At 46.2% G+C, this 61520-nt stretch overlaps 2 protein-coding genes and 1 long non-coding RNA gene across 15 annotated transcripts in view; all 3 read right to left on the bottom strand.

Moving 5' to 3' along the window:
* Window positions 1–9104: 9104 nt before the first annotated feature.
* Window positions 9105–14535, bottom strand: LOC139060023 (uncharacterized). Its single transcript, XR_011514572.1, has 3 exons — window positions 14451–14535; window positions 11113–11182; window positions 9105–9238 (listed from the first exon to the last, which is right to left on the bottom strand). It is a non-coding gene; the product is annotated as an uncharacterized lncRNA (long non-coding RNA).
* Window positions 14536–14567: 32 nt separating this feature from the next.
* Window positions 14568–34723, bottom strand: LOC139060335 (arginine-glutamic acid dipeptide repeats protein-like). Its single transcript, XM_070539442.1, has 8 exons — window positions 34447–34723; window positions 33677–33891; window positions 33509–33538; window positions 29772–30140; window positions 28102–28170; window positions 27906–28010; window positions 20351–20762; window positions 14568–14691 (listed from the first exon to the last, which is right to left on the bottom strand). Exons 2-8 carry the CDS (start codon window positions 33786–33788, stop codon window positions 14568–14570), a joined length of 1221 nt encoding a protein of 406 aa, XP_070395543.1. The 5' UTR covers window positions 33789–33891; window positions 34447–34723.
* Window positions 34724–60618: 25895 nt separating this feature from the next.
* Window positions 60619–61520, bottom strand: part of LOC135897135 (uncharacterized) — a 771735-nt gene continuing 770833 nt past the window's right edge. For all 13 annotated transcript variants that reach the window (XR_011514566.1, XR_011514567.1, XR_011514565.1 and 10 more), the window contains one exon: window positions 60619–61520. This exon is cut by the window's right edge and continues 808 nt beyond it. The gene's annotated coding sequence lies outside the window, so the exon portion shown is untranslated.

The raw sequence follows: 61520 nt of genomic DNA, 5'->3' as shown, positions 1-61520 counted from the left end.
AGTGACCGATCAAAGCCTTGTGACATCTCTGTCACTGTGTTAGCAAAAATCGTCAACTAGAGAAGCAGTTCGTCGCAACACAACAGCTGCCGTACTACTTACAACGCCGCACAACCGCCCACCGCGTAGCAGACGAACAGGTTATAAAAGCGCCACCTACGGCAGTCGGTTGAACGAAAGTGGGCGCAAGCTGCTCACATAGAAGCCGGATATCTGTGCAGGTCTGGAGTTCCAGTAGGTCGTGGTTTTGACGAAACAACATGAAGTCCTCCGTTGACGCTATTTACAAGGCGCAGTCTTCTCTTTAACTGTCTTCCCATTTCCCATACCACTGCGCATGTTAGGCCGTGCACCTGGTACACCCTGCATGGAAGTTTCCCATCACATCTTGCTCTTTCTCTCACAACCTTCGTGACATTCAAGTTGGTGGTACGCTGCAGCACTCATTTGTAACGAGGCGAAGCCAAGGAATACGCCCCCAACCACCTATAGATAGATAGCCTGCTATGCTATCACTGCGGAAAAGCGAGGCACGTCGACCGCCTGCGCGAGATGAAACTACGAGGGTTCGCCGTCAACGTGCCGCGTCCACAACAAGGCGAACGACCATGTGACAGCGCCGATTACATAGCAGCAATTCAGTGGAGACCTCGACGACCGCCGCCTTCGCCATCGCCAGGCCGCTACCTCTCGCCGCAGAGCCGACCGTACACATGCCCTACGGGCGGGCGGTCTGTTAGCCCATATCCGGAAAACTTAAAGCAGCAACCGATGGAAGTGTGGTTGTTTGATGAATTGTGAAGAGGACGACGCCGTTCTCGCCGACAGTGAAAAGGCGTCAGCCCTCGTTCTTTCACTATTTTGCGAGGGTAGTTCGCAGTAACGATGAATAAAGCCGTGCAGACACCCGCTTTTATGCGCTGTTTTCCCTTTCTTTTCGGCATCACTTCGCGGTATCATTTTCTTTTATAAAATACAGGAGCCTACTATTCTGTTGTCAGTGGATCCTTCACCAACTTGAGACATCATTGGACGGCCCGCAAACCCGGACAGCAGGAGGTCACGTAATAACGCCGATGATAATCTGCACGGCAAGAGTAGCACTTCATGACCGCACTTACTTTGCAGTCTTTGTTAACCTGCGACAATGGTTACAGGACGTAATCCTTGGCAACAATTTCTTGAGTCAACACAGTGCAGTAATTGACTTAAAGCCCAAGTCATTAATGATGTCGAGAGATCAAGCAATACCACTGAATAAAATTCTCAGTCACCACGCCCTGAATATACTTGATGATCAAGTCAATATCATGCATTGTGCCAGCATCGCGATTTCTGTCAGCGCAGAAGCAACCAGAGATATGGAAGTTACCATCAAGATTGAGCGACTGACGCTGGTCAAACATGCAATCGGCATTGCAAGGGGATTGTTCAGTTGCACATTGGAAAACCGCAGGAATGGTGGCAAACTTCAACCAAGAATATAAACAAAGGTACGAAGATTGCAAACATAATTACGGCAGTCAGCAATGCATCTGTGCTTTCAGGTTCTAGCCCGCCTATATCAACAGCTCAAGTACCTGATCCAGCTTTCCATATTAGTTCGAGTCTTCTCAGGAATAAACAGGAACAGCTCAAAAGCATCCTACGATACAAGGACTGCTTTTTGTTGTCATCAAAAACTCGCCAAACACTAGTTGCTAAGCATCGCATAATAAGTGAACAATGTGCTCGACCACTCGGTAAGAGTCCGTACCAAGTTTTGGCACAAGAAAGAGAAGCCATAACGTAACAAGTTGATGCAATGCTGCGGGACAACAAAATTGTCCAACTATCGAAGAGCACATGGGCATCTCCTGCGGTGTTGGCAAAGATGAAGAATGGAACTCTGCATTTATGCATAGAGAGAGAGAGAGAGAAAACTTTATTAAAAGTTATCCACCCTTGTTGACGCCCTTGAGTAAATTGTAGATGCTCATAAATCAACTCGCTCAATACCTGTGTTCAGTAACAACCCTGAAATTATTAAACTCACTTCACAAATAAACAACCTTGTACAGAAATGCGATGACTTGGAAAACCACCTACACCAGGACAACCTACTTTTTTCGATGTTGAGGATGTGTGTGATGAAACTTTGGAGCAATCAGAATCTCGTGTTATTTCACTGTGTGCAGATAAACTTCAAATTGCCATCACCAAAAATGACATAGAACGCGCACACAGGCTTGGCCGTTTCCAGGCCGGTAAACACCGAGCAATTATAGTGAAACTCGTGCAGTTCAAATATAAGTGTAGCATTCTGTCTGCCGGGCCAAAGCTTAATAGTTCGACAATTTCTATCCGGGAAGATTTTTCATCGCGCATCCGGCTTGCAAGGAAGAAGTTGTACGCCTATGCGAAACAAAACAACGCCTCCACTTTCAAGATTCGCTTCGATAAGCTTCAGATGGATGAAAGGCAGTTTTTTTATGACCCACAATCAGACTCAGTTTTAGAAGTTAAATCCTAGCCATCGCTGCAGGCTTGCCCAGCACACGCCTTTCCCCCCCAGCCGCTACTAAACCCTGTTGACGCTTCACGCAATCACATACTATCCGTTATACTGGCTAATGTTTGCAGTTACATCTCAAAAAAAGATACCGTTGAAGCCCTTCTCAATGACAATAATACAGACATGGCCATTTTCACTGAGCCTTGGTTAACCGCTGACATAGATAGCACTGAGCTACTGCATGCAGATTCCCCCTACACTGTTTTCAGACGCGATAGGAAGGAATGAAGGGGTGGTGCTGTTCTTGTCCTCACGAAAAACAGCATTCCTTGTTAGCAGCTCCCGAACGATTGTGCTCACGAAATGCTTTGTGTGCACATATCCATGCCGACATGCACATACATACTCATATCTTGTTATCGCCCACCCGATTGTGACCGTTCCTTGATGGACAAACTTAACACTGTCATTTTAGATGCAACCTCGCAATTCCCACGTGCTAACTATATTATTTGTGGTGATTTAACTTTCCGGATATCAACTGGGACAATGTAACAGCATCATCCCGCCAGTCAAAAGATTTCCTTGGGTTTAGCCCTAAACTTCAACCTTACACAAACAGTAAACTTTCCTACATGTGGCTCAAACACCCTTGACCTGGTCCTCACTTCTCAACCCGAATACATTCAGTCATTAGCATGTGTCAATGGGCTGAGCGATCACGGTATTGTCCTTTTCAATTTGAATATCCCTGTTCCAATCAAACAGCGTTCAATAAAATTATTACGGGACTACAACAAAGCTGACTTTTCCAAATTAGCACTGAACTAGATATTTTTTTTGAATACCTAAAATAAACTGCTTTCACAAGGTCTGTTGACGGAACCTGGCTGTTGTATAAGCAAAAGCTACTCAGCTTAATATTACATACCCCTTGTTTGCATTTGTGGTGTCATGGGAAAGCCTTGGTACACAAACCAACTAAAGAAACTAGCACAAAAGAAAAAGCGCCTTTTCAGAGTGGCAAAAAAAATGTGGTTCTGCTCCAAAATGGAATAAATATTTCAACTGCCTGCGCGAGTACAACAGCCTTCTGAAGCATTCTAAGAAAAAATGTTATCACCAGGATCATCTCAATATCATCTGTGTAAACCCCCAAAAATTTTGGAAAATACTCGCACCAAATAGAAATCAGTCGCATAACATTACCATAACTAATCCTGATGGGTCCCATGTTCCAGTAGAAAAGCATTCTGACGTCTTAAATTCAAACTTCTCTTCCGTCTTTACTTGTGAATCTTCCACCGACATCCCTGTTTTACCGAGATTTTGCGGCACTGAAATGCCTCCCATTGATGTAATTGCTAAAGGTATCGTTAGCCTAATCAATAAACTTAAAATATCTAGCCCCCCGGACCTGACAACATACTGGTGAAGATACTGAAAGCCAATAATGTCATTTCTTGCCACATATTACAAATAATTACTACGCAGTCTATAAGTGAGGGTACTATGCCCAAAGACTGGAAACTAAGCAAAGTAACCCCCATGTTTAAATCTGGTTAAGTGCTCTGACCCATCCAATTATCCCCTGATCTCACTTACATGTATTGCCTGTAAACTTTTCAAATGTTCCCATATAGCGTCCCGCCTTGACAGAAATTCTTTTTTCTTTAGCAAACAACATGGCTTCCGGCCGGGCTTATCACGCGAAACACAACTTTTGGAATTCACCACAGATCTCCACCTCAACTTAGATTCTTCATTTCAGACTGACGTAATTTACACATATTTTTCAAAGGCTTTCGATTGCGTCTCTCATCATCGACTAGGGTCCAAACTTTCATGCCTTCACCTCGACCCACTAGTCCTATCATGGATCATCTGCTTCCCGACAGATTGCCTCCAGTTCACCTGTGTTGGTGTTCGCTGTTCAGATACTACCAAAGTAATATCAGGTGTGCCACGGGGATCCGTCCTCGGCCCACTCCTTTTTCTAATATACATTAATGACCTCCCGACAGACATATTATCTACAATACGTCTATTCGCCGATGACTGTGTTATTTGCCGTCGTGTCACTACTAACACTGACCAAACCATTCTGCAAAATGACCTAAATTATATTGACAAGTGGTGCTCACGCTGGATGATGGAACTAAATGTCTCCAAATGCAAGTTAATGCATGTATCACGTAATCGGTCTATATCTAAATTTCCATACTCTTTAGGTTCTGTGAACTTATCTGAGGTCGACAGTTACCGCTACCTTGGCATTATCATCACTAACAAACTAAATTTGTCTAACCTCGTTCTACAAACAGCCGATGCCTCAAGATCCCTTAACTGTATTAAAAGGTCCCTATTCTTGTCTCCTTCGTTGATTCGTAAATTAGCATATGAAATTTTCATCCGTACCAAATTAGAATATGCGTCTACAATTTGCAATCCACATCAAAAGTATTTGATTGGCACTTTAGAAGCTACTCAAAATCGTGCCTCATGTTTTATCTTATCGAATTATGACAACACTATCAGCGTTACTAACATGAAATTATCTATTGGTCTGCCCCTTTTAGCATCAAGATGTATAATTTCACAACTCTGCCTATTTCATAAATCATACTATAATTTTCCTGACCTTCGTTCGTCGCTTTTATTGTCACCTGTGTGCTCATCACATCGTCTATTCAAGTCTTTATCCAACACCTTCAGGTTCTACAAACACTTTCAACAAATCCTTCCTTCCCATTGCAGTAGAACAATGGAACTCGCTTCCAGAATCCGTTGTTGTAATGTGAAACCCTTCGAAATTTCGAGTTACTAACCACCCATATTTTCAACTAATTATGCAAAAACCTGTGTTCCTTTTGCAGTGTCTTCTCAGTTGTTGCTTTTTGTTGCTTTGTACATGACCACTCCTTCGATGTTTGTATTATTGATTTGCCCCCTCCCCCTTATGTATTACCCCACATGGGGCCCTTAAGGGAATAATAAGTGATGATGATGAAAAGTGCTTGCTGGGGTCAAGGGAGGCGGGAGGCCAGGAGACTAGCCCCACTGAAGCCTCCCTTTCTCAGGCGGTGGCGGCCAGCCGGACAACCCAGATTTGATCCTCCGGGCATTCACTGAGCAGCAGGTCCTCTGACTGCTCTGGCATGGTGAATGTGTATGTAGGATTGGTGCTATGTTTGATGATGTGTGGTGCTGCGGGGCATGCTCAGATATTGTGGTAGCGATCTGCGTGTGGCGTGTTTCTTCTGCAGTTGGAAGAGTCACTCTGGGACGTGGCACAACTTCTTCTAGCTGAATCTTCGTTACGACGCTTCTAGAGTCGTGCGGCGTGTTCTTCTGGCGTCTCTTGAGCGCATTGTCTCTTCCTCACTTCGTTCTGTCGTTGTTGCGTCTCTTGAGCGTTCTCCATAACGACTAAATACACTGAGGCGAAGCGCACATATATATATATATATCCCCGTGAGGCGACACCTCCTCTCCCTCCACTCCAGCGGAGCACATCTGTTGGGGCACGGCTGCGGCGTTGCTAGGCAACGGCGGCTCAAAGTCGTTCGTCGGCCACAGCATATGGCGTACGGCATACGGCACGACGAGCCGAAATGGCTCGATGGCTGGCGTAGTAAAGCTTTCGCTTTAATATGTTGTCAATGTGTCTAAAAACAGCTAAGATGCTAGTGTTAATGAATGCATCCGAAGCAGATGTCAAGTTTTGCTAAAAACTAATCGCTGATAATGGGAGCAATGCACGATCCAATGTAAATGCCTCCTTTTTGAAGGTGAGGTTTTCCATCCCAAAGGATGTATGCCTACTGTAGATAAATGCTAAATAATTCTAAAAAGCCACTGACAGTGATGCCAGACTGAGTCTGGAAATTTGAAGGACCGAATTCATCAATACATTCATCAATGCATTGTAGTAAATCAAGTGGTAAAGAATAATTAAGGTTCTTGATGTCAATTGAAAAGGCAAACAGGGTTTTGTTACATTGTGAGCTAACAAATTGTTCTAATGTACCAGAGTTTTTAAAAAAAACGGATCATTCACTTTCAAATAACTAAAGTTCTTCTGCAAGAAAACAGCGACACATTCTTGCCAGGTTCCATTTTCTGAAATGGTAAGCCTAAAAGGCATGTAAAATTTGTGGGTTTTCACACTGAAGGCAACTGCAAGAAAATCATTCTTTGAGCTGGACACACATTTTAGAACAGATTCCAGGTATAACCTACAATAAATGCCCTTGGCCTGGCTTTCTATCTTCTTCAAAGAAACAGTGTTGCGAGTGAAAAAAAGAAAAATACTGTCAGTTGTGCTTTATTCTGATACAACTGACCTGACATTACTGCAAAACTGCCCTCTTTGTTCTCTGGGAGCACATGCAAGGAATGTTCTTTTAGAAATGAAGCAACACACTTTACCGGGAGTTTTGAAGCAGTCGGCTGACCGCGCTCAGGACGTCGACACTGTCTCATATGAACTACTCTTGCTCGGAAGCAGGCTGGGAGACCTGCCCGACGGTAGCCAGTAAGTCTGGTGTAGAAAGCTTCAGCTCAGCCGTGAACTTAGGTCTTAGAGAAAGCAAGAAAGCATTTTAGTGATATGCTGGGGCGAATTCAAGTTTTCTGGTTTGTGAATCGGTCACTTGGGTAGTTGCAAGCTGTGCTGTTAGCAACAGTACTCCGTTCTGTCTTCTGTCCCCTCTGGCATTCTTGAGCTGTTAACCACGACTTTACTGACAGAGTTAGTTTGGAACATCAACCTGTCTCGCACAAAAAATCCCAGGTTTAGTGTTGAAAGAATTGCCAAATATTTTGACTAGCAAGAATTCTGGAATTCGAGAGGACATTGAACGTTCTGGCATACAAATTTGTGCCCCTAACTTTGATGGATGTTTAGAATTCTTTTTCTGCATACAAATCAACACTTGGAGAAGAAACACATAGCGTGAACCACAAAAATCTTGAGATGGTGCTCGTGCGTCACTGCTTCCACAACTTTTCTTGAGGTGTATAGCCACAGTAAGTTTCAAATAGGACTTGTAACGTATGCAACTTGCCTTATTCTGTTCTATTGAGCAAATAAAGAGAACCTCGCAATACGTGGCTTTAGTGGGTCCTGTCCCTTAGAAAATAAGTTATTCTCTAATACAGTTAGTTAATTTTCGTTGAGTCTATACTTGGCCTAAAGGACAGTACTATTTGGCACAAATGTGTGCTTGTAAAGGGGCCCTGAACCACTTTTATCGAAGGCATCTGAAGTGAAAATATGCTAATTCAGAAATACTTTGCCGCATCAAGTACTTCAATGCGTTCAGCAGAAGCGGAGTTGTTGGCAATCAAACACGGCCTCCACTGTGGTCCATTTCCTTCTTCAATGCCTTGCACTGCAAAGGCTATGGTGCAGTGGGGCATGCCCACAATGTCACCGTGGTGCGCAGTTCAAATTTAATTTTGGATGTCAATGTAGACGCCATGACTTCTGCCTTTGGTGCTTACAATGCGCTTAACATAAGCGAAACGTGGTTGTCCTCAGCGAGCCGCAGTACGCTTAGTTAGTGGACTCATGGCGGCACCCTGTGGTGGTCGTGGTATCTACGCCATGCAGCCAAATGAAGCTTGATGTCAGCTATCGGTCAATAGCAGCTGTCTAAAGGAATGACGAAATAAAGCATCCAGAAGAGAGCAAGGACAAGGCTTTCTGCTGAAAAGAGCGTTTGAGAGAAAGGTGACTTCGCGATCTGCTTGCAAGCTCCGTGCTCTGCATACAACAGCAAAACTTGCAGCATACACAGCAGCGTATGCTACCAGCGGACTATGTTATTTCACCAAGCCCAAGGGTGGTTCAGGGCCCCTTTAAATGACAGCCTTATTGCCCATTATAGGCGCCTAAAACAGCATTTTTTGTGCCTAGACATCTGGTCTGTACATATATTGGTTTAGCTCAGGAGCAAAAAATAAGCTGGGGGGCCTTGTGGGGCAAAAAAGATCGACATTTTCTGTATCCACTACGTTAGGAAGCCAAAGCATATCGCCGCAGATGCCTAGCAAGTGTTGCTGACAACTGGTCCATTTATGCTCCAACTTGTGAAGGTTAAAATGCAATAATGTAACAAGACATCCGTTAGGAAGACTTGTCACAGATAGCTAGAAAGCTTAAAACATTCAGATCTGCAGCAAGTTTGTGCCCATTACCTGCGAAATGAAAGTACTTGCTATTGTCTGGTAAAAAGAAAAGGCTCAGGAAGGAGTGGTCTCCAGAGCTCTTCGGGTCTTTCTACTCTTACAGAGGCAAACATTTCAGTGGGTGTTTCTTGATACAGAAAACTAGAAACAAAGAACTTGTAGAGGGAAGTGCTCATAGTGCATAAGATACATTGGTGTCGTATTCAGATGTTTGACAAAACACCACTTGGTTAGGTAAAATAATCTACAATAGAACATGTCGCTAACCAATATGAAAAGACAAAACTAAGTTTCGGAAATTGTACAAATGCTTTATTCAACAACGGTGCCCTTTGACAACAAGGAAACTGTATTGTAGCGCTAGTTATATTAAGTCTGACTTGAACCAGATCTGATCAAAGGTACAAAGGCACCATTGAAGAACAAGTGATTCATGCAGGTCCCAAAACATGAAGTTTTGTTTTCTGACATTGCCTATAGCTGGTAAGCAGTTGTGTTGGTGATACACCGCATATTATTATTTTCTTCTCACAGTAAATCGCTCTGGTGCTGGAAAGAGAGATACGCAATGCTTCAAATGGACAAAAGGCATTCACCAAAGTAAAGATGGTCACATCTGCGCAAATGAAATGTATGATGCTATACCCTGGCTGACATAAAATCACAAGTTTAAATCAATCTCACTTTTTATTGGAAGACATCGAACTGTATGTATTTCAGTGTTCATTTATTCCCATATTTTGTTTCACCATATTATACATACTTATGAAATGTGTTTCAGTGTATCATATTCACAACATATACGGCATATGCAGTGCTTGCACATCATATTATTTAGCGCATTTTTCAATGGCACTTATGAAAGTGATGGCTGTGCTTTGCAAAACCGTACCAGGACAAGCACTTTGAAGTGACATTTAATTTATGTAGCTGGCATGAAGATGAAATTTCATAATGCTGCTTCCTGAATGATTCCCGTAACGGCATCATTATATTTTACGAATCAATGAATTGCACCGAGATGGATGTGACATAGAATGCAAAGTTGGCTTTCCTGCACTATTTTTGTAGAAACGCAAATTCCTGCACCAAACTGTGCCAGAACGTCTTCGACATGTCTGCTCCAGCAATTGGCCACAAGCAATGAGTGGATTCGTTCACCAAAAAAGAGTACGGCTGTTCACATTCGGCTGACTGCGCAAGGGCGCCTACTGCACAGTTTCTTGTAATGTTTGTGCTTATAACACTGGACTATTTGGTGCTTCCGGAAAGTGGTTGGTGCGTGCGGGGCCGCTTCTGGCTATTGTCACTGCTGTCGGAACGGCCAGGGCTGCTGTATTTAGAGTGTGCTAGAATATGGTTGAGCGGGCGGAGCGGTCGCAAAATGGTTTCAAAATGGTTTCAAAATGAAACGTAGGCTGAGGGCACTGCGAGTGAACTAGATAATAGGGAGGCGCGCGCTGCAGCGTGTTCAGTGGGCAAGTGTCTCTGTTCCCAGGGCCAGTATAACGTAAAGCTATTCCAATCTATTCCTATGCTCATATGTCTGAGGCCTGAGCCATTTTGATCTATCAGTAAATAATGGCGGATTTGGAATACAAACAGATTGGAATATTTTTGTTATACCAGCCCAGGGATGATTGCGGCTCAGTGGGTCGGCAAGTGACGTATGGTAACCCAGAAATTATGTTACCTTGTCTACTCATACCGCATAATACTCATACCAGTCCAGTACGCATACCCTATACTGGACCGCATAATTTGAGAACATTTCCTGCTATCATCGTAAGTACTGGTGCGGGAATATATAGTTAGATCGTAGTTCCACAAATGTTTTTGGCTTTACAGGAAAGCATATGCAGTTTTACCGCTCGACCCACTCTTCCATATTCTAGCATGTTATAGCTACAAAGTGCGCTTTTACTACTTTTTTCTACTACTTCTGCTACTACTATATGTTTTATCATGTTTTCGAAGTCACTGCCATATGCCATATTCAATAATTCCACAAAAATTTATATTTGCCTCCTCCAAACAGCTTCAAAATTAAATTTTATCTACTCCAAATTGCTCCAAGATGGAACAATACTTGCTCCAAAAATTGCTCCGAAATTACTTTGGGCAAGCCCACCCCTGAGAATGCAGCTCCAACAGAGTCAGCAAAGATAATTTGAGCAAGCAAATGAAGCTCAGTGGTGCATACTTGTAAACACTCATTCGAAACCAACAACTTTTAAAACCTCAATGCAATTGCTGTGATCTGAATGGTAGAACTAGATATTTGGCATAACTTAATACATTGCACTCAAGCAATATTCAGTGACTGGTGTTCTGACCAGAAACAGGGCATGAAATCTCAGCTTCAGTTTGCGATGAATGCACTGTAACTAGTCTACAAGAAATTTGCACTCATGCAGTTGTACCATCTGTTGTGCTGGTAAAAACATAAGGCTCCGCCAGAGACCTGGAATCAAGTATAACCAACGTTCCAACCTGAAAGGGGCAAGAAAAGACAGTAATGTCCTTGATGCTTGACATAATCATGTAAGTAATGTGGTTTAATTAAAGAAAAGTAATAGATACACAATAAAAGAAAGAAAAACAGTAAAACATGCATGGACAAATACTACTACCAACTGTTGAAAGAAAAACAGTAAAACATGCATAGACAAATGCTTGCATGGACCAACTGTTAATTCATAAGCCACTCACCGATATGCGTACATTTGCATTGTAAAAAGATTAGCACGAGCAAATGATGGCCTGGGCAGAAGAATCGCGGAATGCGATACTCTTGTTTTCCAGCATGCCGATAATGAGAAAAACAACCGCTTTGAAACATGAAACACGGATTGTGCTGGCACTCTGGTTACCTGCATACTCGGGAACAAGAGTGCTGCATGTCGTTATTTCCCTGCTCTGGTCATCAGTCATGGAAGCTTCGCAGATACAGATAAAGGCATTCTTTGATAAAAAATGCCTCCAAGGTTAACTGAAACATACAGCTTTTGCTGCTGCTTAGAACCTGTCTACTGAAGTCGTGATTCCCAACCACATGCAGTAATGTGCGCAACCAAATGTGCATACTTTGTGTTCTTTACTTTTTTTTGAGCATTCTCCCCGAGACAGTCATTAACGCATAGTTTTTTCTGGCCAATACAAGCTTTCCCACATGACATGAGGATGAGCAAACAACTCTGATGAAGCATTTTACAATGGGACACTCGTGTCTTGTTTAGCATCCTCGTTCGCTTTGAGGTGTTCCTATCCCAATATGAACTTGCTACGCTGCTAGGTGTTGGCAGTGTCACTGAGAGTACAATGTTAAAAACTCACTAAAAGTTCCTACAGTGAAAGCACTCACCAACATTACACACAATATGCGATCCCAGCACGCAGCAGTTATTGAAGCACTATTCAAACAATAATTGAAGACAAAGCTAGTTTTATTCAAGAGCCTTAGAAAACAGTGGTTGAGAACAGCGGTAAATGACAGTGCTAAAATGTTCAAACTAATATTTTGATCCTTGTCTGAAATATTGAAGTTGTTCATGAAGTCATCATTACATACTCAAATACCTGTGCACCCGGTATTATAACAGGTTTTGAGAAATTACAAAATTTATTTGAATTTCTTTTGTGGAGCAAAGGGACAACAATCATTCCATAATCTGTCAGTCAGTGTTTTCAATAGACAATTACCGATTCTTCTAAATGAATTTAAAAAGTTGCTTTGGATCAAAAGAGAGTCTACATACTATGTGATTGAAGACAGAGTCAGGATCATGAAGTCAGAGCTGTGCAACTAACAATGCCACTCAGAACAAAGTATTTGTGGGATGGAAGAAGCTACAGACAGTGAAATGATTGCTAAAGCAGGAGTGCTTGGCAACATGCTTGAGCTAACTGATGGAGGCAAGAAAAGCTAATGGGGAGGTTTCTGGTAGACATATATGTGCGTTGCTTTGTGGGTAGCCAGCCAATGGTGAAGCTGATGGTGAACGGAGATTTGCATGGCAAACAGAAGACTATGCACGAAAAAGCAGAACTGCTCTCATAGTTAAAGTGTATCCTGGAAGACGAAATGCACCAAGAGCGAATAAATGTGACACTGATGCTGACATTGGCGAAAGACCAGAGTTGAAGATGGGGTAGCTAGACCTGCATTGGTGTTATCTGGGGGACAGTTGCTGCCCTAAGAGGCTTATAGCCTCGCAAGAATGAAACAAGAATGAACTAATTTATTAGGTGAAACACAGAGGCTCATAATACATCACTCCTGCAACATGCATATGTGCATATGCAGTTTGTAATGTGAGATTACTTCAAACACTAAATAATTGCAATCTCAAGGCACAGCATCAAAACCAAAATTTATGCATCACCATATACATTCTAAATAGGCCGCTTTGTGATCGCATAAAGTAATAAAAGAGTGACTAGCACACAGGTTGTCACATTTTATTATTCTAAGCGCATCGGCTATTTTGCAAGTTACCATACTTTCCTGTATACAACTAGCGTCCTCATATGGCTCACATTTCCATTTGCGACATCTTGATAAAAAAAAAAAAAGAACAACGTGCACAAAACTTGCAGAAATAACTGAACACAACAACACTAAAATCATTACAAAAGCAGCCTCATGGAAGCATGACTCTTCCATGCTATGTCTTTGGCAAGTAGCTCTATTCCCTGCCTCTTCAGTCGTGCTGATAGTGTTTTGGTATGCTGTAAAAGACTGCCATTGAGCGCAGCTCCTGTGATTCGAATTCTTGTTCGTCAGCACCGCGTGCATTATTCGCCAACTGCTCACACACTGAAAATGCAAAATGGCGATCCGAAGAAAAGAAAGAGAATGGGCGACCTTGAGAGAGAGGACAGGAAGCGGGGCACCCTAGGAAATAAAGCTTTAGATGGCAGAGAACTCTGCCTTGAGGTGTGGCTTCACGTCAGCAGCGTGCACGCTGCCGTGAAGTCACATCTCAAGGCAGAATTTGCATATAACCTGCACCCTGACTTTGCTGTATAATTTTTCAAATTATTGGTCCAGGTTATACGCGCAAAAATACAGTACTCTTTCCCTGAGTTTGTAAGTGATCTTTGTGTCTTCTGAAATTAGATAGCACCCACAACTGCAGACCGACCCGTGTGAAACACACAAGGATAAGGAAACATAACAGATCATTAAGAGGGTCTGCACACACACAATTGTGAGCACGTTTCGGAAGAGACAATCACTTACAGATGCAGGGAAAGGGTAACTTGTGAAATAGTTAACACTTTTAGAAGAAGTGCTTTTTCTATTGCTTTGTGCAATCAGGAAATGGCTTATTTGGAAGGTGGATGACACTGCATGAATTTCGATATTCCATGCTATCAGATTGCAACTTTAATTCCAGTTGCAGGATCGACGTTGTGGCATACATAAGCTGCTGAAAGGCATGCAATAAAGTTGGCATAGGTAGCAAGCATGTGTGCTATGTTCTCTTCGTTCCTTCCTGTTGTAAGTCGTGCTGTTGCAACATGAATTCTTAACGACTTGCCCAATTTGCAATCACAACAAGTAAAAAAAAGACAAAGATCCTACAACGATGCTATATAAGGTAGAATCCAAATAATCTTGGGAATGACTTCAGCTGTGGTAAAAACGGCCCTAGCTTGGCTTGGGAGTCCTCATTTGACCATGCTGCTTGGACACTACATATCATGCTAATGGATCAAATAAATCTACACATGCACACTTAGAGCACATGCTCACCTCACATGCTGTCATACTGTTGTGGTCTAGCAGTTGCAACTCCTTCTCCTTTGACTGCATGGCTGCCCCTGTTGGTTGCTGACTGCAGTGAGAAAAGAATGGGACATTTTTTACATCCTATTCAAGCGAGCAATGAATTATGCAGACAAACACGTGCCTGAACATTGCTGCCTGCTTGCATTCACCTTGTCCCTCAGCCGTGGATGGATTGCCAGAATAACTTGCTTGCTTCTTCTTGACTCTTCAAACAGATATATAAGTGAGAACTGAACATATATTAAAGGTCCACACAGATATCAGATAGATATATACAGGGAAGCTTGGGAGGTCAATGGGGAGTTAAAGTGAACAGCTTTCCTTGGCTATATTTTATGTTTTCATCATTGGAGTTTTTCTGCCAAGGGCATGCTCCCTCGCACAACTGAGTTGTGGCACTATAGCTCTTTGAGACGCACCTGCTCTATCATGAAATCTTTGTGGCGCCTGAACATTGAGATACTGTGCTCAATGGTGGAGCTGTGTCATGGTTTTCCTCCACCTGAGCTGATGGTTGCGAGGCATCTTTATCGCTCAAGTCCACTGTGCATCTCTTATTGAGATGTGCTAGTCCAGTGGGATCTTGATAAACGAAAATCACTTAAACAGAACTGTTTCTTAACCCTTTGAGGGTAGATTTTTTTCGCCGTATGTGACCACCCAGGGTTGATTTTTTTATTGCAGATTCCAATTCTTCCTAGGGACTTATTTCAGAAAAACTGTACCGTAATTTTTCAAGGGTGACCGTAAAGTGAGAAAAAGATAATTTGCGTTGGTATATATGTACTCTTCATTCATGAATAACAACAATAAAAAAGGAAATAAACGTGTAAGAATTAAAAATTTGATGCGTTGTTATACACATAGTTCAAGGCTTTGAAAATGCGCACACGACAATATTTCGCAACTTTCACCTGTTCCTGCTCTCACACTAATATTTACGTCCATAGCGTAATCGAACTGCGTAGGTGCGCACACTCAAGAAAACTGTGTGGTTGTGTGTCCACCAAAAAGCGAAATGTGTGATGAACTTCTGCTAATCTTCATCTTATCACTAACCAGAGGCAATTAGTTTGAGCGAGTGTCAAAAAAACAAAAAGAAAGTAACGGAAACTCATGCACGGTGGCATCCTTCCTATGCGCACCCTTGTCAGCACTAAATGAGCGACAAATAAGCGGTAGCCCTTTAAGCGATTAGTAATGAGATAGCCATCAGTTTTGCAAGTGAAAGAAGCCGAAACCGCCCACGGAACAAAACCCAAACCGCTGCCCGCCTGCGCGCCAATGCGCGAGTGGTAGTATGTAGGCACGCGGGGGCAAAGTAGATCTAAAACAAACTATGCAACCAAAACCGAGAGAGGGACGCCAAAAAAATTCCCTGTATTCCCACATAGTGGTAGCACATGACAGAAAAGAAAAAGTTAGGAAATTGGCGCGCTATTTGAATGTACAGACGACACCGTAAATATATGGCATCGACCGTTTTTGGACTTTTTCGCGGTGCCGTATATTTACGTCATTGACCCTCAAAGGGTTAACAGAACACCATCCTCATGGCTGGTTCAGTTTGCATTCACGCAATTGTATTCAGCTTTGACTCTCAGTAAATAGAACTCCTGATAAACAGAACCAATTTCACTGGTCCCTTGAGGTTCCGTTTAAAAAGAGTCCACTGTACTTCGTATTGCCGATTCACCACAGCTTTGCTTAGATCGACTTGCACAGTGCATGCATCTTGGATTATGTTGAGCCAATGGCTGAAGAAGCATCTGGCCTCAGTGAAATGAATGAGCAGAAAAGAAAGGGAAAGTACACAGCTGTTGTAACGCCGTTGTCATGCTGTCATCATACTGTCATGATTTCATTGTCCTCATGCCATCTTGGTCATGATGCCATCATTATTACATCCTCTCCATCATCGTCACATTGTTGTTGCTGTGCTGTTGTTATCACCGTCACTATATCATGCCATGTACAAAACGTGTCGATGATAATTTGCCCTGCCATCATCAAACATCATTAGCGATGTCAGCAGCATACTTCAGCAGTATTGCTAGTGTGTCCATTTGATTTCTGCAGTTTGCATAAGGTACTTGCTTACTTTGACAATCATCTTTGATGGTTTCTGCAAAATTTTTTTCCTGGTTCGCTACCGTAAAGTTTGCTAGTACTAGTAGGGCTGTGCCAAAAAGGGAGCAAGGAAAATTTAAACACACATGACAGCATTCCACCTAACGTTAAGGAATAAGAAAAGAGCAGATTGGGTGAGGGAACAAACGCGAGTTAATGACATCTTAGTTGAAATCAAGAAATGGGCATGGGCAGGACCTGTATTGAGGAGGGAAGACAACCGATGGTTATTAAGGGTTACGGACTGGATTCCAAGGGAAGGGAAGCGTAGCAGGGGGTGGCAGGAAGTTAGGGGGGCGGATGAGATTAAGAAGTTTGCAGGGACAACATGGCCACAATTAGTACATGACCGGGGTAGTTGGAGAAGTATGGGAGAGGCCTTTGCCCTGCAGTGGACGTAACCAGGCTGATGATGACGAAGATGATAGCATTACAAGCACATTCAAGGCATCTGCACAGTTCAATTGTTACCGACAACTAATGCAGGGCTCTGGTAGCCTTGTATGTCTTTGGCATGCCCCTGTGGCCATCTGGGTCATGGTAGTGCTGCTGTGCCACTCGTCCGAGCTGGCACAGGATGATCGTTTCGAAGCTTTCGTTAGAGTCTTCCTTGCTTGGCACATATTTCAACAAAGCTCTGTCAGCATCAAGCACATAGCTCTCCGGCTCATCTGAAGCTGTACCAGCTGCCCTACAGTCTGTGCCTACCGTCGTGCCAGCGGTTTACAGGCGCCCTGCTGACTGCTCTCTCAGGGTCTGTCTCTTCGCCGACACTGAGAACCAGGTTTTGACAGTGAGCATCGCCCTGTTGAGCCTTTATGAGCTCCTCTTTGCTCAATTCAATCTCAAGGGCCAGTCTCACTCCAATGAGATGAACACCTTGTGCTACTCTGTCCTTGTCAAGCCACACTTTCAAGCTATGGCACAAGAAATAAAATTCCAGAACCTAGCTCAGGTGTGGTGGCCAAGCTGCAGCAATCTGCTCACACAGTGTGGGGAAAGTTGCCCAGGCAAACCTGAAACTCAAACCCCCAAACCACTCTAGACAATATGCATTCCTGGGGACAACAGTGCGAGAAAGAAGGCACCTAGAGATTGCCATACATGTACAATGTATATCACTTTATAGTTTCTTTTTTCTCTTATCAAAGCAGTGACCTGAGAATTTGAGGACATTTCATTTGTAACTTTCAAGCTTCAAATAAATTATTAAAATGTGGAATAATAGAGAATGCACAATAATATCTTCGGTAAGGAAGCAGAGTGTTCCCAAGGAATTTCACATGTCTACATTTTGACAGGATCTACCTTACATTTTTTTTTTTTTTGGAGGTGCTGCTGGTTGTTGCTTAAACCACTCACTGGCATGCATTTTCTAGTTTTCAAGCCCTGCCTGAATGAGCGACTGATTCTGAGAACACCCGTCAGGTAGACGGGGTGATGCAAGATAGAGTGAAATGAGTGAAGAACTTGTTCTTGCTGCAATTGGTACTTAACTGAACAACATGTTTACCACTACAAGAACAAACAGAAAGGAATGAAAATGATCACTAGTGTTATTACCGGTGTCATCATTTATGTTGTCTGTGTTTCATATTTGCAGCAGTAACATGTCATTTAAAAATGAGTGAACTGACTTTCTCATCTTTCCAGAAGAGACCCATTTTAGTAATAGCCTGACAGCTACCATAAAAATTTGAATTTAGGCTGGGCTTGATACTGGGCCGCCTGTCAAAATTTGGAAAGTAAAAAAAAAAAGACCTTCTCTGAATGTAAGCTTAATGAAAAGAAGCATTTTACTGTGAAAAGAGCATGAAACATAGTCGAGATTTCGCACTTTTGGAATGCTTGCATTATCACATCGACCGAAAGTTCATCCCATGCAGCCGCAACCCAGTTCACTACCTACGCAAAGTAGACATCTCGAAGGCATGCCAATGTAGACAGGCATCTGAACTTGTTCCGGGCGACATCTAGAGTGTTTGCAATGTCCTTCACCTGTATGATCACTGTCATTATAGACATTCCTGCTTGTTTTCCGAGTCCTGATTAGATCAGCAAATATATTTTTCTACTTTTTGGTATTGACCCTTCTGATGTCAGCAGTGCCTTGCAGTTGCTACCAAACCACATCTTCGGATCCAAGCCAGCTCCCAACTTTCATATATTTTAAAGGAAAGTATTTGCCTACATTAGAGTAAGTGAGGTACTTCTTATGTTTCGACGCTCTTGATAGCAAATTATGTTGCAAACATTGTCGGTGTAATTAGGAGTGTGGTCCAAGCATGTTTGTAGTTTTTGTTGTTGTTAAACAAGAACTCTACAACTCAACTGCTGGGCATGTGCACGTTTTACCGGCTCCTGAGGTCTTCTTTATGGTCAGAGGTGGGCTGATCCCAATCGGATGTCATGGCAGCAGCATTGATGTCACCAAAGACAGCACAGACGTCAGCAAGCTCAGTGTTACTTTCAGAAAGCAAACAAACAAGTGTGCGTCTTTGTAAAAGTTTGTGCACTCCACACTACAAACCATACATCAAAGTTTGATAACCATGCACTATACACACCATGCTTGTTCATTTGAAGTACTGAAACTAGCAGGATGCCGTTTAGTGCAGTAAAAGTAAAGCTTAACAGAACGCATCTACTTGGCAGGCTTGTGCAAATGTGAAATGTTGAAACCATCAGAAGTTGGTTAGTGCCACACACGCACGCACGCACGCACGCACGCGCACACACACACACACACACACACACACACACACACACACACACAGAGTAAACCTCCGAAAATTTGTCTTCGGTTAATTCAATTTTTTGGTTAATTCGATCCTGACAAAAGGTTCCGGCCAGCACCCATGCATTTTTATGAGCCCAAATTTTATTTTAATCCTAAAATTGGCCTTCACTGGATAGATTGAACTTGAACAGTCAGCACACATGCGCCCGACCTCTATGATCACCCCAGTAGTGACCCCTTCAGTGGCAGCGTCTATCTCAGCGGAGCTTGAGGAAATTGAATTCGTCAAACAAATGCCATCTCCCATCGAAAAATGCTTATTTTCAGCCTGCCCAAGGGAGATCTTGAAGCAATAACCAAATCTCTCCAATGTCTAATCATGTTATCTACCCAATTCTAATGCGCGCCTGTATATTTTTCGAGAAAATTGGTCGAAACATTGTCTGCGCGTTGCAATCAGACATGAAACCAAAACTGCCTTCGCGACATTCGTATGCTTTACCGCATAACACATGCTTTACAGCACAACATGAATGTATTGCGGCGAAGTTGAGATGGAAAAAAAAAACAATGTGTGGCGATGCTGACTTTCGGAATCTGGCCGCAGTGGTGGAACACATATTAGACTCTTGCCCATTTTCCTTGCTAAAAAATCGGGTGCGCCTTTAAATTCTACTTTGTTTAAGTGCTTTATTGTCCCTTCTATGCTAGTCTTCGACTTTGGACATACAGAAAGTGGGTGTGCGTTTGATTGAAGAGCATGTTAGAATCGAGCAGATACTAATGCCAAATGAATCAGCAATGTGTCCTGGCATTTTTTTTCATATCTTTTAATCTGACCCCCCCAGAGAAGTCAATCAATTCGTCGTCTGCATAAGGGTTATCAGGTAGTTCTGCTGTCCTGATGTTCACTTCCACATTACACAATGCCTTGTAGCCATTAAGGCCAAATTAAATAAATATGCTGAAATTACTTATGCCAGCTTTGCCATACCTTTTCAAGGATGGAAGACGAAGTTCGGCCCGCAAGACATCCAGAAATTCTTTGCTGACATACTTGGCGGCTTCTGACACAATTTTTTCACGGGTCATGACAGGTCTTGCTGGCCTGTGATACCTTGAGGTGGCACGTAGAAGATGAGACCTCGCTACCCAATAATGGCGCCTCCTCCTTTTTTTATCAATTGGCAGTAGCTCCTTGGGCACCTTACTTGCAGAGTCGTTACAAATGTCCGACGACTGCTGGGATTGGCAACGGAGTAGGGGAGCAGTCACTTGCCCAGTACTGGGATGCCTGGTCAAATATATGCACTGCTGGTCTTTTTGAAGTAAAGGGGGGCGACCACGCTTTCTGGGCGCTTGAACCTGATGCTGCTGTGCGGTCCCCTGACTTTTGATTGGTTTGCCTGAAAAAAAAGATTTTGTCAGAGCACTAGAAATGCGAGAACAAGTGCAAAAACAAATATGCATCCCGAATCACATGCGAGTCTGTATATCTAAACAATCTGCAGTACTAAAACAGATACGAGAGTATAAACATACCTACTATTATTGTACTTAATCAGTCACTCACTCTACGCAGGTGACACCTCAGAGTGAGAACCTGATCAGTTAAGTTATGGGGTTTTACATGCCAAAAGCACTTTCTGATTATGAGGCACGCCGTAGTGGAGGACTCCGGAAATTTCGACCACCTGGGGTTCTTTAACGTGCACCTAAATCTAAGTACAGGGGTGTTTTCGCATTTCACCCCCATCGAAATGCAGTCGCCATGGCCGGGATTCGATCCCGCGACCTCGTGCTCAGCAGCCCAACACAGAAGAACCTGATCAGATCAAGTGTAGCTTAAGAAGAAGCTTTAGCTCAATCAAAATACCAAAGAAAACATATTTCTCCGCAATTACTGCGCCAAGGTTCATCAAGTTTGTTGCATCTAAAAGAAAAAGTTAGTCTAGCGATGGTAGGAAGTGGGTTTCTTATTTCTGCCGTCAATCTTTGCCTACAAGATTTTATCTGTGCCCCAAAGATTCTATCTTTGTCTCACAGTCTATCTATGCCTTCACATTGTCAAAACCTTCAGCCACTTCTGCCAATGATGCTAACGGCAGAAGTGGCAGAAGGTTCCGACAGTTCCTCAAGGTACGGGGCCTTTGACGGCTTTGAGTGAAGAGCAGTAAATATGTACATATTGGTTTACTGCATTTAAGAGGAGCGTATGCTGAAGATGTTTTTCAGCTAGAATTTGTGGCCCATAAAAATTATATTTATGGAGATTTAGCGCCCCAAAATGTCTAAGTTAGGCATTTCGCAATAAGTGTACATGCTTTTATCGCTCCATTATGCCAAATAATTAATGGGTGAGACCTTGTGAATAATGGTGGTTTCCAATAAAATAATTTCGGGTTAACTGTTCACTAAGTCAATTGCATTAATATTGCTACGGAATAGTATTTCCAATGACGAAGAGGCGAGCAGTAAGGAGACGACGATGACGATGATTGGAGGCTAGCGCGAGCTGTTGCCTCTTGGACAAGTGCGGCGTATTACATTGTAAATATACTTGCATACAGCTTTCCATCTGCGTCTTCTTACATAATATGTATGGTGGAGGCGGACATTCCCTGTACCTCGTCACGGAGCTTCACAGTGGAAGGTACGTCGAGCCTTCCTTCATGGCTCCCGGCGATGGCAACTCGACTCCGCCGGCTCTGACACCTGCTGCCACATCGACGACCTACATCACTCTCTCTGCTCCCCGTGATCCTGGTGTATTCTCGGGCAAAGATGGGGAAGACGTCGAGGACTGGATCAGCCTGTACGAACACGTCAGCCGCAATAACCGGTGGGACCCTACTATCATGTTCGCCAACATAGTTTTTTACCTCGGTGTCACATCTCGAGTTTGGTTTCAGACGCACGAAGATGGGCTTACCAGTTGGGATTCACTGAAGCAAAAGCTCCGAGACTTGTTCGGCAACCCCTACGGTCACCAACTTGCTGCGCAGAAGGCGCTATTCCGGCCGGGTGCAGACGTCAACAGAGCCCTATGTCACGTACATTCATGACGCACACATGACTGAGTCAGACACGGTATCCCACATCCTCAAAGGCATTGCCGATGATGCCTTCAACTTACTCGTATTCAACAACGTCGCGACGGTGGATGCAGTTATAAAAGAGTGCCGCCGCCTGGAACTCGCTAAAAGCCGACGTATCGACCAGCAGTTTGCCCGTTTGCCCAACACCCCAGCGACATCTTCCTGTGCTGACGTTCCTCGTCCCAACAACACTGGCGATATTACCAGGATCGTCTGGCGTCATATTGAGGCCGCCTATCCGGCTGCCTTCGTCTCCAGCCCCAGCAATGCACCTGCAGTCACGGTTTCCCTGATCCAAGCAGTTGTCCGCCAGGAGTTCGAAAACATGGGTCTTCACACCATGTGCTCGGCCCATCGCCCTGATACCCACTCGGATTCTTTGATTCCGCCCTGTCCCACATCTTCTTACCCAACACGTTTCCGCAACCCATCTGAATGGCGCACTGATGACGACAAGCTGATTTGTTTTCACTGCTATCGAATCGGGCACATTTCTCGCCACTGTTGCAGTCGCTGGAGTTCCCCGACCCGGTCTACTTATACTGCCTATTCTCGTTCCCCAGGTGGCCCTTCTCGTCCCTATGCCGCACGCTCCGATAATGCCGCCACTGATTCTCCTGCGCCGAACCGCCCCTATTCTCGTTCACCTGCGCCCCAACGACGAGAATCTCGCTCTCCCCAGCCCTATCGCTTCTTTTCGCTGACTCCCTTTGGACGCCTCTCCCAGCCGGAAAACTAGATGATGCAGCGCCTCGAGGTGACGCTGCATTTCTCCCTACGCCACCAAATCCTCTACTGACGTTGCCCACTCATCTGAACTTTCTTGACGTGCAAGTTGACGGTGTTTCTGTATCTGCTCTTATAGACACTGGGGCGCATTTGTCGGTAATGAGTGCTGACCTTCGTAACCACCTGAAGAAAATAATCACACCCGCCATGACGCCTGTTGTCCGTGTCGCCGATGGCGGAACAGCCCCCGTAATTGGTATGTGTGCCGCCCATGTCTCCTTTGCCGACCACTCCACAATCGTGCTATTCACAGCCATCACCCACTGTCCCCAGGACATCATCCTCAGCTTAGACTTCCTCTCCGCACATTCTGCTCTCATCGCTTGTTCCGCCAGTACTCTCCACCTTGACCTGCCTGTTCTGGATCCCGCTGAACCACACCCCAGTCGCCTCAGTTCCGTCGACTTCGTTGGCTTGCCACCTTCGGCACTGACTTACGTTAACTTAGTGTCATCCCCACCAGTGCCCGACAGTCACTACATCGTGGCTCCTATGCAAGACGTCCTACTTACACACGGGATCACAGTACCTCATACCGTTTTATCTATTATGGCGTATTGCGTCTGCCTGCCAGTGGTCAATATTGGCTTGACGACACAAGTGCTGCCACGCCGGTACCCCAACAATACGTCTTTGGCCCAGCTTTGCTCATTCGAGGATCACTCAATAGCATCTATTGCAGTAGACGGCAACTTGTACCATCGCCGACTTACAGAAAATGATTGCGCCCGACATGCCGTCCGAGCACGCTCGTGAGCTCTACCACATTCTGTTTTCTTACCACGATATTTTTTACTTTAACGATCGTCCTTTAGCTCAAACTACAGCTGTTAAACATCGCATTAATACTGGCGATGCCCCTCCTATTCATCGCCGCCCGTATCGAGCGTCACCGGCTGAGCGTCAAGTTATTCACGTAGAAGTTCGCAAAATGCTTGTCAAGAACATCATAGAACCGTCATGTAGTCCATGGGCGTCACCTGTTGTACTGGTAAAAAATAACGATGGCTTATGGCACTTTTGCATGGATTATTGGCCCCTTAACAGGGTTACCAAAAAGGACATGTATCCCCTACCCCGGATTGATGACGCCCTTGACTGCCTCTACGGTGCTCGCTAATTCTCCTCTATTGACCTGCGCTCCGGCTACTGGCAGATTGCCATGGACGATCTCGACCGCGAGATGACTGTTTTTGTAACACCTGACGGTCTTTATCAATTCAAAGTGATGCCGTTCGGTCTATGTGATGCCCCTGCCACTTTTGAACGCATGGACTCCCTTCATCATGGTTTCAAATAGTCCACGTGCCTGTGCTCCTTGGACGACGTTATAGTATTCTCCCCAACGTTCGCTACACACCTTGAGCGCCTCTCAGCAGTCCCGGACGTTTTTCGTTGAGCCGGTCTGCAACGGAATACGTCGAAGTGCTAATTCGGCCGTTGCCAGATTACCATCCTTGAGCCTCTCGTTGACGCGAACGGAGTGCAACCAGACCCAGGCAAGATCCATACTGTTACGCACTTCCCTGTTCCGAAGTGTGTCAAGGATGTGCGCAGCTTCATCGGCCTTTGTTCGTACTTTCCCCGTTTCGTCAAAATTTCGCGGCCGTAGCATGACCGCTAACCGAGCTTTTGAAAAAAAGACGCCCCTATCCAGTGGGGCGATAACGAGGCCTCTGCATTCTCGCATCTAATTGGCCTTCTCACAAGGCCTCTCGTTCTCGCCCATTTCAATCCTTCTGCTCCTGCCGAAGTCCGTACTGATGCCAGCGGTCACGGAATTGGCGCAGTACTGGCATAATGCCAGCGCGGCAACGACCGTGTTATCGCTTACATCAGCAGGCTCCTCTCACCCTCCGAGCGCAACTATTCCATCAATGAGCGTGAGTGTCTGGCCCTAGTTTAGGCGGCTGCGAAGTTCCGCCCATATTTATATGGCCGACCCTTTTCTGTTGTCACAGACCATCACGTGCTTTGCTGGTTATGCTAATTGAAAGATCCTACAGGAAGACTTGGTTGCTGGGCCTTACGCCTCCAAGAATATTCGCATACTGTCACCTACAAATCTGGCCGACTACACAAGGGCGCTGACTGCCTGTCTCGTTACCCGGTAAATGAGCCTGACGCTGCCAACAGTAGTACTGCCAACAGCATTTTCTCTGTGCCTGCCTTCGCTAACATCACCGATGAGCAGTACCGCGACCTATCGCTGCGAGCACTCATCGAGCATCGGCGCTCTACACCTACCAACGCATCCGTTCGCCGATATGTCCTCCAGGGTAACATTCTATACCAAAGGAACTTCCTCCCTGACGGATCTGATCTTGTCGTGCCAAAACATCTACGACAGATTGTGCTCTTTAAGATGCATGACGCACCCACTGCAGGACATCTTGGGGTAACCCGCATGTACGACCGCATCCGCCACCGCTTCTATTGGCCTGGTTTCGCTCGCTCCATCCGACGCTATGTTGCTGCCTGTGATACCTGCCAGCATCGGAAAACATCTCAGGTGCTACCTGCTGGTCGTCTCCAGCCGATCACTGTCCCTGTGGAACCGTTCTTTCGTGTTGGATTAGACCTCCTCACTCCCTTTCCCACGTCATCCCCTGGGAACAAATGGGTAGCCGTCGCAACTGATTATGCCACCCAATATGCTATCACGTGGCCACCAGTTGTGCCACTGACGTCGCGGACTTTCTCTTGCGTGTCTATCTTAATTCATGGCGCCCCGCGACAGCTGCTTACTGACCGTGGTCGTAACTTCCTCTCGTAAGTTATCGCTGACATTGTGCGTTCCGGCTCTACTCAACACAAGCTGACTACCTCATACCATCCTCAAACCAATGGCCTGACAGAGCGTTTAAACCATACTCTTACCAATATGCTGTCCAAGTATGTTTCCAAGGGCCACCACGACTGGGACGTTGTCCTTCCTTACGTCACATTTGCTCATAATTCTTCCCAGCACGACACCGCCGAATTTTCTCCATTTTATCTACTCTACGGTCGCGAACCGAACTTGCCCCTTGACACGGCACTTCCTCCTGCTGCGATCCCAACAAGCGAGTATGCGCGCGACGCCATCGCCCTCGCCGACAATGCACGCCAGCTTGTCCGTGCTCGACTGATGGACTCGCAAACCACTCAGCAGCATCAGTACAACGCCTGCCACCGTGACGTACAGTTTTCGCCTGGTGCGCTCGTGCTCCTGTAGTCGCCCTCTCGTCACGTCGGACTTTCAGAAAAGCTCCTTTCGCGATACACAGGGCCCTACCGCGTGCTGCGCCAGGTGATGCCTGTGACGTACGAAATTGCTCCTGTGAGCTCAACCTCGTCCTTTACTCTGGCATCTAGTGATGTCGTGCACGTCAGTAGGCTCAAGGCCTACTACACTGCTTCCGAGTCCAGCCTTTAGTCGCTCGGGGACGCTTTTGCCGCCGAGGGGAGTGCTACGGAATAGTATTTCCAATGACGAAGAGGCGAGCAGTAAGAAGACGATGACGACGATTGGAGGCTAGCGCGGGCTGTTGCCTCTTGGCCAAGTGTGGCGTATTACGTTGCAAATATACTTGTATATATTTTTTCATCTGCGTCTTCTTACACAACAATATGTATAATTAAATGCTACACAAATAGGCAGTTAATTGTCCTGGTAAAACGTGTATAGGGAATTTGGCTAAGTTCAGTGCCTCGCCCCCATTTTATCTCAAGGAGGATATTCGCATAATTTGTCGCTATATCTAAGTGGACACCAAAGAGCTTATTAGCGAGCCATCCAGGCATATTAATGCTTCTTTTCTAACCAAAGCAATGTGGTGCTGTTTTATTTTGCCTTTTGACATTCTTACCACTGACTCACCACCGGAGGAGGTAATTTACAAGGCGCTCAATATGGTGAGGAGGCCTGTCATAATAATCTATACACTATGATGGGGCCCCTTTTTATTCTATCGCATGTTATGCACACAGAAACGCGCTAGTTAGTGGTTGGCTTGTCTCACTGGGGCACACAGTAACAACATATGAATGCATCATTCTTCATTGGTCTGCAGACAGTAAAGTGGCATCTACCTAATGCCCCCACATCCCTCTCCCTAGGCTAAGCACTGGGTCGATTCGCTCCCAATTGTGGTGGTGAAGCATAGGACAAAAGAACACTCACTGCAGCATTACAGAAAAAAGAAGAAAGAGAGGTAACATACTCAGAAGAAAACTTTGCCAATGACGTGATTTGATCTGGGGAACCCACAATTTAAAGTGAGGGGGTCCAACACTTTTGCAGTGTCATGAAACTAGACTGAAAGGCCCACTATTAGATAGGTTCTGCACTGGCTCCTGTTACTCCATCACTACAGTGTTATGGCTATAGTGAAGGGCCCCCTCACATTAGTCAGTTCCAATTCACTAAAGCTATAGTTAAAAAAATTCACATGGAAAACATCTAGGAGCAACAAATACAAATACAAGACAGACGAAATTTGAAGGAAGTTATCCTCATCATTGCTGAGCAACTTTTCACTAAAGATGGAGTATTTAGGGCCACAACCTGGCAACTTCATGCAACAGAGTTAACACTCTTTTAAATGCCCCTACGATGAGCATCGTGACACTTCAGAGCTTGATTTTGAACAGCGTCAATGGAAAGAAGCAAAATCATACCGTTAGGATCCGTCTTGCCATGCTGTAGTATACACTGTCCGGGCTGTTTGCAAATGGCTGAGTGTGCAATTGAAGCAGACACTAGTTCCTCCAAATACAGGACAGCTGAAAGAGCAGGGAAGTAGCCTCACTTTGGGTGATATTGACTGTGCATTTGCTGCAACACACAAATGCACACATAGAGCGACAAACTCACTTTTGCAGTATGCATGGTCGTAGTGGTCATAAGGCGCTGATGTGTCATCTAAGTGCTTGTCTTCGTGTTCTGCACAAGAACGATATCACATTACCTTAACGACAATCGCACACTTTAATGTACACAGGGAACTTGAAGTGGTTTTGAAAATGGAAGTTTTGTGGTATTTCGGGAAGCTGTCAAAGTATTACCAAACTCCTCAAATCATTTTCTCAAAAGTATGTGTCCCTCCACTCATGCAGCAAGTACAGCTAGTTCAGCAGAGGACAGGATGAAAGGAGAACTGCCAGAAGTGGGGTGAACATGAGGGTCACGCGAGCCTTCCACCAAGCTCCCCGGGTTGGGAACAGTTGGTCGCACATATTTTTCGTGCTCTCAGCAATGACATCTTGTGGGAAAAAAGTGTGCTTAATAAGCACATATTTTTCAGTAATCACCCTGTTTCTGGCATAGCAAGGTTGTAATGAGTGCGCTTTGGGCAGCATTTCACTGTGCGATTACTACAAGTGGTCCTGGCGGTATGGTATTTGATTTAATGACAATAATTCGAATACGTTTTGCCACTGTGCTGAAAAAAAAGAGAACTTAAACTCTACTAAAACAGTAGTAGTTCATCAGCAGCTGTTACCACTAAAACTTATTGCTATGAAATGAGCATGACTACAATTTAACTTGGTCACAAATGCAGCTCGTGGTATTGGCTGGGAGAAGCGCAGATTCACGCTGCAGTTCTGATTTACAGTTGACCAGGATAATGCTAGGCTAGCATAAAGTTGTTCTTTATCGCTACCACAACAGCCACACAGGCACTGCTTGGTGATCCCGCTGCTCCTATTGGAATGCACACCATGAAGTAGCTATAGCGCAAATAACATGGCTGGTGTCTGGCAAGGCAAATGTGGGTTACAACACAGCAAAATTGTTGCTGGCACCAGTAACCCTTGCTAAAGGTAATTCTCGCTAAAGGTACAAATACGCCAGTAGAAAGCTCCCTGCAATGGCGTGCCACGCTCTGGCGCAAGAGCTTATGGCGAGTTTTGGACAGAACGCAATATAAACAATCACCACAATGCTGGCAGCTGAGGGCCAGCAGCCACTGTGTATTGTTCGCTTCGATCCAAGAGTGTACTGGATGGTGCTTATTAAAAAATTACTGCCAATGGTGACAAGAATGCAGTTTTTGCCACCAGTTACTACGTGCTCCACACTATAATATAAACCCATTTCGGTTTTTGTACTAAGGAGGACGATGCATCATGATGTCACGATATATTAGCTCGCCTCACTACTGCTAGTGATGCAGCTGCCACGCACAAACACAGCCAGAATAAATGCATGCAGCCCTCTCTTATACTTTTTTTTATGATCAACGTCATCATACCTAGCCTCATTGCTACACAATGTCAGCAAGCTTTGCTCTGTGTCGTGATGCAACAATAGTGTCAACGATGTCAGGTTTGTAGTTTTCAAGTCCAATTGCAGCATCAAATTTAAGTAGCGTTAAGCATTTCCCAACCTTCATAATCGCCAAGTGTCATATTTACACAATTTTGAGAAGTATGTAGCAAACATTCTGCAATTTCGAAAAAAAAAAAGAGAGTCAGTAGGCACTTAAAGTTTGTCCTTAGCATATCCTTTACAGTTGTTTCAAATGTCAATGTGACACATACCATGGACATCCTCTGGACCTTTCAATGGTTGCTGCGAGAGCACCTCTGAAGAGCCGCTGAAATCTTCTGTCTTCGGTGTCAACGGTGTGAATGCACTAGAGGTGATGGCAGGGGACAAAGGTGCAGCTGAGGATGGAGGTTCAGCAGAGGATGGAGGTTCAGCAGGGGATGGGGATTCAGCCAACGATGGGAGTTCAGCAGGGGATGGAGGTGCAGCAGGGGATGGGGGTGAAGCAGGGGATGGGGGTGAAGCAGGGGACGAAGGGGAGGCAAGGGATAGCGATGCAGCTGGGAACGACGATTTAAGAGGAGGTAAGGAAGGTAAAGAGATTGTGTGGGGTGGAACACTGGCTGAAGACAAGTGTTGACCTGGAAAATGAGAGCAATGCAAGCAAAGTGCATATAACATACTGCATTTTAAATAGAGAAATGTGTGCACTATCATACACTAACAATGTGCCGATTCAAGCTGGACCGTGCTAAGTAGACTGATTTTACGAGTTACACTCGATAAGATGGTGGCATAGGATGATACCATTGTGTCAGTACTATAGCCTCAGAGGTTTAATGGCACAGTGGAGGTTCAACCACAGTGCTAGATTTCAGTACAGTTCAAAGGATGAAAAGAAGATGCAATGAGGGCATGGAACTGGGAGAATTTGGCAGTGATAATCTTGTTATACAACTGCAACAAAAGATTTTACTTGGAAAAGTTGCATGAGAAGTTACTTCACAATAATTAGTAGACACATTCTGCATCTTTTAAAAAGAGGCACTCCGGCATCCCTTTAACACGTGTGCTGTTGTTTTTCAATGTGAATGAAATGACTGAATTTGTTTAAGAAAACAGTGATTAGTCGACCTGCCTGCAGATGATTAAGGGGTGGATAAAAGGTAGTGTTGGTATCTTTCACAATGCAAAGGCACAGAATATACTGACGAGTCAGTTCTTGTTTACGTTACTTGAGCATTCATTCTTTCTTTCATTTATGCCAAATGTTGTACGCATGGTCATACATATCAAGGAACAACGAAAGGAAATACTGCCGAGTTTTATAATCATACACAGCACATTCACATCTGCTGCACCGATGTGGGGTTTATAACTTGAATGTGAAACAAGCTTTGCAAGAAAGAGTTAACTAGCGAAAAAACTACACATGACTTCTAACATTTTCGTCCCAACTGAAAACCCCATGAAGGTAAAAGGTCAAATAAAAAAAAAAAACAGGGTGCTGCAAATTCATGGGAACTTGTGGCTCCAATAATACTGTGGTGGAAATCAATGACAATTTTATCAGCATGATAATGCACAAACATGCAGTTTTCATTTGTGCCCATGATGCATAGAGGGGTGCAATTCTCTTTCTCAGGTGAGACAACAAGGAGAGGTACAGGCAAATGCCAGAAAACGAGGGGACAAAGTGCTATGCCAATTGCAAAAAACCATTGCAAGAAAAATGTGCGCAGCTTGCACTAGTGGTGCAAGGCTGGAGTCAACAGCGAAGCTTGTGATCACGTAGCTTTTATGTGGCTTGCCCATGTTGTTTGTACATTTTGCGAGGTAAGGCAAGGTTCTGCTAAGTTGTTGGTAGAATCGGCTAAGTCATTTCTAGGTTTTGAGAGGTTACGGTAGGCTTGGCTAAGTTGTTTCCATGTTTTGCGAGGTTATGCTAGGTTTTGCTTAGTTGTTGTCTCGGCGGGCTTGACACTGGAAGTTTTTGAGTAGTCGCAGGGCAGGATCGCTTTCTCAGCGACGTCGAGTGTTTAGGCACCGACTCTCGCGTTCCCTGGACTGAAACTTGGGGTCCTCAACTTGGCATCACTTCTTCTCAGCTACAGCTTCGGTGCGGTGATCCGGATCAGCTCGGCGGCGACACATCACCTCTCGCTTGACAGTACGGCGCTCTTCCTGGTAAGCCACTTCTTTTTCGGGTGTCCGGATTTTCTTTGGTCTTCCCATGGTAGCAGCATGTACGCACGGAGTAGAGGAGGTGAGAGGTGTGTCACCTCCTCTACTCGGAACAGCCGGTGCGGAACACTTTTACTTGCCTGTGATGTCATGACTGCGCCCTACGCGCACAAGGCGAGGAGGTTGCGTGGCTCGGTGCTCTCACAGGTGGTTGCTAGGCAACGCAAGGCGGCGCACAGCTGGGCTGAGTTTTCTGGTAACGCTCCACAGTGGCACTAAAGCTTAAACAGCTCCGCTGTTAAAACTTGATTCATTTTGTCTTTTCTATGTGTGTTTATTCCAGAGACAGCAGTGCACGATCAACTTGGCCTTGAAACAACAAATAAGCGAAGTGGTCACATCATCACAGTCGGGTCAGATGGCACAGCAGCGGAGCAGTAGCAGTGATCTGCTTTCTGCTTCCAACGTGAATGTTTAGCACAAGTTCATCAGCATTCCTGTGAGCAACTATGTGCGACTTGTTTAGAGTACACGGGTTTGAATAGAGTGGCCTGTAAACACTGCCTGTCCAATGAATCATTGCGCACTACAATAAATGTAGTCTGCCAGCGAGCAGTGAATCGCCTTCTTTTGTCACTGTGCCTTGTTTTAGAGTACCCATCAACTTCCAGCAACAGGTAAAAGTATTTGTCAAGTGTATGAACCATTATATGTCAGATAGCAGAAGGACATACGCTTGTGAACATGAGTGCTAGGCAGGCTCCTGTCTGCTGAAGGGGCTGTACAAGCTAGCAGAAAAATAGCCTCGTCACTTTGTTCTATAGTTTCACTTTTTTACCAATAATTTCAGCTTTTTGACATTCAAAGCGCAGTGCAACTGAACAAGTCTACTTTTGAAAAGCAAGTAAGCACTCACACATGTATTGCACCTGTGCCAACTTTTCTCCGGCATACAACAATAAAAAGTATAAGTAGACAACATTACATAAATAGTGCCAGGTACAGCAGTGAACAAAAGTAAAAGACATGCCAGCGCAACCTGGTGCCTTGCCACTCAAGCTCTCATGATGTAGATTCTGGTGCAGAGCGGTGAATTCTACGCAAACCGCCACTGCCTGCCAAATGTACCTCAGTGAGAGCCCGCTGCAGCAGCTGCTTGAGTAGAATTCATGAAGCAACAGTGAACATACTTCGGAAAAAGCGATTGGATATGCCAATAAATGATACAAATGATGTTACGCAATCTTGAGTGGCGCAGCGCAGGTTGCAGTGGCGTGCTCTTCAGCAAGCGCTCACAGGGGTTTGTCACTTTTAGTCACCACTGTACATGCGACTGTTCTGGTCGAACCGCTTGCTGATTCAAGTTTCACGCACAGCCAACACTTCGTGATGAGTGCATTTTAATGCCAAGTTTGGGTTCATTATACACTTTTTTCACACACCAAAAATAGGAATTATATGTCACCTGTGGCGATGCCAGAGGAATCTTGCAGAATTCGTGCGAAATGGACCATCTGTCATTGTTAGGGTGAAACTACAAGATCATGAGCAAAACAAGGTATGCACCTTGCTTTATTAATGCAGTGATAACCTGTGCCACAGTTCTGTTCCCTTAAATTCTATGCTTCCTGTATGGCACTGCTGCAGGTGAAACAAACTTCTTGTTTATTCTAGATGAAACAAACCAATAAGGCGCTCACTGCAAAGTGCAACTTGTGTGCAAAATTTGAGTCTGCACCAGCCTGCAGTTCAATCAAAAGAATCATGTACGCCTGTCGCTCCTATACATGCGACATTTAGTATACGTCTATGCCCAAAAACTTACCATCTTGTCCCACTGGTCCTTTATAGAACTCTGGAAGAGAGAGGGAAAAATGTTTTTAAATGTGTGTGTGCGCATCTTCCCAAGCAATTCAGGTGAGAGGCGCAGTTGCAGAAGATGATAAAATCTACATGCGATTCCACACGATCTTGAGAGATCTGCTGAACTTACTTGGTGGAACAAATGGTCTCAGTTCCGGCTCGTACACAGGGACGGTAGGTATTGCACATCTTTTAAGCCTCCTCCTGTAGCCGCACGATGTCGGCCCTGGTTTCAGGACCATGTCAGGTGTAAAATGACGGCCACACAACCTGAACGTGACCAGTTGCTCGTCTGTAACATCCTTGAGCCTCGGAGAGTTTGCGTATTCGATCCAGTCATTGGCGCTGCACGGAAAAGTGGCCAATAAGTACTGTGAAACGAGTTTTGAAGAAATTGCACGTTGCACGCAGTAATTCCCAGTATATCATATGAACTACGCTGTCTACTATACATAAAGTTTTGATTCACGCACGGGAAATTTAACGGACAGCCGATAGTAGCCTTTTTGATAAGGTAAACTTGCGAACACGCAGGTGCTGCAAACCAACAGGCCAAGAATCCATTCGATGATGCTCATTTAAAGAGAAGACTGCCTTTTATCAGTAACACAGATTTGATAGCATAGAAATCAGACGACTTGTGCACTGTCGCACTGCATTTCGTGCAAATAGTACGGCATGGAACTACGAAGTTCGCTTGCAGTACGAACGATCAACGGTAGTCTGCCGAGGAGAAAGGGATCGCTCTTGCCCGTGCGGCATGACAGGTATCTTTAGATGCAATAGGATGTTTCACATGCACTAAACCACCGCAACCGACACGAAGGACTTTTTCACATTATCTCATGCACGCAAAATGAAATGAACGTGAATAAAAAGGCAAAAGACACTGCTACTTGCGGTTTGTAGGGAACCTGAAGAAGGAAATGCCGCTTTCAGGTTCCGAACGTCTTCGGCACCAGACCGCCGCGCATCTAGTCCCCGAAGGCATTACTAGAAATAACATGCAACTAATTCACGCTGACCAAACTGTTCAGCATCCGTCTAAATTAGCCCCCCAACTCTTGTCAAACACTTGTCACTTCTGCTCTTGACCCCGCTGGGATTTTAAAGTCAAAAGCACAGACCATGGTTAGGTGGCTAGAGTGGCAAGGTTTTCTAGCCACCCTAACCATAGCCTGCAATGCGCAGCTGGCCCGATTTAGAGCCAGTGATTTTGCGCAATAACATTTTCCCAGCTGTTTTTGCCTGAGTACGGAGAAAAACGTTAGCACTCAGAAAGCTAGTTTTGTTGCATATTTAAAAGCGCAGTGATTAATTTGTAACAGTGACAAACGATAGCCCAATCTAACACTACATAGCCTTCAAGATTTAATACGCAGGTTAGCGCAATCTCAGAGGCCCTAATACCTACAAGCTTGTTTTGTTCTTTCTGTGCCAGATGGCGACACTAGATCTATGATTTGGGGGGTTCTAAACATGACGTTTATGACGTGTACTGCTTGCTTTCGGCGCATGCAGTCAGCAAACGTACAGTTTAGCAAAAGCATATTTTGACACAGCGCGAAACGTAACACGGACACAAGAAGGCACATACAGAAATACAACACGCAGCTATACCAGCAAAAATGTTTATTTTCAAAACCAGACCGCTTTTATACCACACAAGGTTGTGCCAGTTGTACCACATATATCAAGTGGAAGCACTCAGAAACATGCGCTATAATAGTAATACTACGGAACCATACTTATGACCCGCGATAACCTACTAACAAATTGTCACCGCTTACGCAGGAAATCCGACTCCTTAGAACAACGCTATCGACGGCTTGCTAATGCACAATTCACCAAGTGTGTGCTCTGCCTCAACAATTAATCGGCTGTAATGACGGTTTTGTCAAACAGCGATCGGCAACGACATGCTCGGGTGTGGAGGGGAGGATGCCACCAGGCTGCAGCTTTTCTGTTTTGTTATTGTGCTCTCTCAATGGGATATTTATTAGTGTTACGTTTCGCGCTGCATCAAAAGTGTTCCTGATGCTTCACCAACAAGCCCCCACTGCCACCTTTTATACTAGATTTTGTTACCCAGAGAGAGCCGTCACTGGGTCATGAATTAGGTCTAGAAAACAGATTTGCGCTAGGTTCAATGTGCCATCAACCAAAAAATGCATCAACCATCGCCTCCTCTGTTGTTCTTATAGAGGAAGCGATTTATCAACGCTTTTGCGTTACCTACACGACACAAATGTATCATATTGGCGGCGAGGAGTTACGGAGTCGCCATCTATCGGAAACGCCTCGTTGGCGTAGTATGAGGGATCACGCAGCGCGCTCCTCATAGGTTTTGCTGTCAGCGCTCACTGAAAACACCACGCGCGAGCTCTCCCGGACATTTCTGTAAGTACTTTGGAAACGAGAGAAGTTTCTTACTGTCTAAATAATAATCTTGGGCAAACTGAAAACACACAATCGTTTACAGACGCTATCTCGTTACCGAATACGTACAGTGAACGCCATTGCGCGCGGTCGCCGCGATGGATCTCCCGAACCGGCTTCTTGCGTGAAAGGTAGGTAAACGCTGAGAGCAAACTATGTGAAATATGTTCTTATAGTGTTCGTATAACTAAATGGAGCGTAATAGAACGAAGCCTCAATGCAGCGACCGCGCAGATTCGCCGCGACCGACTGCGCGTCTGCATGCTTGCCCGCGCACTGTTTCGCTTTCTCCGCGCACGCGTTTTCGCACCGTGCCATGAGCTTTAGGCCGCAGAATATGAGCATTTGACAGTATACAAGCAACCATTGTTGCATGGGCGCTATCAGAGCTGTTCAAAAATAATTTCATTGTTGAGACTTCGACGCCTACGGGGACTGTGATGTGCCGTCGCGACGATTGAATCTTTTTTCTTCTTCTAAATTCTTTGACCATTCAATATTATTTCTCGAATTGCGTCGCACTGTATGTTTATCGATGTTCTCAGCGTGCAATTTCCCGCTGCTCCTTTTTTTTGTAATCCAGTGCAGTAATTCATAACACAAATATGACCATATGGCATGCTTTTTTTTTTTTCAATGTGCTTCTTACCGCGGCCTTTCCACTCCACTGAACTTGCCAGTATCTATAGCATCGACAAGTTCATAGATCAAACCGTCATGACATTATAGTCGGGCAGCGGACTCGGGCGAGCGTCTCAGTGCGCGTTTTCAGAACATCGCAGACCGGGCGCCGTAGCAACGGTGTACGAATACACTTCTTACACCGTGGCCGTAGCAGAAATCTTCCTTGCGTCTGTGCTTGCCGCATATCCGAGTTGTAGCCGATGGCTGTTAGCCGGTTTTATGTTTCGCGAGCCAAGCTTCACGCAGCTTCTTGTCCTGCGGCTACGTGTGAATAAGGCTGACACCGGCCTCCGTTACGTGCGTCCGGCCCTGCGGAACCGAGCAGTAGCCTACCATGTTGCGTGCCTTCAAAGGCAGCCACTACCTATTGTGCTTTCAAGCGTTGTAAAGGAGACACACGAAGCGGGGAAATTTCGCCACTAAATAAGGACCGCAGCGTACGTGCGAATTTAAACTCGTTTTCAGCTCGATTCGGCGCGCCCGAAGCAGCCGACGCGGCCGCTATGTCCACGTCATCCCTCCTAGCACGTCATGCCAACGGTGGCGCCAGCTTTTCCAGTGGTGGAGCTCGAGGCCAATACTGGCGGACAACCGTGGCCTCCGCGATCAGCTCCGGCGCGGCGCCGGAGCTGATCGCGGAGGCCACGCGACAACTCTCTGTGGCTATGAAGGGAAAGCTACGGGGGGGGGGGGGGGGGGAGGCGTGGCTGCTGGGCACAAGTCACCGCGCTAAGTGGTCCGGCAGCGCTTGACAGAGTTTGTACCATCGCTACGTTTGTACAGTGCTCGGAACAGACGCTGAATCGACGTAGCTTCCCCGTGCAACGGTTGACATCAACGGTACCAGATCTATCTTCGGTATAGGCGAACGTTTTTGGTCTACCTCCTGGATCAGCCCACGAAGAAGGCTAGAAACATACCCGATACGGAAAAGGGGGAAGGAGGTGGGGGAGGGTTAACTCGCTAAGAAAGTCTATGTCTTTAAAGAAACTGACGAAAAGGCGAGGACAATGAGCTTAGACTACAATGTAAGCATTCAAAGCTTTAACATATATATAGCCGCAGTGACAGCACGTTTAAGGCTACACTCTTAGAAAAATTTGCACCCTTTGGGGCGTATCTTGTCCCACAACAATAATCGTCACCCGTGCTGCCCGCGTTTCCTTTCTTTAACGCTGCGAGCCCGGTACTTTACAGTCACGAACGGCATGCGCCTTATCAGTGTGACGCAGCATTCTCGACAGGAAAGTAGCGAGCGCCGAGTTTTCAGGAAAGGAAACGCAAGCAAGGCAGATGACGATTATTGTTGTGGGACAAATACACACCCCAAAGGGTGCAACCGTTTTAAGAGTGTACACTCTAAAAACAGTTTGCACCCTTTGGGGTGTATATTTGTCCCACAACAATAATCGTCATCTGCCTTGCTTGCGTTTCCTTTCTTGAAAACACGGCGCTCGCTACTTTCCTGTCGAGAATGCTGCGTCACACTGATAACGCGCATGCCGTTCGTGACTGGGAAGTACCGGGCTCGCAGCGTTAAAGAAAGGAAACGCAGGCAAGACAGATGACGATTATCGTTGTGGGACAAATAAACACCCCAAAGGGTGCAACTGTTTTTAGAGTGTACCCATTGGCGCCTTTTGTCTAGCCATCTTGCCCGCACTTCAACTGCAACGTATATATGTGCTATCATTAGGGTTCAGCGTTTTTGGTTTAAACCGAAAAAAGTAGAAACATTACCAAAACGTGTGCTGATTTTTTTACGTGCAACGTCCAAGGTATATGTAAACTGGTAGCGAAGCTTCCGTGGAAGCCCACATATCCAGAAAATGGTGGCGTGTTGCTGCCGTCGCCACCTGTGAGTCGGGGGGACAACTTCTGTAAAAAAAAAAATAATAATAAAGAAAGAAACAATAATGACGTCACATCAGAAAGTGAAAGTGAAGTCGCGGTTTACAATTATTCGCGCGAATGTCTAAATTTCTTTAAGGCTTTTCGACAGCTACTCGAACATTTCTTTTTCCGAGTGGGCCTAGCCAGGTGACGTTGAGTTTGCTTACGTCTATAGTGGACCAAATAAGGTTGTTTCACTCACTCACTCACTCACTCACTCACTCACTCACTCACTCACTCACTCACTCACTCACTCACTCACTCACTCACTCACTCACTCACTCACTCACTCACTCACTCACTCACTCACTCACTCACTCACTCACTCACTCACTCACTCACTCACTCACTCACTCACTCACTCACTCACTCACTCACTCACTCACTCACTCACTCACTCGGAGCGTGCATCTCATTTCAGCTTATGGGACAACGCGGCTCTATAAGAGTGACTTGTATCTCAAGGTGAACATAGTTAGGCTGGTAATGACGGCCATCGGTTTTGTACGTTCCGTAAGAATGCGAGGAACTGGGATGGGAATGAATGACAGCACAAAGAGGCTTCGAAAAGCCACTTCACTTTTTTTAGCATAGAACTATACAGCCAATTTACATGACCGAATAGGAAAATATCTTTCCATGGATGAAAAGTAGTATGGCCAACACACAGTCACAATATCGCAATACATGTGAAACCTATTCGCAGAGTTCTCGAAGCCCTCAAAGTTATTTGCAACGCAATGCATTCTTATGAGACATTTGTCAGGCAAAATAGCGTTGCATCGCAATATCATTTAAAGAGTATTTCAACCTACCAATACTGCTGCTTGTAGTGCGCTCAGAGCTTCCGTTATGAAGAGTGAACAAATTCTGCACCTCGTTTCCTCGCGTAGCGCTTCGCTTTCATCGCCACGGCGGGACACAGCTCGTCGGATGCAGAAACGTCAAGATATTCGATAACGCACAATCTACAGTCACATCTTATGCCAATACGTGCCATGTGCTAGCTCCGGCAACATTGTAAGCCAAGAGCACGCCACGCCTCACACAAACACGCAAATAAACGAAAAAAAAATTAGACCAAACCGCCCCACTCAATCGGCCAGCCCCATTCAGCAGGATATAAACGCTAGCCTCTATAAAAGGTGTACAGTGACTTGCACGTAAAGCTCGGCTACATTTTGGGGCACAAGCACTAGTCTGTAGGGTTCACCAAGAACCGATAGAGTTTCCTAGAATTAGTAGAGGGGGTCATTACGATCGTTCAGCCATCATGTTAATGATGAGTAGTACATGGGTTTGTCAGGTCTTCGTGCTACAGCCTTCAGATATTCTTGCGGCTTCTCGTTTATTATGCTTCATCTAGGCCTAAATTGGCCTAAATATCAAACCAATTTATACTTTTTTTTAATGCAGACGGTAATAAGACTCTACAAGCACGTATGATCACTGCTAATTGCCGTGGTTCTGCTTGCCCCTGCGTGCCTGGCGTATTGGTTTCGATATAGGGCTTCTGTGCTAGAGGTCCTGTGTCGAATCCTACCATCGGGCAATTTTAATAATGGTTATTGCATTATTTATAACGCAGTAATTTCTTCAATAATATCCTTTTGCAATGTCACGAAGCCATTTAAAGCCAGAAAGACGAAGTTTAGACAAATCCATGTACTACCCATCATTCTCACGCTGGCTGAGCATGCCCTGCTTGAAGCTCCCCCCATACACTATAACGCCACGGTTCCCACTAGTAACTGTATGAAACTCTGTGCAAGAACCTACTTCAATATTATAAAATGAAGAAAACGTACAGCTGCTTCTTTAGGAAGCCAAAATTATCTCAATGTGAATTGTTAGTTCATTTAGCAGGACTCTACCTAAACATTTTCAAAAAAAATTTTCACATAGTTTTTCTTATTCGAGTGTTTGTCCCCACTGCACCTGGTCCCGCTTCATTCGCGCTGCACTATGCACGATGTCTCTAGCAATAGAATTTCGGCAAGCTCTTAGTTGCAAGTTTCGCTGTCTATATGGATCCACCTTGCAAATATCTTTCAGTTCGGTCAGCATATAGAGTGTCGCTTGCTGAAACCGATGGTAAAGGAAACATGTTACATTGTTACACGGCTCTGCACAATATTGAGGAAGAGGAGCACGAGCTTGGGGCTGAAAAAGACGACGCTTCAGTGATTGGCCTGCTGGGAAACTGTCTCTGTGAATGCTCTGGGAGTGCGAGTCAACATACCCCAAGTTCATCAAGGAGGAGTGAGACTTGCTTCTGCGTAGCCCCGCTCTAGAAAAACAAATCATGGCTGTCCGGCGTGCCCGCGACCGGGCCGGTGGGCTAGACCTGCCGGCCCCGACGTAGGACAAGCCGGGTGCGCGACGAGTTCGAGTCCTCGCCGGACCTGCAGTAAAGTTTCTTTCACGCACTCACGCAGATGTAGATACTCGTGATCCGTTCACTGACAGGTATCCACATTGAGGGATTGGCCAAGAATGGGGTGGGTTATAGTAATGTGTAAAATAAGTCAAAATTTTATAACAGGTAAGCTACAATCGAAATATAGATATTGTAGAGGCTACATGATTTTATGAAAATGAAAATTCTACCATAATCATAAAATAAAACAAATCAAATTCAATCCTGCTGAAAGAAAAGCAGGCTTAAAATTTTGTATTCAGAGTTCAAATTTCATTGATCCTAAACGAAAATCATGGATGGAAGCGCTTACCTTCCCGTAGCTATGCCCGAGCGTATAGAGGCACCGAAAGATAGTACATTTTGAACAATTAAATCTAATCCAGGAAGGCGGAGGAGCGTTTCTAGAGTTCGTTTTCTTAAGCTAATAAATCGTTGACAAGAAATTAAAGAAAGTGGTCCATGGTCTCATCCTCTCTGCACATACGACAAATCGGTGAGGGTGCCAGACAAGCCCTGCATAAACAATAATTTCAAGAAGGTAGGCGATAGCGAAGCCTACTAATAGTTACTTCATTTTTTCTCGATTGACATAGATTGCTTTTCCAGGGGTACAATAAGTGTGTAAAATCCGAGGAATTTGTTATAGATGGTATTTTGCCTCCGAAATCTTGCGACTATGATCAAGGCTGATGGAGAGAGAATTTGCATGGCTTGGCCAGCTATCGGAAGTTTCGCCAGTGAATCAGCCGTTTCATTCAGAACGAGGCCTGTATGCCCAGGTACCCAGACGAAATGGATATTAGTCAAGTATTGAGGCACTAAGGATTTAAACACTCGCAACACCTGACAAGAATTACGTGCTGTGAGTGAAGTACACAAGGACAAAGAATCAGCAACAATGACTACTTAATCTACTGTTGGGCTTAATTTACGAATAGCCAGTACTACTGCTAAAAGTTCAGCAAGAAATATTGATAGAAAGTCTGAAAGCCGCGGGGAAAATAACCAACCGCGAACAGGGCTGAATATACCAATACCACATTTTTCTTGGTTCTGCGTGGCATCAGTCACTATGACCGCATTTGTTTGAGATTTTATTAAATGATCCTATAGAATAGCATGCACTTAACAATCGCTAAGGTAAGTGTTTTGCATTACTTGAAAAAAATATCTTCAATTGTATGCTAAGGGAATTTTCCTTGTCACAAATTAACTTTACCTCTCTGATCCTAACGTTCAACGAAATGAGAAGAGTTGTACAAAAGTAACCTGAGGAGTATGGAATAGAGGTTAATGTGCATCGAAAAACATACTAAGCTGAGAAATGAATACTGCTTGGTAACGTCTTATTGGTTATTCGTATGCCCTCAAAAATGTTTTTACTGCAAGTACACGAAAGCGAGTTACGAAAGAAGGAATTCTTGCTTCTGGATACAAAGTAGTATTTGCAACATAGGTAGCTCTAAACATAGTCTTAATGCCTGCTTTTCTAGAAGAACAGTGCGCGAAGCTTATAGGCAGGCGCCTCAGAGTATAGCACACAGCCGAATTCCAGGAGAGGGCGTACATACATACAGCAGATTGATAACAAGGTGGCCTTGCACATCCCTGATCGACTGTTGCTCAGTCTGCGTAACAATCTCACCAATATAACTTATGTGTGCACGCCATGAAAGGGAGCAGTCATATATAACACCAACATACTTAAGAGCATCTACTTGTGGAATGAAATCGAGCTGGTACGACAGAAATATATGTACTGGGTCCTTCAGAGGAAATACGTGCAATGGGCACTTGTTCACGTTTAGAGCCAGAGGAATGGAAGTTATCCAAGAATCTAGAATAAACACCTTTGCAGGTTTTCAGAAAGTGTGTAAATATCCGTTGCCAATGAGAACAATGCGATGTCATCCACATATACGTAAGTATGCACGTCCTCTTGGGATGGGATGGAGCTCAGATAAATATTAAATAAAACCGGAAAGAGCACTGATCCCTGTGTAACTTCTTTTGCCTATGTACTCGATGAAAAGCCGTTCTGAAAGCAATAAAACTCCCTGCCATTTAAAAATTGCGTGATCCATGCTTGTAAATATTCGGGGAACTTAAGTTCCCGCAGCCGGCTTACCAATAACTCGTGTTCGACACTATAATATGCCTTGGCGCTATCAAGCGTAACGCATGCCGCATACTGATGTCGGCGCCGTGCAAGATGTATATGACTTTCCCGGTCAATATGCGCCTGCCATATGGAGCACCCCGGCCTGAATTTAATTTGACATGGAAGAAGCGTTCTCTTATTAATAATATTGATAACACGAACATGTAAGACTCTTTCTATCAGCTTTACAAAGTATTGTGTTAGGGCCATCGATCTCATGTTGTCTAAGGTACCATCACCCTCGTTCCTCTTCACATCCTACCTTTGTTGTTCCCCGAACCCCTTCCCCAGCGTGGAGTAGCAGGCTAGAGGCACTTTACTCAGGCCGACCTCTCCACCTTTCTGCCATTAAATATTATCTCTCTCTCTCTCTCTGGGACTGACAATCTTGACATCGATGACTGGTACCAAATGCACGACCGCGTCTGCGCCCGTAACAGGTTGGATCAGACCGTTAAGCTGGCAAACATAATTTTCCACCTGAAAGGCACGGCGCAGGTCTGGTTTCGAAACCACGAGAAAGAGCTCACGAGCTGGGAGCAATGCTAGCAAAAGCTGCACGAGTTGCTCGGACACCCTGTTCGCCGTCAGCGAGCTGCACAAAAGGAACTTCGGTTCCACGTCAAGACGTTGACCGATTCATATGTGACATACAGCCAGGACGTTTTCATCCTTTGCCGCAAGGTTGACGAGCGGATACCAGACGAAGACAAAGTAAACCACGTATTGAAGGGCATACCGGTCGACGCCTTTAATCTTGTAGTGTAGAAGAATTTTTCTACCATTGCCAAAATTATTAAAGAATGCCGGTGATTCGGAGAAGAAAAAAGCCGTCGCATCGTGTAACAGTTCATGCGTCGTTGAAATACGGCTGCTACTATGTCGTGCGTGGACCTTCACTTGGTGCATCAGCCGGAAACGTCCGAGAACTTAGCTCGTATCGTTCGCCGAGAGATCGAAGCCTAATAACTGAATTGCAAGGCTCGCTGGCTCTCCGCGCACGACAGACTGCGCAAAAAAAAAAATCGCCGGTAGAGAATTGTTAGAATAGGTCGGAAAGCCAACCAGTACCAAGGCTTCGATCTCTCGGCCCCATCACGACATCCGCTGTAATAGGAATATGTACCGCCCGCGTTAGTGCCGCTGGCCGTCAGACGTCTGTTTACCGTTCTCCAAGAGCGTCCCCATGACGTTATTCTGGGCGCCAGCCAACGCTCCAGTCCCTTTTGAACGCATGAGGAACGCATGATGGACGCACTCCTGCTTGGCCTCAAGTGGTCCATCTGTCTTCGTCATTGGGATGACGTCGTTGCTTTAACGCGACAGCGTTAAGGAGCTCGTGTCGCAGAAAAGCCGGTGCCGGCGGCGTTGGCCGTGAGTGAAAAATTCCGGAAGGCAATCCATAAATAAAAGCAACTTGCAAAATGGGCTGGGTGGGAATCGAACCAGGGTCTCCGGAGTGTGAGACGGAGAAAGTTATACTGTGGTGTATGTGTAAATTACAGAAGTCGCAGTTAAACGAGTAGCGAAGTACGTTTCCACTACAGTTCTTCTGCGCTTGGCGCACACGCAGAGCCATCTTGCGGCAAACACAGAAGACCCCCTCCTCGCTATGTACGGCGCTGCACCGAAAAGTGGCGCGCCACTCGCCCGCTTCTCCCCTTCGTCTTGTCAAGAGCATGCCGAGCGAATGAGTGGGCGGTGCGAACGGGGTGCAATAATGCTATCGCGTTCCACACTTGAAGGCGAAGCTTAAGCGTCCTCCAATTTTTGCTGCTACATTTGCTACGCACCTAGAGAGCCTCTCGCTAGTTCTTTCTGCTTTTCGCAATGCTGGCCTTCGACTTAATTCGTCTAAATGTCACTTCGAACGCCACCAAATTACTATTTAGGCAACTCATCTTGTGTGCGGCCACGTCCGGACAAAGTTCGTGCTGTATAGAAGTTTCTCGTGCCGACGTGCACTTTATGTCGACATGAGGACGCCCGCTTGAACGCTTGTCACACTTGACAGGTTGATGTCCAGGCTCATTGTAACAACCTTTTCTGGGACGAGGCAAATCATCTTGCCATGGGAACGTACACCTGAATGCCTCTCACAATTGACAGGTTGATCATAACAGTGTCCATAATAACTTAATAAAATTTAGTTGCGAGGGAAATAGTGATAGGAAAGCTTTTAAGGCTGGTCAACTTGCATAGTCAACTTGCTGGTCAACTTGCAACTTGCATTAAAGCTTTTAAGGCTGGTCAACTTGATGTGAAACACATACGACAAGAGAAAATATGTTGTAATAACAACAGTAACGACATTGAAAGGGAATTTAAGCAGAATGACTGCAAAAAGCTGAGCTTCAAAGACGGGAATATTATCTGGTAGTCTCAAAGAATATGACGGGCCAAGCAAAGAAGAGAAAATACCTGCATCCGTCTTATGCTCGCATACTGAAGCGTTAGTAGTTAGTAGGTTGTTAGTATGTACGCGTGCGAAGTAATCTTGCAAAAGGCTATATAAATAATTGAATGAGTGACATTTGGAAGGTTTGTGGGGGAAATGGCCATCGAATCCATCTTAATATTTCGATTTGATGATTATTTTGATGTAGTTGTCAGATAGTCTTCGTCCTCTTCAGACCACTTCTTCGGCGTCACACAGGGTGAAGGAGTGAAAAAAATTTGGAGGACGCTTAAACTTCATCTCTAAGTGTGGAACGCGATAGCATTCAAAGATGCCTGACTGCTTGTCACTCTTGCTGGCAACTGCTGCTTATGTAACTGTAAGGTTTACCGGGAAACGCTGGCGGCAAACGCTATGCACGAAGGCGAGCTCTCTGGTAGAAACGCGGCCTCTTGCGTGGGCCGATCCCGGAGGTAGTATACAACCGCGCCAAAAAATTATATAATCTTCAGGTTTATATTATCGTTTCGCACTTTTAACATTTAAGTTTGAGAAGATTTAACAAAAAAGGCATGCACTGTCTGTGTTTTGTTTCATGACGTTTATTTATGGGCTGTCATTCTCAAAATTCCGAGGAATAGCTTTGTCCAGAGTGCAGGAAAAGGTATGAACAACTTTAGTGATAGAGCGGTGCGGCAATATTAGCCCCGAGAACAAACTAGAGGGGCGCTGCGAGAGCCGCTCGCGTGACGTCAAGGCATGGACTCGCGCCTGTCGTCTGCTGCAGTTAGGGTGGTGTCCGGGCACCTTCTGCAGCACTTTCGTTTGTTCGCTCTCGTTCCCTATGCGTGTATACCTATGGCGGTCGTCTCATATATTTTTAAGACATCTTTGTTCGCGAAAATTTATTCAAAGAGCTTATTTCTTAGACGACACTACAGTTCTCAAAGGCAATGCTACAGAGTGAGCCGAAGGAGCGCGGACCAGCCCATTGCGTGTTTTTTATGAACGGATCGACAACCGTAATAAAGATAGCATATAAGAATCCAGTTATGATGCTATACCTGCGCGATGTGATAAGTATGTCAGAAATTCTAGCTATATATGGCTTTAACAACAGTTACCTTGATTTTAATCCGCTAAAATAGGTTTGCTCACGACGAGTAGTTCATGGTATAATATAGAATTTTTGCATTTCTTCACAGGAACGCTCGGCAGTAACACGAGCACTTAACGCTGCAGTTTATATTCTACCAGCATCACTTGCTTTTAACGCGACAGCGTTAAGGAGCTCGTGTCGCAGAAAAGCCGGTGTCATCGGCGTCGGCGTCGGCGGCGTTGGCCGTGAGCGATAAATACCAGCAGGCACTTCATGAAAAAAAACTGGCTGTGGCTTAGCTAAAGTTAAGCCCAGGATGCGAAGCATACTAGCCTTTATTTTAACGCGACAGCGTTAAAGAGCTCGTGTCGCAGAAAAGCCGGTGTCGTCAGCGTCGGCTCAGGCGTGCGGCGCTTGCTCAGGCGCACATTTCGTTGTCGCGCCGAACGCTGCGTTGCTCGACGCTCACCGCGTCCGATGCGGGGCGCGTAGTCGCTGCGCCGTAGCAAAGCCACCTAGAAACAGTCTCTGTAGCATGCCACAACCTTCGCTTCTCATTCAACGAGCAGCTCTGTCTCCAGGAGGCATCTCACCTCGTGAGTGTCTAGCAGAGATAAGCGCAGCTGCTTATATACCGCCGCGACGCCGCGAGTTGGAGCCCCGTTTCTCCTCTGTCGTGACGTCACGGTGTCACGTGGTCAGCCTTGAAGGCGACGCCGCGAGTGACGGCGCGAGTTGGAGCCCCGTTTCTCCTCTGTCGTGACGTCACGGTGTCACGTGGTATTGAAGGCGACACCGCCGCGCCTGAGGAGCTGGGTAGAGCTCTCGTAATATGCTTCGCATAAAAACAACTTGCAAGATGGGCTGGGTGGGAATCGAACCAGGGTCTCTGGAGTGTGAGACGGAGACGTTACCACTGAGCCACGAGTTCTTTTTTTTTCTTCATTTTGAGCCACGCGTTCGATGCCTCAAAGCGGTACAAAAGCGCCTCTAGTGAACGCGGTGTTGCCTTAGAAACGAGCTGTTTCTAAGGCTCAGGCGTGCGTCGCTTGCTCAGGCGCACATTTCGTTGTCGCGCCGAACGCTGCGTTGCTCGACGCTCACCGCGTCCGATGCGGGGCGCGTAGTCGCTGCGCCGTAGCCAATTGTCTTACACCCCTTGGCGGGTCGACGGGAACGCTGTCGCGTTCCACTCTTGAACGCGAAGCTTAAGCGTCCTCCAATTTTTTTAACTGCTTCTCAAAATTAGGGGGTTATCCACGTGTTTATTTTAAGTGGTGGTAAGTTGAAATAATGCTAACTGATGCTTACAGCTGTTTGCAGAATACGAAAAGGAATGTACCAATATATATTCCCTTTTCTGTGCTACATGTTCAACTCACATGAGCAATTTACTGGTGTTTGTTGCTTGAGAAATATTTATTTATTTATTATTTATTTAACAATACTGTCAACCCCCTAGCGAGGGTCCTTACAGAGAGGGTTGTGAAAAAAATTGGAGGCTTATCAAGGTTAAGCCCAGTGGATGCTTCGCATCCACTGGGCTTAACCTTAGCGTATCCTTAGCGTTTGGAGGCATCTTGACCGCATACACGCCCGGCGCAAAGACGTTGGCGCGGTTGCGGGCACAGAGACTAGAGAGTTTTAGTATAGCGTAAAGCAGCAAACGCAAAGAGTTAGCGTTAGCGTTAGCGTTGCGTGCACCACACTGCGCATGCGCTATACGTAAACGCTGCCAACGCCTCCTTTATTGACGCTGCTGGAGCTCTTACGTACGTACGCTATTTTCAGGATTTAGCGTTGAACGCTAACGCACGCAAGGGGAGCCTTACGTACGGCAAGATGGCGGCGCCAGTAGAAGTGAGAGCAGCCCGCTTCGGATCTATCGAGCCGTCTGCCTGCACTGCTAGGCTCTATCCTTCCCAACTAATGCTCGTGTTCGCCTTAGATTTGTGTGATGATGCTTCGGCAGCGGTGCACAGGTGACAAATGGGCGTTGTTTACGATATACGTTCTCGATTAGCGGCGCAGTAGGCCTAACGAGAGGAGGAACGCCACCGTAGGCGTCTCGCATCGGCCGCGCGACGCATCGGCTCCGTCAACTTTTGACTGGATCCATGGAACTTCGGATGTGACCCTCCTGAATTTGATGCTACTGGATCCCCAACATCACGAGGAACCTGTCGACAACCGTCTCGTACAGGTGGGCCGAAATTTGGACATTCTACGACAACTTGTTACTTTCGCCACGCCGCGGATAGCTAACCCTCAAGAGGACTAGCTTTGACTCCGTCGGCGCCGGGGTTTCCCCGGGACTTACCGGCTGATGGCGACCACCAAGACGGCTGGATACGACCCTACCACCATGGCCTGGGCAGAAATCGAGACTCATGGGCAAGACGAGGACCTGCCACCCACGGAAGATGAGTGTCTTTCCATGATGGTGAATCTCCGCCGGAGACGCCAGCAGAACAAGGCGGCTACAAAGGGCGACGCCGCAGCTGCGTCTCCCACGTCAAACACGGCAGCTAGGAATCCCAGCCACTCCGGTAAGCCCGGCAATGCTCGCGTTGCGCTGCCGCTGAACAAGAAGACAGCAACCACCTGGCGCCCGAAGCAGACGCCAAAAATGAATTCGGAGGATCTCATCGTGGTATTGAAGCCGCGTGTGACCCTGGACCTCAAGACGGCCTTTCGGCATGGAGAAGTGGGAGCGGCAGTGGCCCACTATGTGGGTGGGGCGGCAGGAGCTGCTCTCAACGTCTGGCCGGTCTGGGACCAAAATCTCATCGTCTGTGGAACACAAGTGGTGCAAGCAGCGGACAAACTTGCCAAGGAATTTGACTTGAAAGTGGGTGAACACTCCTTCCCCTTTCGGGGCCATGTGAAACTGAATGGTGAAGTGTGCCGAGGTGTGGTCAGTGTACGGGCTGACGAAACCTCCGCATCGCTAAAGGCTAAGCTTGAATGGCGAGAAGGCGATATTGCCTTCATACGGAAACTTGGTGCATCCAATGTGGCGGTGCTGACCTTTGTGGGCCGGCGGTTGCCACGTTACATACACTACTACTGCGAGTGTACCCCGGTCAGGGAGTACAAAAAGACGATTCCCGCCTGCTACATATGTGGCACGATGGGGCACCGCGTGGACAATTGCCCCCACCCAGTCGTAGGACGGTGTGGCTACTGCGGCCAACACGTTGGAACTGCGGACCAAGGCCTGGCAGAACACGAGTGCACCCCGACATGCATGATCTGCGGAGGGGCCCACCTCATTGGCTCCAGAGAGTGTGTAGGTAAGTTTCGGAAGCTACAGCGACCGGGACAACCTACCCAAAATGAACGGGGTCAACCACTGAAGACGGGAAAGAAGGGACACGTCACCCAGCAGGACCACGTAACCCCGGCCAACAAGAAGACGGGCAAGTCCGGGCAAGCCAACCGACATCAACCTTCTCAGAACCAACATGTGAAGTCCGGGACCAGTGCCAAGCCGCCAGCCTTCAAGGCAGAAGATTTTCCACCACTTGGCAACAACCCTACTGCAATCCAGGTGAGCAACTGGGCGGGTGTTGCCTCTACTTCCTCTCAACCCTCCCCCAGCCCCACGGTACTGGAGCTGAGAAAAGAATTAGAAATTCTCAGAAGTCAGAACGCGCAACTGGCAACTAAACTCAATGCACTGGAAAAGGCTAGGGCAGAGCCGCTTGTTCCAGGAACAATGGATGAGGGGGAGGACTCGGCGTCTGTGTGCTCGAGCTTTGCTCCGATGTCACGCTCCCCTGTAATCGCTAACTTGGAAAGCCGCATAACGGCGCTTGAGCAAACCATGGCCGATCAAATGGCGCAGCTTCCCGCTCTGATTGCGGAGACCATTCAAGCTCGGTTGCAACAAATTGCAGCCACTATAACTGAACAGGTGACTGTACAAGTAACTCAAAACATCAAGGCCTGGATCCAGGCCAGTCCAAAATTGTTTAGGCGCGCAGTGCCTGTCAAGGAGGTGAGCCGCCCATCAAAAATGCTTCGGTCTGTCGATGACGATGAAAATGATGGTTCCCCCCTGACAGCTTTGCAAAGTGCCGGATCAGTTGCGGCAGTGGGCGGGTTAGACCAAGCAGCCTCGAGTCAGCAACATGGCTGAGGGAATTACTCGGTCACCTCGCAAACCAAAACGGGAACCGTTATCATTAATGCAGTGAAATTGTAGAGGATTCCGTGATCGGCATAAAAAAGCACACTTCAGCCTCTACCTCGAAACTCTTGAATTCCTAGCAGCCATTGTAGCTCTGCAAGAACCTGGTGCATCTGCCAAAATGTCGGGGTACAACACATTCCAGAAAGACCCATCCACCTGTATTCTTGTACACAAATCGTACACGGCACAGGAAGTGGATCTAGACATTAATCTGGCCTACCCGTACACAATGATCACCGTGCTTCCCCTACGGCGCTCTGACTCATCAGTGCATATTCTTAATATCTATTGTCCACCCAAACTCAAACACGTTAATTTCTCTGACATCTTTAGTTGGGCGCTGAAGATAGCGGGTCGAGACCCATTGTTGATTGTGGGCGATTTCAATGCTCCCAGTCAACTATGGGGTTACAGGAAGGAGGAAGCACGTGGGCGTAAGCTAGCGGAGCTTATCTCAATGCTAGGCATCACTCTGCAAACCGACCCGGCACACCCTACGCGTATGGGGAATTCCGTCACCAGGGACACATGCCCTGACCTGACGCTTTCCAAACACGTACAAAACATTGAATGGCACAACATGGAGGACACTCTCGGCAGTGACCATTGTATCATTAATACATTAATACATGTACGACCTCTAAAGCTGCCACTTACTCACGCCCGACTCCCAAACTGGCAGGCATTCCGCAAGTCCTTACCAGCCACCGATCTCTTTGAAAATGGATATGAAGCATGGGCACGAATACTCACCTCAACCCTCAAACAATACGAGAAGCACATCCAGACAACGGAGGACTGCCCAGCTGTGGATAACCATCTACTCCACCTCTGGGAAGCCCGCCGCAGTCTTACCAAACGCTGGCATAGACAGAAACACAACCGTGCCCTCAAAAGACGAATCGTAGAGCTCACCCAAAAGGCCGCGGAATATGTCTCCCATCTGTCTGACACTAACTGGGTGGACCGGTGCAACACAGCAGCCACACGAATGTCTGGTAAGAGCACATGGAGATTTTTCCGCCATCTGATTGACCCCTCACAATCAAGAGGAGAAACACAAAGACATTTACAACGTGCACTCCACAACTTCAAAGGCACCACAACACACCTGGCCGAGACATTATGGGACAAGTACTTGTGCCAGAAACAGGACCCCAAAGGCACGGAATATCTTTATGCAGGCAAAGATAATCCGGAGTTGGACCAACCGTTCCAACTCTACGACCTCAAGGCGGCTCTGGCCAAGATGCGCAGGGGCACGGCGCCAGGTAGGGACAAGGTCACAGTCACACTGCTAGCCAACCTCCCTGACCAAGCATATGAAGCCCTGCTCGAGTACATTAACGCAATTTGGAAAGGGGAAAAGCCGGTTCCCTTAGATTGGAAGACAGCACTAGTTACATTCATTCCTAAATCAGGCAAGGCAATAAACACAGACAACTTAAGACCTATCTCGCTCACATCGTGTGTGGGCAAACTGATGGAAACGATGGTGCGCGGTAGACTCTCAGAATGTTTGGAACACCGTAACACTTTCTCGGACACGATGTTTGGCTTTCGCCCCCACAAGTCAGCGCAGGACATCCTGCTCCAACTTAACAGAGATGTGTTACAGCCTATCGAGCACCCTCATAATGACAAGGTTATCTTAGCCTTGGACTTGAAGGGTGCTTTCGATAACGTTAAACACAGTGTCATACTGAGTCACCTCAGTGAGACACACTGCGGCCGCAACACTTTCAATTACATAAAAGATTTCTTGACAGATCGGGCTGCACTGATCCGTATTCAAGACACCGAACATGGACCCTATCAAATGGGCACGCGGGGCACGCCACAAGGTGCGGTGTTGTCCCCACTGCTCTTCAATTTAGCTATGCTACACTTTCCGGCACAGTTGAATGATATTGAAGGCATACGGCATGCGCTGTATGCTGATGATATCACGATCTGGGCCACCGAAGGCAACTTAGGGCACATGGAGGAGAGCCTGCAAGCAGCAGCACGGGTGGTAGATCGCTACGCGGAGCACTGCGGCCTCCAATGTGCACCAGAAAAGTCAAAATTTGTTCACTTTAGGGCTTCCCCTAAGGATAATACAAACATCCACTTATCCCTCAGCAGTGGCGCCATCCACGAGTCTAAGGAGATTAGAATTCTGGGACTCTTCGTACACCATCAGCGAAAGGTCGACACAACACTTGAAAAGCTCCGGAAGATTGGAGACCAGGTGGGTCGAATGATCCGCCGGGTCTCCAATAAGAGAGGAGGGTTACGAAGCAAGGATGCGGTGCGGCTCGCTCACGCTTTCGTAACTAGCCGCATCCTGTATTCAGTACCCTACCTCCACTTGCGGAAGCACGATGAAGACAGGGTAGAGGTTATCCTCCGCAAAATGATGAAAAGGGCTCTTGATCTCCCGGTATCCACTTCCAACGGACGATTTCTCGGTCTTGGAATGGTCAACACCTTCCAGGCGCTCAAAGAAGCTCATCTAACAAATCAATACACAAGGTTAGCCCAAACACGATCGGGCCAACTACTTCTGGCTCGGCTACACATGAAACACGATTTTCACATACAAGAAAGAGTCAGAGTGCCAGAACTATGGAGACGCGCCATCCGAGTTCGACCCCTTCCAACCAAGATGGATAGAGAAGACCATATTGGCCGCCGCCACGCTAGGGCGGAAGCTTTGGAGCGTCACTATGGCAACAAACATGGAGTTTACTATGTAGATGTCGCTGGGCCAAGCCACGGGGGATGGTATACAGCAGCAGTCATACATCAGGGAACACAGGTGGATGGGCTCACTTTTCGTGCACCAGGTACAACACAAGCAGAGGAGGTAGCGATCGCCCTAGCTGCCTCGGACTCTAATTCTAAATATATCGTCACGGATTCGCGTGGCGCGTGTCGTAATTACGAGGCTGGTTGGGTCACCCTATTGGCCGAGCGAATACTGAGAAACTGCAGCAAGGATGTCGATCCTACCACCCGCTGTATAGTTTGGACTCCTGGCCATCAGGACCTTCAAGGGAATGAAGCTGCTGATGCGGCAGCCCGAGCACTCACTTACCGGGCGTCCCCTTTGGCCCCTGAGGTCCTGGAACAAGAAGGCGAAATTCTCTTAACTTTTAAAGACATTTCTACCTATTGTAAGGATAGCCATCGCCGGTACCCAGCCCCAGCTAAGGGACTGGAGAAAGCGAACGAACGCGTTCTCCTTCGCTTATACACCAACACAATGCTGTGCCCGGCAGTAATGAAACATTTTGATCCTGCGATCACTGGCAGGTGCCAGCACTGTGGCGAGGTGGCTGACACTTATCACATGGTGTGGGCCTGCCAGCAAAATTCGGCTCTCACCCCCCACCCCAACCCTACCCGAGAGGACTGGGAGGCAGCCCTGCTTGGTTGCTCAGACCTTCAGGCCCAAAAGACCTTGGTCAAGAGGGCCAGGCTGGCGGCTTCGACCAATGGGGTCCCGGACTAGGGACTCCACCTAGTATGTAAAGCTCCTGCGTGAGCCCACACCTCTCTTTCTTAATAAATGCTTTCCACCACCTAACGAGAGGGTTTGCTCATAGAGTTAGTAGAGCAACTCTATGGGTTTGCTAAATGTGTTTGCTGTATCCGCCTCGAGATGGCGCCCAAGTGTATTTCGCTCGTTCGCTTGGTGTAAAGCCGCATATGGAACCGATGCATGTCATGTTTTCCGCGGCAAAACACAGTAGTGTGGTCGGTGCTGTGGTCACAATGCGTGTGCGTTTTACCAACGACGACGATATGAACCTCGTGAAGGAGGTTTTCGCCTTGAACCCATTCGGATGGACGTCAAGGTGGGCGTCCGTTACAAAAAATTGGAAAGAAGTGGGAAATCCGCTTTCTGGAAGAGAAATTGCCGGCGAAACGTCCCCTCCGGTATAGCTTCGACGTTGAGTGGATCTTGAGGACACGTAGAACCTGCGCGGTCGCTCTCATTCCCGAAGCATGAGGGTGTCTATGTCATCCCAACTTAAAGAGGACACGTAATATGGGTCCCACAGAACACTCGATCGCAGCATGCCAAGATTAATCGGTATGTTTCGCGACTCTCGACAAAACAACGCTCAAACCAAACACCTACATGCGTAATTAACGCAGCGACTGTGGCTTTCGATAAGCTTGACTTAGGGACACACTTGCGGATTCGGCATTGGATAAGCTCGACATTTCGTGTGGATTTGGCTTTCCAGTACTTTGTGTTTTTACATCTAGATGGCGCTGTATTTGTTTGCGTTAACGTTAACGCTTTTCTCCGTTCCGCTATTCTAAAGCACTACCTTGTGCCGCGCAGTGCAGTCTTTCTTTGCGTTAGCGTTGCGTCGCACGCTAACGCTAACGCAAGGGTATTACGCTATACTAAAACTCTCTACTGACGCGACGGCGGGCGCGCGCCGCTTCATCCCTGGCGTGACGTCACATATCACGTGATGCAGCGATGGTGGCGCCACCACCGCGTCGTGCGCGATGGCGCGAACCGAAGCGTGGAGGCCTCCGCCGGGCGACGTCCGACGGCGCGATATGAGGCCCCATCTGCAGCCGGTGTGACGTCATCACGTGACGTCACATCATGTGATCTCACTTCAGGGTCAATGGTGGCCACCGCCGGGAGGCGACCGACGGCGCGATATGAGGCCCCATCTGCAGCCTGTGTGACGTCATCACGTGACGTCATGTCACGTGACCCCACTTCACGGTCAATGGTGGCCACCGCCGGGCGTCGCGCGAAGGCCCGAAACCTACGTTAATATGCTTTGCATAAAAATATAAAAGAAAAGAACATGTGGAATAAGCACAAACACAGAATATATCAGAATCAAGTGGCGCACTCGCACAGATAGTCATCCAGAGTTTGTTTGACTTGAGACAGATCAGTATGTTCGACTAGACACATTGGTAACTTGTTCCACATTTCAATTACGTTGGGGAAGGAGTAGCTGAATGTATCAGTGTGAGCGCTATAAGCTTGGATAGATCGATTATGGTTGGTGCTGGAGCTCCGTTTGCCAGGTGCCAGTACGTACGTTTCCTTCCTAATATTTATTTGGCCTTGGACTATTTGGAATAATAATTTCAATCGATTTTTTTGTCTACGCGTTTCTAGCAGGTCCAGTTTAGAAAAACGGAGCATTTCTGTGACTGAATCAGTCCTTCGATATCGGGAGCATATAAAGCGCACCGCGTACCTCTGAATTTTCTCTAGTTGTTTCTTCAAATAACTTTGGTGAAGGCTCCATACCTCTGACGCGTACTCAAGAAGTGGCCTTTCAAAAGTTTTGTAAGCGGAGAGTGGTACATCGCATGTAGCACCCTCCATTTTTTTTCGCAAGAAAAATAGCCTGCCGTATGCTTTTGAACAAAAATTATTTATATGTATGCTCCACGATAAGTTTTCGGTTATCGTTATTCCCAGGTATTTAAACTGACTAGTATTCATCAGGCACTTGTCACCAATAGCATATGGAAACAAAAGACGGCCCATTTTTTGTGTGGTAATATGTGTACATGTTGATTTTGAATAATTTCTTTCCATACTCCATTTGTTGACCATCCGCTTAACACTTTAAACAGTTATTAAGCTTAAGTTGGTCAGCCGTGTTTCGTACTGTAGAATAAAATAAACAGTCATCCGCGAACAGTTTAACATGTACATCTGGTTCCATCAGGGCAGAAATGTCATTGTTATACACCAAAAATAAAAGTGGTCCCAGGACAGATCCCTGCGGGACACCTGAGAGCACTGCCAGTGAGCCGTAGACATGACCATCCATTCTGACCACCTGGTTGCGATTCGTTAAGTATGCTTTAATCCATTTTATTGTAGTGGCATTAAGGCCGGTTATTTCTAGTTTGTAAATCAGCTTTTTGTGTGGCACCTTGTCGAAAGCCTTGGCAAAATCTGTGGCGATTACGTCAATCAACTCTCTGGCATCAATCGCCATTGCGAAATCGTGAATTGTCTCTACGAGTTGTGTGGTAGTGGAAAGGCCAGTTCTGAATCCATGCTGGTATGGGCAAAGTAAAGAATTATTTTCTAAATGGCGAATGATATGCTTAACTATTATGCGTTCCATAAGTTTACAATGGATGCAAGAGATATAGGCCGGCAATTATTCACTATTGTTCGATTGCCGCCTTTAAACACCGGAATAACTATTGCATTGCGCCAATCTTGGGGTACAGAATGAGTTTGCAATGCTTTTTGAAATATAAGTGTCAAGTAACGCGACTCCCCATTCAGCATATCTTTGAAGAAACTGGGTCGTTATGTCATTGGGTCTGTACGCTTTTTTTGCATCTAAATTCAATAGCTGCTGAAATACGCCCTCCTGTGTAATTATGATGTCATCCATTTGGCTAGGCTCTGTGCTTTCTGAACCAACATCGAAACAATGAATCTGTTTGGCGAACTGACAGAGGCTGCTCGGCCCAAATTTTTTAGTGAAACATGCCCTATGGGCCGTATGGCTGCAGCCAAAAAGAAACCGAAGCGTCATTTATTAGTAGTACGGGACATATTGAAGATGTCATAATTCACTGCTGGAGCGTAAAAATCAAGTGAAACATGTAAGACTTGCGGTGTCTTCCTAATGAAGGTTTGCGAGGTTCCGTTTTATGTACAGATGAAGCGAATAGTTCTCCGTTTATAATAAACAATGCTGGATCGGGACATGGTGAGGAAGAAGGTGCTTGAAGTTTCCTTTTCTAGGCACCCTAAGCTGCACTGTAGTACCTCGAGTATATTTTAGCCATTGCAATTGGTGCTGTAATAAACTGCCTCATGGTTTCACTTCGAAGTTGTAGCGAACTTATGGGTTTCGCGAACAATGCGTACCTCGCCATAACGATAGTCGGCTGGTATACCGTTGCGTGAGGGGTGTGCCATATTTTCGATAAAGCCTACTAAGGGCCACCATGAAACATTTCATCACTTGCAAATGATTGGCTCTTAATCTTAACCACGATATTGTTCTTTCAGGTGATTGCTATTATGGTATTTGTGGATTAACTATATGTAAATACTCTATATATGACGCGCCGTCGTGTTAGCAGTCATGAGCAATTCGTTTTATGGGGACCTGTTTCAGAAAGCGGTGAAAGTAACAGCTAACTTTTTCATACAAAATGCGCGCCTAACTATTTTTCTTTACGCATTAATAAGATTGCCATGTTTGTCTAGAGCAACTCACCAGATTACTGAGAATAATGATGACAGCTTCGCTGGGCAGTGTCTTTCTAACACGCATAACATGTCGACACGAAATACCAAGATTTTTCTTCCGTGTAAAATGCAATGTCTCTCACAGCTATGCACTAAGGGAACTTTACCTGTTTATCGAAGCATCATACACAACTTCGCGTGTTGAATTTGCAGACGTTCTTTTTAGGCAAAATTTTATGGACAGAAACTTTGCATATATGCATTGCAAAACCAGCAGACCACTTCAACGCTACATAGCTTGAGACATCCAAGCCGCAAATTTTCTCGACTCACGCACTTTTGAAGAAGGAATTTTGGTTCAGGCATGGCAGCAGAAAGAAGCCGACATATCCTTCTACAAGTACGGCTCGAGCCCCAAGCATACACGAGCGCGCGCGGCAGCCGAGTGAGCCGGAGCGAGCGGCGTCCTTGGCGTGACGTCACTCGCAAGAGGGCGCCACTTCAAGTTCTCGCCGCTAATAACCCACGCATACCTCATATCAATAACAAGGCGTGGAATATACATATACCTAAATATATGCGGCAATTTTGGCTTACGGACAACTTCGCCGACGCCGACAGCGGATTTTCTGCGACACGGGCCCTTAACGCTATCACGTCAAAAAAAAAAAAAAAAATCCGGCCATCAATATCACTGGAGCTCGAACACCTGCTGCAATGCGAGGTTGTTCCCCAGTAACCAGCCAGCTAAGGAGCAGTAATTTGTGCGGCACACAAGCTTTAAGAGTGGTAACGCCTGTTCACATATTTCGGGGTGAGAGAGAGAGAGAGAGAGAGAGAGAACATTTATTATTGAGCAAGGGAAATGTTTCTTGCCCTTGGTGGGCAGTTTCTTCATTTCAGGTAATTGTAGGACCGGGTCATCTCCCGGGCTCGGTTCACCAGTGCTAACGGGTCCTCGGAATCCCGGCTTGACAGCTGGGCTTCCCACTGCTCTTCGGCGGTTACCTGCTCTGGCTGGGTTCTTGTTGCTCCTCCACACTGCAACCTTATGCGGTGTAAGGTGATGGAGACGTCGCAGAGAGGGAGAGCGAGAGAAATAGAGAGAGAGATTTAAATGATATCGGGGGAGTTTAGCCTAGCGATAGGCGTGACATGGTGAGGGACGAAGGAAAGGTGGTGAGATAAACACAAAAACTAAGTGCGCACACTCACACTCACACATAGGCCACACCAGGTGGACGTAGCGCGCGGAAGACGGCGTATTCATTGCGAAAATGTTAATGTTTTGGGGGGGGGGGGAAGTATAGCGATGTCCATTGTGAATGCCTGCTACTCTCGCTGTAAAATTGTTCAGGGACGGAGGAATCACTCGACACTGCATATTTATTTATCTTTTTTTACCCTTTTCGTCCGCCATAAAAACTGAAGAAGTGTCGGCGAACGTCTATGGTTCGCTTCTTACTCGTCTGCCCTTCGCGTTGCTGGGGAACAAAGGCACCGACGTCGCAAGCCGATTATACAGCGGAGGGCGCTTTGAAGGCTGGCGCATGCGCTGATCGAACAGCCGTCGATGCGGCGTGCTCCGAACTATATCCGAACTGCAGACGAAGACCAACGAGGTTACGCGAGCGTCCGAAAAGGGGTGCGCGAAGTGGGACGGGGCTCCCAGCTCTAACAAAAGCGCCACTTAGCATACAAGAGAGCCCAGCAGATTCCGGGCGCCAAATGCAATCCCACTGCAATGTGGATGTAGCGCTCCCTCGTCCTTTGCCGATCACCTTTTGTAGGGAATGAATAAAAGTCGGCGCCGACAGGGCGAACACTTTTCGTGAGTGTCTGCCTACGACCGTTTCCCTATTTCCTCTGTTCTATCGCTTTATCGCTTTTCTTTTTCGCGAAAACAAATCGCAAAGGAAGGTTTTGTTTGATTCCGTGCTCCTACATAGCTTTCGCACCAGACGAGGTCTCGCGAACCAGCCTAGCCGGGTTATTCAGGTCGCATCTTCTAATTCAACTCGATTGACATACGTTTGTTTCCCGGGATTTTGTTCTTTATTTGCTCCTTGTTGGATCTTCTTACGACCAGCTTTGCTCGCGCCTCCATCTGGATCGGTCTTTTCCTTTATAGCGCTTACACCGTTCGACGCAGCGGAAAGGGACAAACCTCGAATAATGCTCGTTGTTTTTTTTTTTTCAACTGACAGCTTCCTTTTTTTTTCACGGCACGGATATGTAAAAGTGCCACAAGAACTGAAAAAAAAGAAACAAAGAAAGGTAAGTGGAAGAGCGATAGCAGTTAGAGAACACCACACTAGTTAGTTGCTATGCTATGAAAGCTTAGCGTACTATAGGGCACTAATCAGTCTATAACAGTACGACAGCGACTCCTGCTCTTACGCGGTCTGGTCTGTTCAGATGGTTTTTTTTTTGTTTAGTGGGGGGGGGGACTCATAATGCAGTTGAACTCATAATCGTGGAGCCCGAAGATGAGTGAATATGCATCTCCAGGACAAGAAAGTATAAGGCACAATGCATAGAGACAACACAAGACGTTGCGATGTCACACTGTACTTTATTTTGTTCTGGCCGCCAATAGGAGCTGAAGCACCAGCAACGCTGCACAAGGTTGCTGACTCAGAGCACAAATGGGTACATTTATTGGCACTGGACAGCTTTCGAAAGGATATCTATAAAGGGTCGTGGGCGGAATACTGCCGTGACGTCCAAAAGCCAAATCGAATTGTGGGGGTTCTACGTGCAAGACACGCAATACGATCATTGATGCACTCCGTATAGTGAGGGGACTCCAGATTATATTTGACCACTCGGGGTTCTTTAACGTGCATCTAAATCTAGGTACACGAGCTTATTTTGCATCTCGCCCCTTCGAACCCGCGATCTCGACCTTAGCAGTGCAACGCCATAGTCGCTGGTCTATAACTCGACGGGCGACCTCCAAAGCATTGTAGTCACTTTATCGCTTTCGCATAACATCGGCGTCCATTTGCCTTAAATTTCGTCACGTGGGTTGATTACCTGCAAGCTTGTCAGCCCTGTGCGTGTCCGCGTTCGTGTGCGCGGGACCCTGTGCACGGGATATGTTTCTTAATCCATACAAATTGAAGGTTGGTTGCACGTTATTTCTTGACAGCTTACAGCTGTAAGCTTTGAATTAGTGTAGAAAAAAAAATCGGAGTCGTCGAGCATACTGCTTTTTCAATGCTTCTCATTCCGTGCGTCATCCCTGCTCCGACCTCCAAACTTCTTACTGTTTTCTTTTCTCTTTTATTTTGCCCTTCGAGTCTTGTACATCCTGTCACACTTTTCCAGTCGCTTCCGGGTTTTAAAAATGACCATAACAAAACGCAAAAGAGACGGTGCGCGCCTTGGTCCTCCCGTCTTACGCCGGCCGCTCCTCGTCTTCTGCCCATATACGGCCGTTCTTACAACCTTTATTTTCTATCTCG

This window comes from Dermacentor albipictus, chromosome 5 (assembly GCF_038994185.2).
Source record: "Dermacentor albipictus isolate Rhodes 1998 colony chromosome 5, USDA_Dalb.pri_finalv2, whole genome shotgun sequence".
Taxonomy (NCBI): domain Eukaryota; kingdom Metazoa; phylum Arthropoda; class Arachnida; order Ixodida; family Ixodidae; genus Dermacentor; species Dermacentor albipictus.
The sequence above is the reverse complement of the archived record's forward strand: the minus strand, read 5'-3'. Positions and strand labels throughout refer to the sequence as shown.

Bases quoted from the DNA above. Each gene is read 5' to 3' on its own strand.
- LOC139060335 (XM_070539442.1), bottom strand. From the start codon at position 33,788: ATGGTCCTGAAACCAGGGCCGACATCGTGCGGCTACAGGAGGAGGCTT. The intron at 30,141-33,508 runs GTAAGTTTTTGG...CTCATTTTCCAG, and splicing joins AGGACCAGTGGGACAAGATG to GTCAACACTTGTCTTCAGCC. The intron at 20,763-27,905 runs GTATGATTTTGC...CTTTTTTTTCAG, and splicing joins TGGCAAGACGGATCCTAACG to GCAAACCAATCAAAAGTCAG.